Source organism: Symphalangus syndactylus, chromosome 22 (genome assembly GCF_028878055.3).
Source record: "Symphalangus syndactylus isolate Jambi chromosome 22, NHGRI_mSymSyn1-v2.1_pri, whole genome shotgun sequence".
Classification (NCBI taxonomy): Eukaryota; Metazoa; Chordata; class Mammalia; order Primates; family Hylobatidae; genus Symphalangus; species Symphalangus syndactylus.
The window spans coordinates 16914579-16984619 of NC_072444.2; the positions used below are offsets into that span (position 1 = coordinate 16914579).

At 48.6% G+C, this 70041-nt stretch overlaps 3 protein-coding genes and 1 pseudogene across 4 annotated transcripts in view; 2 read left to right on the forward strand and 2 right to left on the reverse strand.

Annotated features, from left to right (window-relative positions):
- Window positions 1-1104, reverse strand: part of FAM43B (family with sequence similarity 43 member B) — a 3962-nt gene extending 2858 nt beyond the window's left edge. The window contains exon 1 of the mRNA XM_055261442.2: window positions 1-1104. This exon is cut by the window's left edge and continues 2858 nt beyond it. The gene's annotated coding sequence lies outside the window, so the exon portion shown is untranslated.
- Window positions 1105-25602: 24498 nt separating this feature from the next.
- Window positions 25603-44655, reverse strand: LOC129472287 (small ribosomal subunit protein eS4-like; annotated as a pseudogene).
- MUL1 (mitochondrial E3 ubiquitin protein ligase 1) lies at window positions 44617-54039 on the forward strand. The gene is made up of 4 exons (XM_055261771.2): window positions 44617-44882; window positions 50184-50271; window positions 51302-51422; window positions 52071-54039. The coding sequence occupies exons 1-4, from the start codon at window positions 44763-44765 to the stop codon at window positions 52798-52800; spliced, it is 1059 nt and encodes a 352-aa protein (XP_055117746.1). The 5' UTR covers window positions 44617-44762; the 3' UTR covers window positions 52801-54039.
- Window positions 54040-67986: 13947 nt separating this feature from the next.
- Window positions 67987-70041, forward strand: part of CAMK2N1 (calcium/calmodulin dependent protein kinase II inhibitor 1) — a 2980-nt gene continuing 925 nt past the window's right edge. The window contains exons 1-2 of one of the 2 annotated variants that reach the window (XM_055261949.2): window positions 67987-68158; window positions 69653-70041. The exon at window positions 69653-70041 is cut by the window's right edge and continues 925 nt beyond it. In XM_055261949.2, the coding sequence (XP_055117924.1) occupies window positions 67993-68158; window positions 69653-69723 (237 nt within the window). In that variant the 5' untranslated portion in view covers window positions 67987-67992 and the 3' untranslated portion in view covers window positions 69724-70041. Of the gene's footprint in view, window positions 68159-68199; window positions 69005-69652 lie in introns of those variants that run through there. The other variant, XM_055261948.2, reaches the window with a different exon arrangement.

Sequence of the window (70041 nt, forward strand, 5' to 3'; positions counted from 1 at the left end):
GCCGGCCTGGCGCACTTTGCCTCGTCTGCACAGCACAAAGCCAGCCGAGGTGGCTGAGCAGTGCAGTGGAAAAGTACTGTCGCTTGGTGAAGCTTTCTCCCAGGTTCTTCCAAGGTCGTGGGCCAGACCGCTGGGCCTGAGCTGAGAGACCTGGCCACTGCTGCAGTGGCTGGCAGTGCCCCTCGCGTGGTCTGAAGCAGGGAGGGTACTCTTTGAGGGTGGGGGAAACTTTCAGAACAGGGTCTGTGGTAATTGCAGTTGAAAGGTTCCTTCTGGCGAAAGGGCAGCCTCTGGGCTCTGCGAAGATTAAATCAACTCCTATTTGTGAAGTCCTGTGAGTTCCCAGGGGTTTAGCATTCATTTTCTTATTTAATTCTTGGAACAAGTCCAGGCTCAGTTAAATGACTGGCCCAAGGTCTTCAGGCTGGTAGGAGGTAAAACTAGGGCTCCACTCAGGCCTGGGTGACCCAGGGGCTGCCCCCAACCCTCCATGCTCCCCTGGGACCTCCTAATGAGAAGTGATGAGCACCTACTAGGGAGGAAGTTCTGGTGTACTGAGAGACAGTTGTCCCTGGGTGTGGGGACACAGCTCCCTCTTTCAAGATTGGTTAAGCCACAAGTTCCCTAGAACTCCAGGACTGCTCTGATATGGGACCAGGAGTCTTGTTGCCTTGGGCTCTCACAGAGGCAACACTCAAGCTCTTTCCTTGGCTTCTGAACAGGTCATCTGGGGTGGTGTCCAGGTCAGGAGTGAACCCAGGTCTGGGCTGGAGCTGAACTGAGAGCTTGGGCTGGGCCAAGCCAAACCACATGACCTCCGAGAGTGGGAGCAGTGGGAAGATTTGGGAAGATGGTGTGTGCTATCTCGGCCAGCAACATCCTGCCAGTGGGTAGGAGTGAGTGGCTGGGGTCAGAATCCCTGGGGGAATATAAGTAAAATAACAAACCAAAAAAGAAAATAATATGCAAATAAAGTACAGGAAATTACTCCGAATTGCAGTATCTTTGGTTTGGAGGGTGCCTCCCAGATGATATGGTCGGCTGCAGCCTCGGTTCGTTTTTAATATGGAAATATCTTTATCACCTTTTGCTGATTATAAAAGGAAGATGTGCTTGTGGTAAAAATTCACAGAAGAAGGACATGGAAGTAAGTCTTCTACTGTTCCCCACCCTGCAGATGTGGCCTCATTTCCCAGAGGGAGAGAACAGGCTCTGAGAAGCCAGTGATCATTGCAGTGCTTTTCCTGGCGCCACATTTGTCTCCTGGGCCAATGGAGACATTAACTCAACCAAATCCCTTTATGGAAAGGACTTCATGTGGTTTTGACCTGAAAGTCAGTTCACTGTAAAATTCTGCCATGTCCGGCCTTGAGTCTCCTAGGGCCATTCTCTGGACCTTGCCACTGGGGGTTCCCTCTCCCCGCTGGCAGTGGGCTGGTGGGAGTGCTCAGAAGCAAAGCCTCAGCTTGCAAGGCTGAGAAAACTGCAAGATTTTTTTTTTTTTTTTTTTTTTGAGACAGGGTCTTGCTCTGTCTCCCAGGTTGGACTGCAGAGATCACTGCTCACTGCAGCTCGACGTCCCAGGCCCAAGCTGTCTTCCCATCTCAGTCTCTTGAGTAGCTGGGACCACAGGCATGCACCACCATGGCTGGCTAGTTTTTAATTTTTCTGTAGAGGCCGGGCATGATGGCTCACGCCTGTAATCCCAGCACTTTGGGAGGCCGAAGTGGGCAGATCACCTGAGGTCGGGAGTTTGAGACCAGCCTGACCAACATGGAGAAACCCCGTCTCTACTAAAAATACAAAAATAGCCTGACGTGGTAGTGCATGCCTGTAATCCCAGCTACTCGGGAGGCTGAGGCAGGAGAATCGCTTGAACCCGGGAGGTGGAGATTGCGGTGAGCTGAGATCACGCCATTACACTCCAGCCTGGGCAACAAGAGTGAAACTCTGTCTCAAAAAAAAAAAAAAATTCTATAGAAACAAGTTCTATGTTGCCCAGACTGATCTCAAACTCCTGGACTCAAGCGATCCTCCTGCCTCAGCCTTTTATATTGCTAGGATTATAGGTATGAGCTACCAGGCCTGGCTGAACTCCAGCTGTTGACGGAAGGAAGGTGTAACCAGCCCCTTAGGCTTGCTAGAGTTAACATATAAAGACACAGAAAATGTAATTAAATGTGTTTCGGAGAAACAATTTTTTTTTTTTTTTTTTTTTTGAGACAGCGTCTCACTTTGTCACCCAGGCTGGACTGCAGTGGTGCTGTCTTAGCTCACTGCAACCTCTGTTTCCCGGGCTCAAGCCATTCTCTTGCCTCAGCCACCCAAGTAGCTGGGATTATAGGCATGCGCCACCACACCCAGCTAACTTTTGTTTTTAGTAGAGACGGGGTTTCACCATGTTGGCCAGGCTGGTCTTGAACTCCTGGCCTCAAGTGATCCACCTGTCTCAGCCTCCCAAAGTGCTGGGATTACAGGTGTGGGCCACCACCCCTGGTCAGAAACAGCATTGTAAAGTCTAAGTATGTCCCAAGTATTGCATGTATCTGGCAACCCTAAGCCTCCTGCCTACCAGCGGTCTAGAGATCAAGTGGCCACAGGTACGTGTGTGTGCTGCACACTGAGGGTCTCTACTCTCCCTAGCCTGCCCCACTTTCCTTAATCCTGGTGGTGGGGCTTCTATTCCCTTTGTTCTTTGGAGAAATTCTCAGGGGATGGGGAAGGCCACCTGGGACTGTGAGATTACAGCAAGCCCAGTAGTCTGTTTTTATGTTACAATCCCTTGACCTCAAAGCAAGCTTGGTCTTGGGCATTCTGTTCTTCTTCTAACCTTTCTCGTATAGAGCGGTGGTCCCCAACATTTTTGGTACCATTTTGGTACCAGTTTTATGCAAGATAATTTTTCCATGGAGGGGAGGGGGATGGTTTCAGGATGAAACTGTTCTATCTCAGATCATCAGGCTTTAGTTCAATCCTTTTTCCTTTTGTGTGTTTTTGAGACAGAGTCTTGCTCTGTCACCCAGACTGGAGTGCAGTGGCACGATCTTGGCTCACTGCAACCTCTGCCTCCCAGGTTCAAGTGATTCTCCTGCCTCAGCCTCCTGAGTAGCTGGGATTACAGGCACATGTCACCACACATGGCTAATTTTGTATTTTTAGTAGAGACGGGGTTTCACCATGTCGGCCAGGCTGGTCTCAAACCCCTGACCTCAGGTGATCCACCCGCCTCGGCCTCCCAAAGTGCTGGGATTACAGTCATGAGCTACCACACCCGGCCATCAGGCATTAGATTTTCATAAGGAGCACGCAACCTAGGTCCCTTGCATGTGCAATTCACAATAGGGTTCAGGCTCCTATGAGAATCCGATGCTGCTGCTGATCTGACCGGAGGTGGAGCTGAGGCAGTAATGTTCGTTTGCCTGCCACTCACCTCCTGCTGTGCGTCCCAGTTCCTAACTGGCTACAGACTGGTACCAGTCAGCAGCCCGGGGGTTGGAGACCCCTTGTATAGAGGGCTCAGCTGCCCTCTGGGCTTCCACCATCCTTTCTATTTAGATGTCTCGAAAAGCTGGTCTGGTCCCAGTCGTGGAGGCTGAACTCATCATGAATGGGACCAGGGCTGCTTTCTCTGTTAAGCTTTCTCTTGATTCCTTTCCTTGGTAAGAGCTCCCAGCCTGGCACCAGGTTGTCACTACTTCATAGACTGGCATGCAGTTGGATCTTTCCTTTTTTCAAACATCATTACCATATTTATACTAATATTAATTTAAAAAGCCAAATACCTAGCTTATAGTAGGCTTATAATTTAAAACAAATCAATCCCTTACCCCACCCTTTTTTAGTCTCAATTCCCACTTCCACAGACAACCACTTTTCTACACATTTTATTTTTTTGAGATGGAGTCTGGCTCTGTCACCCAGGCTGAAGTGCAGTGTTGTGATCTCAGCTCAGTGCAATCTCTGCCTCCCGGGTTCAAGCAATTCTCCTGCCAAGTAGCTGGGACTATAGGCGCTTGCCACCACGCCCAGCTAATTTTTGTATTTTTAGTAGAAATGGGGTTTCACTATGTTGGCTAGGCTGGTCTCAAACTCCTGACCTCAAGTGATCCGCCCGCCTTGGCCTCCCAAACTGCTGGGATTACAGGCGTGAGCCACCGCACCTGGCTTTTCTATACGTTTTAGATGGCATTTCTGTCATATGCCTCCATATCTCAGACCTTTCTAATTCAGACATTTCAGTTTTTAAATTCTTATATATTGTCTCCCTGTTACAGAAGATGAAGAATGTTGTCCTTTTATCCACCCCCATCACACATAGTTTTCCTCCTCCCTCACTTACAGTTGAGTTAGAACATTTTTTTTTTTTTTTTTTTGAGACGGAGTCTCGCTCTGTTGCCCAGGCTGGAGTGCAGTGGTGCGATCTTGGCTCACTACAAGCTCCGCCTCCCGGGTTGACGCCATTCTCCTGCCTCAGCCTCCTGAGTAGCTGGGACTACAGGCGCCCGCAACCATGCCCGGCTAATTTTTTGTATTTTTAGTAGAGACAGGGTTTCACCGTTTTAGCCAGGATGGTCTCGATCTCCTGGCCTCGTGATCCGCCCGCCTCGGCCTCCCAAAGTGCTGGGATTACAGGCGTGAGCCACAGCGCCCGGCCGAGTTAGAACATTTTGTTGTTTCTTTTTTTTTTTTTTTTTGAGACGGAGTCTTGCTCTGTCACCCAGGCTGGAGTGCAGTGGCGATCTCAGCTCACTGCAAGCTCCGCCTCCCGGATTCATGCCATTCTTCTGCCTCAGCCTCCCGAGTAGCTGGGACTACAGGTGCCCGCCACCACGCCTGGCTAATTTTTTGTATTTTTAGTGGAGATGGGGTTTCACCGTGTTAGCCAGGATGGTCTCAATCTCCTGACCTCGTGATCCGCCTGCCTCAGCCTCCCAAAGTGCTGGGATTGCAGGCGTGAGCCACTGCGCCCGGCCAACATTTTTTTGTTTCTGTTGCAACAGTATTCAGGGTTTAATTTTTATAACTATGTAAATATTGTTCAGAGCTGAGCCTTAAAGTGGGCCATGATTCCACTTACTTCCCTTATTGGACAACTTTTTTGTTTTTTTCAGAAGTTAGTAATTGCCTCATTTTTTAAGAAAAAAACTTTCCTGCCAGGCACAGTGGCTCACGCCTGTAATCCCAGCACTCTGAGAGGCTGAGGCGGGCAGGAGACGAGGTCAGGAGATCGAGACCATCCTGGCTAACAAGGTGAAACCTCGTCTCTACTAAAAATACAAGAAAAAAATTAGCCAGGCGTGGTGGCGGGCACCTGTAGTCCCAGCTACTCTGGAGGCTGAGGCAGGAGAATGGCGTGAACCCAGGAGGCAGAGCTTGCAGTGAGCCGAGACTGAGCCACTGCACTCCAGCCTGGGTGACAGAGTGAGACTCCATCTCAAAAAAAACAAAAAAGAAATAAAAAAAGAAAAGAAAAAACCTTCCTTGTGTACCTATCACTAATTTATCCTCCACTTCTCCAATGGAACAGTAAAACTCCTCTTGACCTGGTTGAACACACCAGGTGATTTTTCCAGTTTTTTGTGTTTCTTAGGGACATCCCTCTTGGAGGCATCCTGTCTGGGCTCCCATCTGGAATGCAGAGACCTATGGAGCTATTGTCCTGGGACCTTACACTACTGCTATCCTGGGAGTTTCCTTTGCTTCTTTCCTATGTTGGATCCTGTTTTCTGGATCCCTTGGTTTTTGTTATTTTCTTGTTTTGACAGAGCATATATTCTACCAGCTTTGATTGATAGTTTGCCTTGATGTCTGTGTTAGTTCATTCTCTCATTGCTATTAAAAAATACCCGAGACTGGGTAATTTATAAAAGGTTTAATTGACTTGGTTCTGCAGGCTATACAGGATGCACTGTGGCTTCTACTTCTGGGGAGGCCTCAGGAAACTTACAATCATGGTAGAAGGTGAAGGGAGAGCCGGGTGTCACATGGAGGAGGAGGGAGAGAGAGGGAGGGGAGGTGCTATACACTTTTAAACAACCAGATCTCACAAGAACTCACTATTGTGACACAGTACTAAGGAGAAAGCTGCCCCCATGATCCAATCACCTCCCACCAGGCCCCACTTCCAACGCTGGGGATTACAGTTCCACATGAGATTCGGGCGGGGACAGAGATCCAAACCATATGGGTGCTGAATTCTACACTGGAGATAAATTTCCCTGAGAATTTTGAAGACATGATCCATGGTTGCTGTTGAAAAGTCAAATGACAATCTGATACCCTATCCTGTGCATATGGCTTGATTTTTCCTTCTGGAAGTTTTCAGGATCTTCCAGAGGTCTACAGTTTCATAATGATGTGCATTTTCTGTGGGCCCTTGGTGGGCCTTTTATTCTGGAAATCAATCTCTTTTAATTTGGAAATCAATTTTGGGGAAATTTCTGTGGGTGCTAGTTTCCTCCATTCCATTTTCTCTTTTTTGTTTTCTTTCCAGATCTATTTTAGTTCAATCTCTAATTTTTCAAAGTGTTCTTTGCAATTTTGCATTTTAAAAAAATGTTTTTTCTATTTCCAGGGACATTACTTCAACTTTATCATCCAACTTTTCTATCAGATTTTTAAAAATCCCTCTCCTCACAAATCTTTGCTTCTAAGAGCAAAATTTCTTTTTTTTTTTTTCTATAGCATCTTATTCTTGTTTCATGGACATAATGTTATCTCTTGTGTCTCTAAAAATGTTAATTGTAGTTGCTTTTTGAAATTTTTAATCTTTCAATTGTGGTAACATACACGTAACATAAAACTGACCATCTTAACCATTTTTAAGTGTACAGTACAGTATTGGTAAGCCTATTCGTATTGTTGTACAACCAACCTCTAAAACTTTTTCATTTTGCAAAACTGAAACTTTATACCCATTGAACAACTCATTTCCAGCTCTCTGTAGCCCCTGGCAACCACCATTCAACTTTCCATTTCTGTGGATTTGGCTACTCTAGATACCTCATGTAAAGGGATCATGGAGTTTTGGTCTTTTTGTGACTGGCTTATTTCACTCAGCATATCTTTATATGTATCAGAATTTCCTTTCTTTTTATGGCAGAATAATATTCCATTGTATGTATACATCACATTTTGTTTATCCATTTATCTGTTGATGGACACTTGGGTTGAGTCGATATTTTGGCTATTGTGAATAATGCTGCAATGAACACGTGTGTGTAAATATCTTTTTGAGTGTGGGCGCGATGGCTCACGCCTGTAATCCCAGCACTTTGGGAGAATGAGGTGGTTGGATCACCTGAGGTCTGGGGTTCAGGACCAGCCTGGCCAACATGGAGAAACCCCATCTCTACTAAACATACAAAAAATTAGCTGGGTGTGGTGGCGTGTACATGTAATCCCAGCTACTCTGGAGGCTGAGGCAGGAGAATCGCTTGAACCTGGCGGGGCAGAGGTTGCAGTGAGCTGAGATTGTGCCATTGCACTCCAGCCTGGGCAACAAGAGCAAAACTCAGTCTCAAAAAAAAAAAAATCTTTTTGAGACCCTGCTTTCAATTGTTTTGGATATCTATCCAGAAGTAGCACTGCCAGATCATATAATTCTATTTTTAATTTTTTGAGGAACCACTACTGTTTTCCATAGCAGGTGCACCAGTTTACATTTTCACCAACAGTGTACAAAGGATCAAATTTCTCCATATCTCCATACGCATTTTTTTAAGAAGTTGTCCTATGGGTGTGAGGTGACATCTCATTGTGGTTTTTGATTTTGCACTTCCCTAATGATTACTGATGTTGCGCATCTTTTCACATCCTTGTTAGCTATTGTATATCTATCTTATTTGGAGAAATGTCTATTCAAGTCCTTTGCCCATTTTGAAATTGGGTTGTGTTGAGTTCTTTATATATTCTGGATATTAATCCTTTATGAGAGGTATGATTTGTAAATATTTTCCTTTTTGAGATGCAGTTTTGCTCTACTACCCAGGCTGGAGTGTGGTGGTGTGATCTCAGCTCACTGCAACCTCCGCCTCCCGGGTTCAAGCGATTCTTCTGCCTCAGCCTCCTGAGTAGCTGGGATTACAGTTGTCCACCACCATGCCTGGCTAATTTTGTATTTTTAGTAGAGATAGGGCTTTGCCATGTTGGCCAGGCTGGTCTCGAACTCCTGACCTCAGGTGATCTGCCGGCCTTGGCCTCCCAAAGTGCTGGGATTACAGGTGTGAGCCACTGTGCCCAGCCTCTTTCAGCAATGTTTTATGTTTTCCAGTGTACAAGTCTTTCACCTCATTGTGAAATTTATTCCTAAGTATTTTATTCCTTTTGATGTTATTGTAAATGAAATTGTTTTCTTAATTTTTCTTTTCAGATTGTTCATTGTTAATGCATGGAAATCCAACTGACCGCTGGGTACGGAGGCTGAAGCAGAAGGATTTCCTGAGCCTAGGATGCTGAATTAATGTATTAGTACTGTAAGTCTTTTTGGTGGAATATTTAGGGTTTTCTAAGGGTAGTCATTTTTTTTTGGGACAGGGTCTTGCTCTGTTGCTTAGGCTGGAGTGCAGTGGTATGATCATAGCTCATTGCAGCCTTGGGCTCCCAGGTTCAACTGATCCTCCTGTCTCAGCCTCCTGAGTAGCTGGGACTACAGGTGCCTGCCATCACGCCCAGCAAATTTTGTTGAATTTTTAGGAGAGATGAGCTCTTGCTGTGTTGCCCTCCCACTCCTAAGCTCAAGTGATCCTCCTGTCTTGGCCTCCCAAAGTGCTGGAATTATAGGCATGAGCCACTGCACCCAGCCTATAGTTGTTTTTAAAAGTCTTCTTCAGTTTCCTGCATTGATCTGCTTCCTGAGTTCCTTTCTGCTGTTTAAAAAAAAATTAGGCTGGGTGTGGTTGCTCACCCCTGTAATCCCAGCACTTTGGAAGACCAAGGCAGGTGGATCACCTGGGTCAGGAATTCGAGACCAGCCGGGCCAACATGGCAAAACCCTGTCTCTACTAAAAAATACAAAAATTAGCCTGGCATGGTGGCATGTGCCTGTAATCCCAGCTACTTGGGAGGCTGAGGCAGGAGAATCACTTGAACCTGGGAGGCGGAGGTTGCAGTGAGCCGAGATTGTGCCACTGCACTCCTGCCTGGGCAACAGAGTGAGATTGTCTCAAAAAAAAATTAGTTCAGAAATGCAAATGTCTGAATCTTATCTTTGCAGCTTTCCTCTAATGTTTGGTATTAGTGTTGTCCAGTCCTAAGCTGAGAGGCACAGAAACTGATTGGAAGCTCCTTATGCATGAGGGCCAGGGAGCGGAGGGAAGGACAGGGTTTGCCATATGAGTATCATTTTCTGGTGACAACTCAGCCATTTGTAAAGGAACCGAGAGTTGCAGTCACTGTTCCCAGAGAGCGCTCCTAGAGTCTCCTGCCCTCATGGAGGGGGTGCGCCAGTCTGGCTGTCCCCATACTGGGAATGCACTGAAGACAGGTCCAGGGGGTCTCATTAATCAGTCAATGCTGTGTTCGGGATCACGGCTCCCTCACCCTTGGCTGTGCCTGGGGGCTTCAGTCTAGCACTCGTTGATTCAGCCCCCCAGAGGGTAAAGCTCTGGTGCAGCTTCTGACGTGGAGGGCAAGGTGGCCGTCTCCATGCTGCTCTGGATCCTGGAGGGTAGCTGGGGCTCTCACTGTGGGCTTTCAATGGGTCCTCCCTTCTCACCACCCTCGCCCTCAGCACCAGAAATGTCTGCTGCTCGGAATTCCTGGGTGTCCAGGCTCCTCTGCACGATGCGGCTGGGCTGGTTCTTCTGGTTCTTGGTGGGTTGCAGTCTTCTCCCCTCTGCTGAACTTTTGCCCCTTGTCTTTCATCCTCCAAAGTGTCGCCGCCACCTTTCAACTGCTGCCACCTCTCATTTGTTTCTTGTCACTTAGGTCACTTTCATTCCTTCCTGTTTTAGTGGGCCTTGGGGAAGAGATGGGGAATGCATCTCAATTTTCCACGTCTGATGAGAAGGTTCTCCTTGGTAGTTTTCTGGTGGTTCATATTGTGCTCAGGATTCATGTATCCTACTTATAGATACTTGATTGCATTGTCACTTGTTCCTGGAAATGTAAAAGTACCTCCGTGCTGTAGTGTTAGGATAGATGCAGGTTTTCCCTCAGGTCCTCACGGTTCCCGGCTCATGATGCCCATAACCCTTGTTACAGTCTTTTATCATAATGTTGGGTGCTTTAGGCCTCAGGGGCAGGGCTCAGGAAACAGAACCTCGAAGACCTTCTTTCCACCCTCCTTTCACCTGCTCCAAGGCAGGACTCCCCTTTTCCCACCCACTTTTCTAAATACTCTCATTCCAGAGAGGGTCCCACCCCATACCCTGGAGGCCAATCACATTTTGACAACGTTGTCATAAAAACCCAAGAGGCAGATCACTTGAGGTCAGGAGTTCAAGACCAGCCTGGCCAACATGGTAAAACCCCGTCTCTACTAAAAATACAAAAATTAGCCAGGCATGGTAGTATGTGGCTGTCGTTCCAGCTAATTGGGAGGCTGAGGCAGGAGAATTGCTTGAACCCAGGAGGCAGAGGTTGTAGTGAGCCGAGATTGCACCACTGCACTCCAGCCTGGGTGACAGAGAAAGTCTCTATCTCAAAAACCAAAAATCAAAAAAACCCAAGAGGACCAGGTTCAGGAGCTTCCAGATAGCTGAACACATGGAGGTTCCTGGAGGGTGGTGCATCCAGGAAGGGCAAGGAAGCTTCGTGCCCCTTCCCTATGCGTCCATGCCCCTCCCCCTATGCATCTCTTCATCTGTATCCTTTGTAATATCCTTTATAGTAAGCCAGAGCATGTTAAGTGCTTCCCTGAATTCTGTGAGTTGTGCCAGCAAATTAATTGAACCCAAAGTGGGGGTTGTGGGAATCCTGGTCAGAAGTTCTGGAGGCCCAGAATTGCAACTGGGATCTGCAGTGGGGAGGGGGAGGGCTGTCTTGAGGACTGAGCCCTCAACCTGTGGGCTCTGACGCTATCTACTTGTGGGATCGGATAGTGTCAGAATTTAATTGAACACTCAGTTTGTGTCCACTGCTTGGTGTACGGGGGAAACCTGCCCACGTTTGGTCAGAGAAGTCTTCTGTGTTGATGATTGCTGTTGTGATGGTGCAAGAGCAGAGGAAAAACACGCAAACACGCTTTGTGTTTTTCCCAAACAATGCATACCAATTGATACATTTGTTCATATTTGTGTATTCACTCAGCAGTTTTTTTTTCTGACAAATGAATAGGAAAGTTGGACTAATTGCCATAGCCCCTCGTGGTTTGTAAATTCGACCAGACATCTTAAGAATCTTTTTTGGAGACAGGGTCTCACTCTGTCATCCAGGCTGGAGTGCAGTGGCTCGACTGTGGCTCACTGCAGCCTTGACGTCCCTGGGCTCAGGATTTCCTTCCACCTCAGCCTCCTGAGTTCCTGGGACTATAGGTGTCCCTGGCTAATTTTTTGTGTGTATTTTTTGGAGACAAGGTCTTGCCATGTTGTCCAGGTTGGTCTCAAACTCCTGGGCTCAAGCATTCCTCCCACCTCGGCCTCCCAAAGGGCTAAGATTACAGGCACTTAGAGCCACCAAACTTGACCAGGAATCATTTTAAGTAGGTGCTGAGTTCAATACTAGACACTGGGGTAGGGGGCACATAAGAGATATGTAAGACAGTGCTGTTGTGGCCAGACTCCAAGATGGCACCCAGTGATCCTCACTTCCTGGTGTTCATGCCTGTGTGTATTCTCCTCCCACAATGAATGGGGCTAAGTAATGCATAAGACATTGTGGAAGTGTCACTGTGTGATTTCTGAGGCTAGGACATGAAGGATCCTGTGGCTTCTGCTTTGTTCTCTCTTGGATTACTTGCTATGGCAGAAACCAGTGGCCATGTCATGAGGATACTCAAGCCATCCTATGGAGAAGTCCACGTGGCAAGGAACTTAGGCCTGCTGCCAACAGCCAGCACCAAGTCAGCGTCCCTGTGAGTAAGCGTCTTGGAAGTGGACCCTCTGGCCCCAGTTCAACCTTCAGATGACCACAGCCCCAGCTCATATGTAGACTACAGCCTCCTGAGAGACACTGAGCCAGGGCATGCAGCCAAGTTGCTTCTGACTTCCTAACCCATAGGAACCGTGAGATGATACATGAGTGTCATTAAGTTGCTAAGCTTTGGGACAGTTTGTCTCTCAGCAGAAGAGAAATACCATCCTAATCTGTCACACTGGCCCCCAAAACTCTGCAAGGTTGCCCTCTCCCTAGTTTCCTTGTGAGCTCCTTTCCAGCATCTCTCTGCCCAAGCCATGCTATGCTAGCTTCCTTCCAGTTTCTCTAACCACGGAGTACCTTGTTGTCTTGGGTACTTTCCAGGTGCTGTTCCCCCTTCTCCCCATCCCCTCTTCTTCTAGACTATTCATCTTTCAAGCCGATGAGGAAGTGTCACTGCTCTTGGGAAAGTTTCCTGACGCCTCCTGACTTCCATGGGTCCTGCGCTTCAACATAAACCCTTCAAAGCATCTATCTATTAGAATTATAATCAGTTAACTATTTGTGTAATCATTTATTTGGTGCCTGTCTCCGCTCTCAAGACTCTAACACATAGAGGGCAGGGAATGCATCTATCTTAAACACTGCCAACTCCACAGTGGCCTGGACAGCATCTGGAACATAGTAGATACTCCAAAGATGTTTGTTGAATAGCTGAACGTGATCTGCTTCTGCCAGCTCCCCTCTGTTGTCATCACCTCCACTGCAAGAAAACAGCTTAGAGCAAGCTTGTCCAAGCCGCGGCCCAAGGCCACATGTGGCCCAGGATGGCTATGAACGTGGCCTAGCGCAAATTCATACTTTCTTAAAACATGAATTTTTTGGCCATTTTTAAATTTTTTTAGCTCATCAGCTATCGTTAGTGTTGGTGTATTTTACTTGTGGCCCAAACAATTCTTCTCCAGAGTGGCCCAGGGAAGCCAAAATATTGGACACCCCTGGCTTAGAGCAAACCCCTCATTGATGGCAGGTCAGTGTTATTCTTAAAGGACAGCACATACGCTTTTATTACTTTTTCAAAATGCTCACTTCCAACAATGACTCATTTTGTGACCTTGGGTTGCTTGCCTTTCCTCTCTGAAAAAGGTGGATAGAGATTGGTACAATGCCTCATTTGAAGCCTGGGAACTGTTTCATTTAGAGAGGTTTTGGCAGGGTTTTCAATGTTCTTGAACTACAATTTTCTTAATATCTAGGTGGTTGTAAGTGATTATGTAAGTGATAAGTAGAAATGAACTGTGATTGACCATGTGAATATATCTCCATTGTAAGTAGGGGTGTGTGTGTGTGTATACGTGCGCCTTTTGGTGCTAAATGTGCCTGCATATTCTTCAGAAGAGTCTGTTTGCTCTAGAATGCTCGTGGATATCCTAAATACTGCTGCAGACCTGTTTGAAGATGTAATTGTTTGACTTTGAAGCTGTATTCATTTCTAATATAACAAAACCAATATTTACCTAAAGCTTAGTAAATACTTAGGCATTATGCAAAGCCAATTTCCTTTATCGTAGCCAATCTTCAGTTACTTTTGCAAGATAGGAACTATTATAACCTCATATGACAGATGAGGGAACTGAGGCTCAGAGGTTCAATAACTTGCCCAAGGTCACACAGCTAATAAGTGGCAGAGCAATAACTAAAACCTGTATGGCATGCTCAAAATCTTTGGCAAAATTGTACATGTGTATTTGTGACTAAGGGAATAAGGAAAAAGAGGAATGTGACAAAAGTCACCATTCTGAAGGATTTTAATCGTAAAGGAGCCCTCAGAATAGCATTAGTCTATAATCAGATGCTCAGGTACTGAACGGGATGGATGCAAGAAGTGAGCAAAGCTGATGGATCCAAATGTTACCTGCAGTGCACCTGTACCCATGAGATAAGCTCTTGGCACATCCATCAGATTACAGTCCAGTTCAAAGCAAAATCATGTTTGCATAACAACAGAACAGTCCAAAAAAAAGGCCAGTATTTGGATACAGCTGGATCTCAGGAATGCAGATGAGGAGACACCTGCAGCTCACCAGGCTGTGAGCCACAGCAGATGAGATCAAAGACAGGGCCAGAGGAGGGGATTTTGAGGTTGGCTACATCTTTTTTTTTTTTTTTTTTTTGAGACAGGATCTTGCTGTGTTGCTCAGGCTGGAGTGCAGTGGCATGATCTCTGCTCACTGTAGCCTCGACCTCCTGGGCTCAAGTGATCCTCCCACCTCAGGCGTGTGCCACTACACGTGGCTAATTTTATTTTTTGTAAACATGGGGTCCTACTATGTTGCCCAGGCTGGTTTTGAAATCCTGGACTGAAGTAATCCTCCTGCCTCAGCCTCCCAAAGTGCTAGGATTATAGGCATGAGCCACCATGCCCTGCACCAAGGTTGGCTACATCTTGTACTGAAACTGGTATTAACACAAATCCTTCCACTTCAGCCCCAAATCTAACCACATACAGATGCTATTCATTCACCCCAGCAGTCATTCAACAGATGATTTCTGAACACTTAGCTGCCAGGTGTTGTGCGAGGCAGGTGGGTACACAGGAGAACAAGGGAAATGTTCCTGCCCTCCTGGAGCTTACAGTCTTGTTTGGGAGTGGAATCCGTATCAGTGGAATATATCCATTAAACAAATTTTTTTTTTATTTTTGTATTTTTTGAGACAGAGTCTCACTCTGTTGCCCAGGCTGGAGTGCAGTGGTGCGATCTTGGCTCACTGCAACCTCTGCCTCCCAGTTCAAGCAATTCTTGTGCCTCAGCCTCCCGAGTAGCTGGGATTACAGGTGTGCGACACCATGCCTGGCTGATTTTTGTATTTTATTATTATTACTATTATTATTTTTGAGACGGAGTCTTGCTCTGTCATCCAGGCTGGAGTGCAGTGGCACGGTCTTGGCTCACTGCAAGCTCCGCCTCCCGGGTTCACGCCATTCTCCTGCCTCAGCCTCCCGAGTAGCTGGGATTACAGGCGCCCGCCACCATGCCCGGCTAATTTTTTGTATTGTTAGTAGAGACGGGGTTTCACTGTGTTAGCCAGGCTGGTCTTGATCTTCTGACATCATGATCCACCCGCCTCGGCCTCCCAAAGTGCTGGGATTACAGGCGTGAGGCACCGCGCCCGGCCTAGTTTTTGTATTTTTAGTAGAGATGGGTTTCACCATGTTGGCCAGGCAGGTCTCGAACTCCTGACCTCAATCCGCCTGCCAAGACCTCCCAAAGTGCTGGGATTATGGGCGTAAGCCACTGCGCCCAGCCAAGCAAATTACCATGCAATAATCATTTAATTATGCATCGGAAGAACAGAGCACTGTGAGAAGTGCTAATTTAATCAGGGGGGCCAATAGCAACCTGCCTGAGGAAGTCACTTCATTTGTAACTTAGAGGTGTTACCTATTAAGAAAAAAAGGAACTGGTATATTACTTGTCTATGTGGAACAAATCACTCCATAACATAGTGACTTGAAACAACAATAATCATTTAATCTCGTCATTCCTGTGGGTCAGGAACTCAAAGGCAGCTCAGCTGCGTGGTTCTGGCTTGGGGTGTCTTGTGAGGTTGCATTCATGATGCTGGCCTGGGGGGGTCGGCTCTGACATGGTCACCCACGTGCCTGGCATGTTGGTGCTGGCTGTTTTCTTTTTTATTTTTGATACAGAGTCTCGCTCTGTCACCCAGGCTGAAGTGCAGTGGCACAATCTCAGCTCACTGCAACCTCTGCCCCCCAGATTCAAGCGATTCTCCTGCCTCAGCCTCCCAAGTAGCTGGGATTACAGGCATGTGCCAGCACACCTGGCTAAAACACATGGGGTTTCACCATGTTGGCCAGGCTGGTCCCGAACTCCTGACCTCAGGTGATCCACCCACCTCAGCCTCCCAAAGTGCTGGGATTATAGGCATGAGCCACTGTACCCGGCCCCATTGTCACGCTCTTGACCGTGCCATTATCAACAACTGCAGCCCCTTCACAGTATCAAAGCATCCCCCAGTACAAGAATGTAGTACCCCATCTCCAGTTCTTTGACCCCTTTACCTGGGCGTCCAGTTCACTGACCTTTCTACCTTTTCCTTCTCATAGTTCATTTCCCTCCTTACTCAGCTTAAGTCTCATTGCTTCCTTGTGTATCCCTGTATTTGTTTTCTGTTGCTGCTGTAAGAAATTACTGCAAACCTAATGGCTTAAGACAACACAAATGTATTCTCTTACCGTTCTGGACGTCAGAAGTCCGAAGTGGGTTTCACTGGGCTAAGATTAAGCTGTCGGCAGGGCTGGGTTCCCACTGGAAGCTCTAGGAAGAATAATCTCCTTGCCTTTTCCACCTTGTAGAGGCCGCCTGTGTTCCTGGGCTCATTGCTGCTGCTTCCACCTTCAGTCAAAGTCCATAGCATTGGTTGTATCTTTCTTACCATGCCATCTTTCTGGTTCTCTCTTTTCTGCCTTCTTTTTCCTCTTATGAGGACTCCTGTGATGACACCAGGCCCACCCTGATAATGCAGGATAATCTCCCCATCTCATGGTCAACTGATTAGCTACTTTAAAAAAAATATTTTAAGATGGGGGTCTCGTGATGTTACCCAGGCTGGTCTCAAGCAATCCTCCTGCCTCAGCCTCCCAAGTAGCTGGGACTACAGGTGTGCACTACTGCACCTGGCTTGATCAGCTACTTTAATCTATCTACAGCCATAATTCTCATTTCCTTTTGCTATGTTGCCTGACATACTCAAATTCCAGGAATTAGAAGGTGGACATCTTTGAGGGGCCATTATTCTTCCCTTCTGCTTATTGTACTGGCCTCAGCTGAAGCCCAAATCTCACTGAAAACAAGTGTCCACCTGCTCCAAGCCTGCACCCAAACAGCTAAGCACCGTGGAGAAAGAATCTTCCTCGTTTGTCTCCAGTAAACCCCCAGGACTGCCAGGCAATTCTACTATATTTCCCTCGTCCGTTTACACTCCCTCGCTTCTAGACGCTAATTTCACACCTCCTCCTCTGTCTTGAAGCCCCCACATTTCCTTCCCTGTTCTTATTCTCAGCTGAATCTTGATTCTTACTTCCTAGAGAAAATTGGAGCAATTGGAAGAGAACTTCCCCAGACTCATCAGCGCCCACCTGCATCTGTGCTCAGGCACCGCCTTCCCTCCATCCTGTGGATAAACAGCTGAATGCCGGCCTGAAGGCAGCACCTCCCCTGGCGCCTGGGCCCATCCCTGCTCATTGCCTCCAGGGAGGCCAGTCCAGAGAGCCCTTGCATTTTCCTCTGTGTTATCAGTTACCCCCTCACCTCTCTTTTGGACTATTTTCCATCAGCATACAAATGTTTTATCATTTCTTCCATCATACAAAACAGACTTACAAAAAAAAAAAATGAAATAAGCCTCTGTCTTGTTCTTACATCTCCTCTCCAGCCATTGCCCTATTTCTCGGCCTTTCTTTACAGCACAACTTGAAAAAAGGCTGCCTGTTGGTCCAGTTCCTTCTCTTGGATCCACTCTTATCCGGCCTTGGCTTCCACAGTGCTTCTGAAGGTCACTGACAACCGCCACACTGCTAAATCCAGCGGTCGATTCCCCTACCGAGCTCTCAGCAGCATTTGATACAGCTGATCATTGCTTCCTCCCGAATACATTTTATTTGCCTCCTCTCTTGGTTTCTTTCTTATTTAGTGGCAGCTCTATCTCAAGTTCCTTTGCTGATTTCTTATCTCCTTGACCTTGAGATGCTGAAGTGCCTCATGCTCCCTTAGTGAGCTCATCAGGCTCTTGGCATAAAACACCATTTTATAAGCTAATGGCCTCCAAGTTATATCTGTAGTCAGGACTTTTCTCAGTTCCAGACTCTTTCCTGCCCTCCACTTGGAGGCAAATAAACTCAAAGTGAAAATGACATAACCCAGCCAGGTGCAGTGGCTCATGCCTACACGCCCAGCACTTTGGGGGGCCGAAGCAGGAGGATTACTTGAACCCAGGAGTTCGAGGCTACAATGAGCTATGATCACGCCATTGCACTCCAGCCTGGGCAACAGAGCAAGACCCTATCTCACCCAATCAATCAATAAAATGACATAAACCAATGATGGTAATGTCAGCCATGGTTGCTCAGGTCAAGAACTTTGGCATCGTGATCTCAACTGTTCTCTTTCCTTCATACCCTTTAACCAGTCCAGACCAATTCACGTCAGCTCTATCTCCAACTGCACCCAGGATCTGACTCGTTCTCACCATGTCTGCTGCTCCTACCTGGTCCACGCTACCATCATCTCTTATCTGGATCAGTGCAGCAACCTCCTCCCTACCCTGTTGGGTCTGTCCCGCAGACCCTAGCTGACGGATGAAATGAGCACTCAGATACAGGCATGCGGTGTAAGAGCAGCTTGGGGACTGCCTGGCTCTCTTGGCCAGAGAGCAGCCCCAAGAGGCTGAAGCTGCTTTCTTTTATTCAGTGCAGGCACAATGCCGAAAACCTGGAGCAAACACAACCTGTAGGTAATTAAGATGTATTGTTCCCCTTTCAGGGAACCTCACGTGCATGGATCATCAAAGGTCAGTTCCTGGTCAACATAAGTAAACAAGCCTGTTTAAGATAAATTCTCCCACACCCCTTGTACCTACTCCTTGCCCTCTGCTTCAGGGTTATAGAACAGCTGCCTTCAGTTATTCTTCCCCAGGGCTCTGCAGAACCTTCTGATCTTTCAGAAGGTTGCGTCCTTTCCCCATAGTTTTTCCCACCACTCTGACCGATCCCCACACTGCCCTCCATGTCTCTTCCCAGGATCCTGCACAATCTGTTCTCAGCCGAGGGGCCCTTTTAGGATTGCAAGACCCTATTTTGTATCAAATGAATACTAATCGAACGCTTTAAGCTAGATCCTTAGAAAGTCTCATCATGTCCCTCCCCTACCCCAAATCCTTCATGGCTCCCCATGGCCAACTAGGCCTTATCTCAGCCACCCCCATGGCCTCTCTTACCTCATCCCCTAGTCCACCCCTCAGAGAGTTGCCCCACTTTGGCTTCCTTGATGTTAACCCCAACAGGCCAGGCACTCCCACCTGGGCGTCTTCACATGGGCTGTTCCCTTGGCCAGGGATATTCTTCAGGCACCCAGAGAGCTCCCTCACCACTCCCTTCATGTCTGGGCCCAAATGCCACCTTCTCTGAGCAGCATGTCAGTCACCCCATTTCCAGCTCCCACCTCCCCACCTCCCGCCCCAGCACACTCTGCGAGCATCTCTGCTGTAGTCTTTACTAGGACTCCTCACCATCTGTGTTAGTTTCCTATTGTTCCTGTAACAAATGCCACAAACAGTGGCTTGAAACAACACGGTTTATTATCTCACAGTTCTGGAATCAGACGTCTAAAACAGGGCCACAAGGCTGTGTTCCTTTTATTTATTTATTTGAGATGGAGTCTCTGTTGCCCAGGCTGGAGTGCAGTGGCGTGATCTTGGCCCACTGCAGCCTCTGCCTCCTGGGTTCAAGCAATTCTCCTGCCTCAGCCTCCCGAGTAGCTGGGATTACAGGCATGCGCCACCACACCTGGCTAATTTTTGTATTTTTAGTAGAGATGGGGGGGGGTTTCACCATGTTGGCCAGGCTGGTCTCGAACTCCTGACCACGGGTGATCCGCCTGCCTTGGCCTCCCAAAGTGCTGGGATTACAGGTGTGAGCCATGGCCTTCTAATTTATTCTTATTTTTTAGTGACAGGGTCTTGCTCTGTCACCCAGATTGGAATGCAGTGGCGTGATCTTAGCTCACTGCAGCCTCAGACTCCTGGGCTCAAGTGGTCCTCCTGCCTCAGCCTCCTGAGTAGCTGGGACTACAGGCATGTATCACCATGCCTGGCTAAGTTTTGTTTTTGTTTAAGAGATGGTATCTCACTACGTTGCCTGGGCTGGTCTCAAACTCCCGGCCTCAAACAACCCTCCTGCCTCGGCTTCCCAAAGTGTTGGGATTACAGGTGTGAACCACTGTGCTCAGCCAGCTGTTCCTTCTGGAGGCTCTAAGGGATAATCTGTTTCTCTCCTAGCTGCCTTTTCCAGCTTCTAGAGGCCACCTGCATTCCTGGGTTCATGGTTTCTTCCTCTGTCTTCAGAACCAGCAGCTTAGCATCTTTTCTCTCTGATTTCCAGCCTCTCTTTTTAGAGATAGGGTCTCAGGCCAAGCATGGTGGCTCACACTGTAATCCCAGCATTTTTGGAGGCCGAGGCAGAAGGATCACTAGAGCCCAGGAGTTCGAGGCTGCAGTGAGCTGTGATCGCGCCACTGTACTCCAGCCTGCGTGACAGAGTGAGACCCTGTCTTGAATAAATACATATATGGATGGAGAGATAGAGGGATAGAGATGAGGTCTTGCTTTGTTACCCAGACTGAACTCAAACTCCTGGCCTTGAACGATCCAACTCCTGCCTCAGCCTCCTGAGCAGCTGGGATTACAGACATGCAGCACCACACCCAGCTTCTGCCTCCTTCTTATAAGGACTCTTGCAATTACCTTGGGCCCACCCAGAGAATCCAGGACAATCTGATCTCGAGATCCTTAACCTAATCACATCTGCACAATCCCTTTTGCTACATAAGGTAACATATTTATGTAATTCACAGGGATTGAGAAGTGGACATCTTTGGGGGTTCCACTACTCGGCCTGTAACACCTGCTGATAAACTATAGTATATTTCTTTGTTTACCATCTGCCTTCTTTTTAAAAATAAAAATAAAAATAGACAGGCTTTCACTATGTTGCCCAGGCTTGTCTCAAAATCCTGGGCTCAAGCAATCCTCCCACCTCAGCCTCCCAAACTGCTGGAATTACAGGCACGAGCCACCGCGCCTGGCCCCATCTGCGTTCTTGAGGGCAGGTTGTAGACTCCTCAAGGATGATTTGTATCTGTATTCACAGTGCTTAGGACTATGCAGAGCTAATAGCAGGTGCTCAATAAATACCTATTTTTGAATGAACATCTTGCTTTTTGGCTGTGGCTGTGTCTGCCTGCCCTTGGTATATGTGCCAACCAGCAACACTGCTGGCTTTGAAAGCACTTGCTCCCTATGTGATGGACAGTGTCAACAATGCCTGGGGTGGTTTGGAGGAGGATGCTGGGCAGCCCCTCAACCTGGGCAGGCTGAAATGGGAGCTGCACTCCTCTTCCACCAGACATTTTTCGCAGGCTGCTTCAGTGCAATTCCATTGAATTCCTCCGTGTTTACTGAGCCCTGAGGTGACAGGCTTGGTCCCACCCTGCCACTCCAGGAGATGTCTAGAAAGAGCGTCATCGCCCTCAGATTTGAACCAGAGATGTATCTTTAGTCTGGAAAATGGTATTTTGTTACCATAGCAACCAGACTTCTAAAAAAATGGATGTCAAGTAACATGCGGATCCCAGTGCTCATGGCAACCGCCATTCTGCATACTTTGGGGAGAAAATGTGCCTCGCCTTTCTCCTGCCTGTGAGTTGGGCAGTGAGGAGGTGAGGTTAGCACCAGGTTTCCTTCTAGAATTGCTGAGATACTGAGGTTTTTGGTTAGTGGAGTTAGAGGCTGGACCCCTCCCCGACTCCCACTGTGAAAGCAGCTCTCTTCTACAAAGTCACATAATCAATGCCTTTCCCCAGTTATTTGGAAGGAGGTCTCTCTTCTGCTCTTGCCTTCTTTGATGCTGCTCAAATCCCTGGAGACGTGCTTGGGTTCTACCAGGAACACACCTGATAACAGATACACATGCACGCGCACACACACACACACACCCTGTGCACTGAGAATCTGACAGGTGCAGGCATCACCATTCATCCATTCTCCTACGTATTTGCTCGTTGATTCATTCGTGCCTTCTCTTAGTAAATATTCATTAAGTGCCTATTACCTATCTGGCTCTGTGCTGGAGCCTTGGAAGCAAACAGGGCACGACTAAGGATGTGATTCTCACTCTCCAGCCCCATATTACAGAAGAGATAACAAACACGTTCATTACTCAGCAGCTTCACTGAAAGAGGCGTGCACGGGAAGGAAGGGAGTGATTAACTGCAGCAGAGATGTGGGTGGTGGGTGGAAATCAAAGAATTTAGCCTTGTTTTAGGTTCTCTTACAGAAAAGATTGGTCAAACTGTATTCCTTCCAGGAAAATTTAAGAAAAGAAGTCCTCAACAAGTTTCTCGAAGGCATCTTTTACTACCCCATCGCTTCAGTTGAAGATGCAGATTCTCCCCATTATAATGTTTCTGAAATCAGAATGTTTCTCGTGACCAATGTATATATTTAATGAAGGGTTTCTTTTCCTATCCCTAATTAAATTCGTGGTGTGTCTTATAATCAGTGGTGTCTTAGAATCAAGGATATTTGAGATTTCCCATTTTTACTCCCAATATTCATTAGTAACTAAGCCTGAGCCCTCAGAGAATCTTCTTGGCCTTGGACTTCTGCTCACATTTCCTCCCTGAAGAAGTGTAGCTTTCCCCATTAAAGACAGTGTATGGTTTCAGCTAGAAGGCTTTTAAGTCACTTCTATGCATGTGTTGGCAGTTGAGTTAGTATTGAGGAGCATGCATTCTGCAGCCAGATTGCCTTGGTGAATTTCCAGGAGCCATCCCTTTCTAATTTGCGGCCCTCTCTGAGCCTCAGCATCGTCTTCTATAAGATCGTAAGATTATTTACCTTTAGGGTTGATTATCCTTCAATTAATCAATTCAACACATATGTACTGAGTGTCTACTGTGTTCAAGAACTATGGAAAAGGTGGAAATGTGAAAGTGGACAAACCGCACAAAATTCCTGCCCTTGTGAGCTTACATTCTATTGGAGGAGACCAATGGTAAACATGCAAATTATTCACATGTAGTACATTAGCTGGTAATAAGTGCTCTGGAGAAAAATGAAGCAGGGAAGGGGGTAGGGACAGCCAGTGCAAGGGAGTTAGGAATAGCAGTTAGGATTAGGTTTGGTTGGGAGTAACAAAAAAACCAAACAACAGTGGCTCAAAAAAGACAAAGGTTCACTTTGCTATAATAAATATGAGAAGTCCAGGGTGGCTTTACAGCCACTGCAGACCCAGATGTCTTTTATCTTCTTGCTCTGCCATCCTCAATACCTAGCTACTACCTCATGGTCAAAGATGGATGCTGGAGCTCCAGCTATCTTGACTACATTCCAGTCAACAGAAAGAATGTGCCTCTTTCCCTTTAAGAACATTCCCTAGAAGGCTGGGCATAGTGGCTCACACCTGTAATCCCAGCACTTTGGGAGGCTGAGGCGAGTGGATCACCCGAGGTCAGGAGTTCGAGACCAGCCTGATGGACAGGGATAAACTCCGTCTCTACTAAAAATACAAAATTAGCCGAGCGTGGTTGAGCATGGCTGCAATCCCAGCTACTTGGGAGGCTGAGGCAGGAGAATCGCTTGAATCCGGGAGGCAGAGGTTGCAGTGAGCCAAGATTGCACCATTGCACTCCAGCCTGGGCAACAAGAGTAAAACTCCGTCTCAAAAAACAAAACAAAATAAAACAAAAATTCCCTAGAAGTTTGATGTGACACTTTCCTTTCTTTCCCCTTGGCTAGAACTTAGTCACATGGTTATACCTCTGCAAGGAGGGCTGAGAAATGCAGTTTTTAAGTGCCCAGCCAAAGAGTAGAGATTTTTTTTTTTTAACCAGGTAACAATGGATAGGACAAATCTGGGGCAAAATTAGCTGTCTCTGCACAGTTTATCACAAAGATTTGATCAGGTGATGCACGCAAAGGATTTAGCACAGAATAAGTGTTTGATAAATGTTAGTTATCTTTTGACACAACGTTTTCCCGATGTATATGTTCTTGGTAAACAATGAGCAGATGAGGAAAATGGAGGCTCAAGCGTCTTAGGGACCAACCTGTGGCCACTTGAAAGGTGTCAGATCCTGTCCTGTGGGCATCAAGATCCTAGATACCATCCCCCAGCGGGCACCGTGGTGGGCGGGGCATAGAGGTTGTGCTCCGCAGGTGCTGCCCACTGGTTTCTGGGCCTGGGGCAACCTCTCCAGCAGGTGGGCTTGTTATCTCTCCTGATCACCCGTGGTTTGTTGGCTTTTCAGAGCAGTTTCTCTTACCCTGACATGCCTCTGCCCCCTCCAAATCCTTGCTGCTTACAGAACAGAATCCAAACTTTACCATTCCTGGCACTGAATAGGCATTTACTGCAAATGTATTAAAATAATGAACTCAAGGGCCTCTATGAGCTGGCTCTAATTTCTCCTTTCTAATTTATCTCTTTCCCTATTGCCTCTTCCTGTCCCTGAGTGGAATCTATTCTGTAATTCAATAGCTGCATTTTTTTTCTTTTTCTTTCTTTCTTTTTTTTTTTTTTTGAGACAGAGTCTCACTTTGTCGCCCAGGCTGGAGTGCAGTGGCGTGATTTCGGCTCACTGCAACCTCCGCCTCCCAGCTTCAAGTGATCCTCTTGCCTCAGCTCCCTAAGTAGCGGGATTACAGGCATGCACCACCACGCCTGGCTAATTTTTGTATTTTTAGTAGAGACGTGGTTTCTCCATGTTGGTAAGGCTGGTCTTGAACTCCTGACCTCAGGTGATCTGCCCACCTCAGCCTCCCAAAGTGCTGGGATTACAGGTGTGAGCCACTGTGCCCGGTCGCATTTTTTTTCTTTCTTATTTTTACTACTGGAACAAATATAGACGCATTTTAAAAGAAACCTCCGATTATCAAACTGTGTGATTTAAAAATAATTGTTTCAATAGGAAAATAAAAATAAAGGCTAGAGTATTTCAGACTTGAAATACTAAGAGTTGTCTTGGTCTGTCCATCAGATCCTCTTGTCTTCTGGTCTCAGCCTCCAGCCCCTAGACCACAGTGGTGAGTTCTGTCCAACACTGGGCAAATATATTATCACCACAGTGATTGGTCCAGGCATGCACATTGACCCAAGATAGCCAATGGCAAGTCTTTCTCCCAGTGCTCTGCCCCCGCCCTCCCCGCCCAGTTCTGCTTGCAAAATGAAGAACTTAGCCTGGTGCTGTATGTGACTATGAACTAATTGTAAGGAGAAAGACTAATGGTGGTAGGAGAGACTGAAGCACACTGGCAGAGAAAAGCAGAGGAGAGAGTGAGGAGGGAGACAGGAGGAGACAGCAGGAGAGAAGAGTAAATAAATATGGGTGCATTTGAACGCTGGGTCCATGTGTGCTTGAGGCCAGCTTCATTACTGTGCCTTTTCTAGTTCAACTATTGAGCCTGTAATTTTTCCTTTTTGGCTTAAGCTAGTTTGAGTTGGATCAGAAGTGGGAACAGAGCAAGTCAAATGAGGCACTTGAGGAGCAAAATTTAAGGAGGCGTCTTTACAAACCTGACAGTGAGCACCTTCATACATTTCTCACCCTGAGCTCCTCACTGGCCTCCTCTTAGTCTTGACTTTGAGTTGAGTTTTAATAACTTGTAACCAAACAAATTCTTGGCTAATATAAGCTCTACTTGTTATTTTCAATAAATAACAAATTCTTGGCTAATTTAAGCTCTACTTGTTATTTTCAAATTGCAAGTTAAAAACATTATATTAGTTGATCCAGTTGGCCAAATACACCCCAATTTTTTTAGGCTGCATTATTTTTAATTAGGTACAAAGATCTTGTTAACATATCACCTAGAGACCATTTCACCCACTGCTTTTTTTAGGCTGCCAGTCTCTTGGCTGTCTCTTCAGCAGTGGTGAGGTGGATACCCTTTCCTCGGGAAAGAGAAATCCATGGTTTGTTGCCCTTGCCAATAACAAAAACGCTGGAAAGCCAGGTGGCAAAGCTGTTGCTGTTGGCATCTTTCACATGAACCACATCAAAAGATCCAGGGTGCCTCTCTCTGTTGGTAATCACACCAATTCTTCTCGGGTTCACACCTCCAGTCACCATCCACAGGTTACCAGTGTCGAACTTGATGACATCAGTACTCTTGCCAGTATCCAAATCAATCTGAATGATGTCATTCACCTTGATGAGGGGACCAGGGTAGCGGATGGTGCCAGCATCATCGGTTACCAGATGAGGGATTCCTTTTGTACCCATAAGATTTTTCTCACTTTGCACAATTTGTACTTGGCCTCCTCAGCTGTAATACAGTGAATGGCAAAGTGACCCTGATGTTACAGATCAGACGGAAATTCTCTCTGGTCTTGCCAATGATGATGACATCTTTGAATCCAGCAGGGTAGGTTCTATCAGTTTGGACCTTGTCATCAATCTTAATGAGCCGCAGCATCCAAATCTTTAGTTTGTCTCCGGTCAGGGCATACTTAATTCTGTTTCTTAGGAAAAATGATGAGGGGGAGACACACTCTCAGCTTGTGGGGACTGGTGGATGGATGAGGAGCAGACACACCAGTCAGTGTCTCCAGCATCCATTGCTTTGAGTTGCTACCACTTCAGATGCTTCTTGGGACCATAAGCCATGGCTACCTTAGGCATGGAAAGAAGTTCACCTTCCTCCCCTAAAGATTCAATGAACAGGCCGGGCATGGTAGCTCACGCCTGTAATCCCAGCACTTTGGGAGGCCAAGGTAGGTGGGTCACCTGAGGTCAGAATTCGAGACTAGCCTGGCCAACATGGTGAAACCCCATCTCTACTAAAAATACAAAAAAAGTAGCTGGGCGTGGTGGTGGGTGCCTGTAATCCCAGCTACTTGGGAGGCTAAGGCTGGAGAATTGCTTGATCCTGGGAGGCGGAGGTTGCAGCGAGCCGAGATCACACCATTGCACTCCAGCCTGGGCAACAAGAGTGAAATTCCATCTAAAAATAAAAAATAAAAAAATTAAATTAAATTAAATGAACACATCCTGAAGAAAACAGGCCCACAGACAACTGAATCAAACTCAGTGGGTTTCTACAGAGGCTAAGAAAGTAGATGTGGCCCATTTCACAATTTCCAGTAACTGACGTGGCTCCAGGACCAGCGATTCATTAGGAAACGTGGTGCGTGTTGGTTATAACTCAGGTGGATGTCAGTTGCCACTCTCTCAGAGCTCCTGTCTTTCTGACTTGTCTTATGGTTGGTGGAATAGACACAGAATTCATTTCCCCTTCTTTGGGCAGCAGTACCTGGGATTGTGCTTGTCACATAGAAATTAAAATTAGATGCGTGTCGAATTGAACTGATCTGGTCACACCTTACCCTAGACGCATCTGACAATGGGGGCGTCATTCATTCTTGGCCAGTTGGTGCTTTTCCTCCTCTGGCTTTGATGCTTAGCTCATGGGTGGACATGTGGCCTGAAGCAGCCTATGAGACTCAAGTGCCAAGACTTGTGTTGAAACTATTGGGAAAGAACAGTCTTCTTCTTCTGGGGCTGCAAAGCTGTGAGACTGTGGGTCCAGTCTCCTTTTTATGATCTGGGAGTGACAGCCTACGAATGGAGTTAGTGGAGCAGAGAGAGAAAGATGAGTCCTGATTTTCTGGATCCCTGGATGTAACCAACTCTGTACTTTTCAGTTATTTGAGCCAACAGTTCTGTTCTGTTTGTTTGTTTTGCTGAAGCGAGCCAGAATTGGGCTTCTGTACTTGTCACTAAAGAGCCCACATTCGCAGTGGCTCACGCCTGTAATCCCAGCACTTTGGGAGGCCGAGGCGGGCGGATCATGAGGTCAGGAGATCGAGACCATCCTGGCTAACACGGTGAAACCCGTCTCTACTAAAAAATACAAAAAATTAGCCGGGTGTGGTAGCGGGCGCCTGTAGTCCCAGCTACTCAGGAAGCTGAGGCAGGAGAACGGCGTGAACCCGGGAGACGGAGCTTGCAGTGAGCCAAGATCACATCATTGCTCTCCAGCCTGGGTGACAGAGCGAGACTACGTCTCAACAAATAAATAAATAAATAAATAAATGGGCCCACATTAATACAGTCCATTTTTAAAATCTGCATATCTGTTAGGATGCTCATGATGGTGGTACTTGCCAATGGCCAATTCGCTGGAATTACACAATAAGGTTTATGATCTCACTTACAGGAAATCAGGCATAGAACACCTTCAGGCACAGTTTGATCAAAGCTCTAGCTCTACTTCTCTGTGATTCTCTTAGTTATGCCCCTCTCCATGTATTGGTCTTGGTGGCAGCAACATGACTTAAGCAATTGCAACACATTCAGATTCATCAACCAGAGGCAGAAAAGGGACTGTCTCTTCCAGCCTGTGCTGCTTAAGAGAAGCCCCTCAGCAGACTTCCCTTCCCATCTCATTGGACATAACTGAATCCCATGCTCATTCCTAAGCCAATCCCAGGCAAGGGGGATGGGACCACCATGTTTGGCTGAGGCTGAGGCCAAGATCCACCTCCCTATAGCTTATGTCTTATAGAGGGACATATATTTATGCATTCCTCTCCCGCATCTTCACTTTGCTTGCTCTTCAGGTTCCATCCCCTACCACATAGACAACTTCCTCCTATATTGAGGAAAAGCTCTTCATATGACCTTGTGCCCTTTCCAGCCACCATAATATTTCTCTGCTTCCTTCCATCAGGGTTAGGTGGCCCCATGGTTGGCAGAACTCAAAGGAAGTTTCTGAGGTGTGCAGAAAGGCTCTATGTTCAGGATAGGCAAAGGCTCTGGGTGGCAGAACCAAGGCCAAGGAGATGAAGTGTTAGAGATTCAAGATGGCTGACAATAAACTCCTTGAGAAGTAGTGAGCTCTCCACCAAGGGAAGTGTTCAAGCAGTCTGGGCGGCCCTCTCTGAATCATTATAGAAGGACTTCACCTATTGGGAGTGAGTTTGGACTGGATTTGTTAATTCATTCATTTATTCAGCAAATATTTATGAGCACCAGGTACTATCCTGAACACTGAGAATATGCCTGCATTTCGTAAGCCAGGAACTTAAATAATAATGAAAAGGAGAATTCCTAACCTGCCTACAACAATTTCCCACACATTAGCTTATCTGGGCCTAGGGCAGTCCTGTGCAGAAAGCAGAGCTATTACTCCCTTTTTCTAGCTGCAGCGGAAACTAAGACTCATAATGTTGAGATGGTCTGCCCAGTACACAAAAAGGAGGATGCGTTCCTTTCTCTAGTTTTCAGGTAGTTTGAATAGAATCCCAGCTGAGGCCAGGCATGGTGGCTCATGCCTATAATCCCAGCGCTTTGAGAGGTGAGGCAGGCGGATCACCTGAGGTCAAGGAGTTCGAGACCAGCCTGGCCAACATGATGAAACCCCGTCTATACTGAAGATACAAAAATTAGCTGGGCGTGGTGGTGGGCGCCTGTAGTCCCAGCTACTCGGGAGGCTGAGGCAGGAGAATCGCTTGAACCTGGGAGGCAGAGGTTGCAGTGAGCTGAGATCATGCCACTGCACTCCAGCCTGGACAACAGAGTGAGACTCTGTCTCAAAAAAAAAAAAAAAAAAAAAAGTATCCCAGCTGAAAAAGGCCGAGGAATCATCTATTTTCATCTCCCCATTTTGCAGATGAGAAAGAGACTCAAGCACCTCAGGGCACTTGCCAGAGATCACATGGCGGGTAAGCAAATGGCAGCGCAGATCCCAGACTCCGGTGCCTGACTCCCAAGCCCGTCCTAGTTCACGCTTTCCCAATCCACAGGGTACCGGCAGCTTTCAGGTGACCAGCGGGCTCCTTGATAAACACGGGGTTCCTATCGTTCTCGGGAACGGAGGCTGGAGGTGGAGGCAGTTACAGGTGACAGGCCCAGGGCCTGCTGGCAAATAGCAAGCCTGAGGCTGAACTGGGCCCCTGAATACAACCCGGCGTGGGCCACAGTTAGCCTTAGTTTCCCCTTCAATCTCCAGACCTCCTTCACCCTTCCGCCTTCACCTCCCATTCCCAGGTCCCAGATCCTCCTTCAGGGCGCTTTGCTTCGCCTTCTCTATCCTGTGCTCCTGGTGCCTCCTTGTGGCTAAAAATGTCAACTGCAGCAATGACTGAATATAAATTCCCAGGAAAATCCCAGAGATTTTAGGATGCTAAGATTGAAAGACCCTTAGAGATGATTTTAGAAATAATTTGCAGTTTTTCCCAGTGGCGATACTGATCTGAGCCCAGGTTAGAATCCAGGAACCCTGGTTTCTAGACAATTCTCCAAATGGGTGGTCACTTACTAAGTATTTGAATAGGAGTGACATGTAATTCAAGGAAGGAAATGACCTGATCAGTCAATCAATCAATCAATCTGTGGACTCAACTTGATTAATCAAGTTGATTTTAGGGACAATAACATGAACTAAATAAAAGCTAATATAGTTTTGTCCTTAAGCATATAGCTCTGGAGAAAGAAGGAGCTGGTTAAACCCTGCAACTTCACCTCACAAAGACTCAGTTTCCTCATCTGTAAAATGGGAGCAAAAATAATACCTGATATCTTTGCAGAAATTACGTGAGAATGGCATGAAATGGTTCATGGAAAACAGTGCCTGCACACCGGATGGAAACATTCACGCGAAGATGAATCTTTTTTTTTTTTTTTTTTTTGAGACGGAGTCTGGCTCTGTCTCCCAGGCTTGGAGTGCAGTGGCGCGATCTCAGCTCACTGCAAGCTCCACCTCTCGGGTTCATGCCATTCTCCTGCCTCAGCCTCCTAAGTAGCTGGGACTACAGGCGCCTGCCACCACGCCCGGCTAATTTTTTGTATTTTTAGTAAAGACGGGGTTTCACTGTGTTAGCCAAGATGGTCTCAATCTCCTGACCTTGTGATCCGCCCACCTCGGGCTCCCAAAGTGCTGGGATTACAGGCGTGAGCCACCGTGCCCAGCCCATGTGAAGATGAATCTTAGACCTAAATGTAAAACCGAAAACTATAAAACTTTTGGAAGAAAACATAGGAAAAAAATCTTTGTGACCTTAGGTTAGGCAAAGATTTCTTAGATGCAACACCAAAAGAATGATCCATAAAAGAAAAAAATGGATAAATTGGACTTTATAAAAATGAAGAACTTCTGCTCTTCAGAAAGACAGTTTAAGAGAATGAGAAGTTGAGACTCATTTACCAAATGAGTCCTTTTTTTTTTTTTTGGCGGGAGACCAGAGTTTTAATCATTACTCAAATCAGTCTCTATGAGCATTCGGGGATCAGAGTTTTAAAGGATAACTTGGTGGGTTACCTGTAACTACCTTCACCTCCAGCCTCACCTGAGAACGACAGGAACCCTATCTTTATCAAGGAGCCCGCTGGTCACCTGAAAGCTGCCAGTACCCTGTGGGTTGGGAAAGGGTGAACTAGGACAGGCTTGGGAGTCAGGCACCGGAGTCTGGGATCTGCACTGCCATTTACCCGCCATGTGATCTCTGGCAAGTGCCCTGAGGTCCCTGAGTCTCTTTCTCATCTGCAAAATGAGGAGATGGAAATAAAGGATTCCTCAGTTGTCTTTCAGCTGGGATACTTTTTTGTTTTTGTTTTTTTTGAGACAGAGTCGCACTCTGTTGTCCAGGCTGGAGGGAGTACAGCGGCATGATCTCGGCTGACTGTAACCTCCGCCTCCCAGCTTCAAGCGATTCTCCTTCCTCAGCCTTCCGAGTAGCTGGGATTATAGGCATGTGCCACCATGCCCGGCTAATTTTGTATTTTTAGTAGAGGCGGGGTTTCTCCATGTTGGTCAGGCTGGTCTCGAACTCCCGACCTCAGGTGATCCACCCTCCTAGGGGAACAGAGTTCTATCAAAGCCAATTTAAAAAGCCTGAGTGAAAAATCATTATTCTTGCTGCACTTTATGCAAATAATCAGGCCAAGTACAGTAAGACTAAAGTTTACTTTGTAAACAAATCAGTTCCATCATGATTTGTTTTTAATAAAAATGGGGACTGGAGAGATAAAAATTATGCTTCAAAAGAAAAACTAGAGGTCACTGTTGTTAGCTGTTCTTGAGGTTTTTTCTGCAGTTTAGACTAAATTCTATATTCTTTGTGGGTTAGAAGTCCCCAAACTAATGCTTTCAAAGCTTTGCTTTTAAAACTGGGAATTGTACTCCTCATCTAGGACTCGTTACACTGTAGTAAAACTATAGATGAGATACTCACGTTTTTGCCACGCAAGCCTTGAAAGCCCATCCAGGCCTGCGTGAGTCGCTCAGACAGTTGCAAAGCGGTTCCACTTTTCTCACCTTGGGGTTCAATCTCATTCCCATTATGTCCGTCCTCTATCAGCAGGAAGAAGCCAGCGTGATTGACGGCCTTTTCCCATCTTCATAGCCTACACTTTAAGATTAAGGTGTTATAAAACCCAAAGGGAGGGATTGAAACTGCCTTTGCAAAATTATGACTGAGACAGTGAAAGCGATCTAACTTAACCGACTCCATCTTGCCTCTAATCTCCAGGCTGCCCTTGTTCATTCCTGGGTGTAGGCTGAAGTAACTTTGGGAGAAACTTAGTTTATAGTTTATAGTTTAAACAAAGATGGTAACAGCCCTTTCCCAAAGCGGACTTCCTTCTTGCCAGGGGACTAGACTGCCTTTGTAGGACTAACATTAGCCACAAGATTAGAAATTATGGTTTAGCAGTCATGCAGCTGGAGGCTATAAGATTCTGATGCTCCCTAAACTGCTTTAAGATCAGTGCTTAAGATACTTTGCAGACCTTGCACTTGATGGATCAGCTGGCGCTACTCAGATCAAGAAACTGGCTCGTCTGATCTATCTGATCTTGTGGCCACCCAGGAACTGACTGAGCACAAGACAGGCCTGATTCCCTAAGATTTCATCTCTGACCAATCAGCACTCCTGGCTCACTGGCCAAATGCCATTTTGGGCTTATATCTAAAATATTAGGCAAGAAAGAGACATAATTTATAACTTGATTTTGGAAAGTTTGTCAAATATCAAAGGTTTAAAACACTGGATATCACAAAATAGAATCCCAGGTCACCATAAGTCAATCATTTGGCCAAAATGGTAACTCCAAAAAAATTTTTTAAAAGGAAAACCTTTACTCTGATAGAGGAGACTTAGCTTTCCAAACAAGACACAATGAAGACAGCATGAGACCAACTGAATCTGTCTCTTTTCTCTCTCTTCCCTTTTTTTTCCTGCCATTTACCCAAAGGAGAAAACAAAACCCTTTCATTATCTTTTAACATTACATACAAAACGTCTTCAAAAGAGAAAACCAAATTTCATGTTTGCATTAGTGCATCTTTAATGTTAAAGCTGGTTTTTAAAATAAAATTTTATATCTCTATCCAGTTTTAATTAGTTTGACCGTAAGATGAGATTTTCATAAACTACTTTTTAGAACCCTTTACGATTTTCCATCAAACAGTAGATCAATTTCTAAGAAAACCCTGTTATTAGGACACATGGGCCCAGAATCTGGCCCCAAGTTAGTATGATTTTAATGTTTTTAACCTAAGGAAAAAACTAAATAATCTATTTTAAATTTTTGCCAATGTGTTTATACCCAAAGAATTTTTTTTTTTTTTTTGAGATGGAGTCTCTATTGCCCAGGCTGGAGTGCAGTGGCACGATCTTGGCTCATGGGAACCTCCACCTTCTGGGTTCAAGCAATTCTCCTGCCTCAGCCTCCCAAGTAGCTGGGATTACAGATGTGCACCACCATGCCCAGCTGACTGTTATATTTTTAGTAGAGACGGGGTTTCACCATGTTGGCCAGGCTGGTCTTGAACTCCTGACCTCAGGTTATACACCCGCCTCGGCCTCCCAAAGTGCTGGGATTACAGGCGTGAGCCACCACACCTGGCCGAAGATTTTTTTTTTTTTTTTTTGAGATGGAGTCTCGTACTTGTTGCCCAGGCAGGAATGCAATGACACAATCGCAGCTCATTGCAACCTCTGCCTCCGTGGTTCAAGCGATTCTCCTGCCTCAGCCTCAAGTGGCTGGGATTACAGGTGCGTGCCACCACGCCTGGCAAATTTTTGTATTTTTAGTAGAGACAGGTTTCACCATGTTGGCCGGGCTGGTCTCGAACTCCTGACCTCAAGTGTTCCGCCTGCCTTGGCCTCCCAAAGTGCTGGGATTACAGGTGTTAGCCACCGTGTCCAGCCTGTATACCCACAGAATTTTTACAAGATCAACCCTTTACAAACCCTTTCACTTTGCTTAAACCTTCAGTTTTGTTCTGTTACTCTTTTAGGTTAAGACAAAAGACAATCTTTTTCTTTGTTGTTGTTAAGACAATATTTAAAACCCTCTGAACTAGACAAAATTACATTCCCTTTAACAAAAGCCATATTCCCATGCTGCTGCCTTCTTTTTGTTTGTTTGTTTTTTGTTTTTTGAGACGGAGTCTTGCTGTGTCGCCCAGGCTGGAGTGCAGTGGCATGATCTTGGCTCACTGCCTCCCAGGTTCAAGTGATTCTCCTGCCTCAGCCTCTCCAGTAGCTGGGACTACAGGTGCATGCCACCATGCCTGGCTAAGTTTTGTATTTTTAGTAGAGATGGGGTTTCACCATGTTGGCCAAGCTGGTCTTGAATTCTTGGCCTCAAGTGATCCACTGGCCTCGGCCTCCCAAAGTGCTGGGATTACAGGCATGAGCCACCGTGCCCATCCTGCCTTCTTATAATCTTTTACCAAAAACACATTGCCTACACACCTTGTGTGTAAAACTGTCTCTCCAGTAGTCTCAACTACATGTTACAATGTTAACTCTTAGCAACTTTTACTTTGAGTGAAAAAACTGATAAGTAAGCGATTTTAATTATGTACTGGAGTTGAACCTAGGACATCAGACAGAAATGAATATAAGGTCTGACTCCTTTTAGCATAGCTAGCAGGCATGGCTAATATAATGCTCCAAAGTGGGTAAATTGAACAATTTTCAAAAGTCAAGAAACAGTTTGACCTTAAAGCATTTAGCAAGTCTGATATCTGACCTTAATTTAGACCAAATGTCTATATTTTCAAGACATTGTATTTTACCAATCATCTTTAAAGCTGTCTTTATTTCCAAAATATTACTAAAATCACATGAACAAAAAGGCATTAAAGTTTCTATTTCTCTGACAAAATATTTAACTGCTTATTATTCTAAGCCAATTAATCAGAGCTCTTTTATATATAAACATGCAACACACATAAATGCACAGACAGAAGACTCAGCACTTGTAAGATTCTTCATTTGCCAGTTTCTTAATTGGATTACTGGCTTCAGGGTGGAGCCCTTGGAGGAACAGGGCTGGGAAAGCTTGGTTTCTAGGGCCAAATAAGCAGCTGAAGGCAAAAACAGATCCCCATAATTAAGGGTGCCATTCTATACTGGATCCTGGATCCCCAAAATGAGGGAAAGACTACGGGAGAAGACAGTGCAGTGCCTCTACCCTGTGTTTCTTTTTCCTTCTTTCTTTCTTTTCTTTTCTTTTTTTTTTTTTTGAGAGGGAGTCTTGTTCTGTTGCCCAGGCTGGAGTGCAGTGGCGTGATCTTGGCTCACTGCAACCTCCGCCACCCGGGTTCAAGTGATTCTCCTGCCTCAGCCTCCTGAGTAGCTGGGATTACAGGCGCCCACCACCATGCCCAGCTAATTTTTGTATTTTTAGTAGAGACGGGGTTTCAACATGTTGGCCAGGCTGGTCTCGAACTCCTGACTTCAGGTGATCCACCTGCCTCAGCCTCCCAAAGAACGGGGATTACAGGCATGAGCCACCGAGCCTGGCCTACCCTGCATTTCATCTCCCTTTTCCCTTCCCTTCCCTTTTCCCTTCCCTTCCCTTTTCCCTTCTCTTCCCTTCCCTTTTCCCTTCCCTTCCATTTTTTTGAGACTGAGTTTCGCTCTTGTTGCCCAGGCTGGAGTGCAATGGTGTGATCTCAGGTGACGGCAACCTCCGCCTCCCAGATTCAAGCGATTATCCTGCCTCAGCCTCCTGAGTAGCTGGAATTACAGGCGCGCCCACCACTACGTCTGGCTAATTTTTGTATTTTTGGTAGAGATGGGGTTTCACCATGTTGGCCAGGCTGGTCTCGAACTCCTGACCTCAGATGATCCTTGGCCTCCCAAAGTGCTGGGATTACAGGCGTGAGCCACAGTGCCCGGTCTCTACCCTGCATTTCATTGAAAGGCAACCCAAAGCCAATCTGCCCATTTTGTAATCAGCCCATCTCTCATGGGAGTCTCATCTCCCAGTGCGGGGGTGGAGATATTTCCTTATCTTCCAGGTGGCCAAGAGCATGCTTCTCTGATCCAAGTGTCAAAGAGTCAAAGAGTCAGGTATCCCTCCATAACTATTATTAGCCATCACTTAAAGTATATTTCCTACCTAGTTATCATAATGGGAAGTAATTTCTGATACCCCCAAAACTCAAACCATCAGACAGCACAATGCAAAACAGAACAGAGCCGTTGATTTTGAGAGGGATTTATCTGCTTTTTTTTTTGTTGCTGTTTTTGTTTGATTGTTTGAGATGGAGTTTCGCTCTTGTTGCCCAGGCTGGAGTGCAATGGTGCAATCTCGGTTTACTGCAACCTCCACCTCCCAGGTTCAAGCAATTCTTCTGCCTCAGCTTCCCGAGTAGCTGGGATTACAGGAATGTGCCACCACGCCTGGCTAATTTTGTATTTTTAGTAGAGACGGGGTTTCTCCATGTTGATCAGGCTGGTTGCGAACTCCCCACCTCAGGTAATCCGCCCACCTTGGCCTCCCAAAGTGCTGGGATTACAGGCAGGAGCCACTGCGCCCGGCCATTTATCCACTTTTAATTCTTGGGGTTTCATGAGGAAAACAGAGGTTTTTCCCAAAACAGTCTGTGGCGCCTCCTCTGATTTTCCAAATGAGTCCCAAGTTACCAGAAGTTATTTTAGGGCCTCTCATGTGTGCATTAAGGGTGGCAAGACAGGCTGGGCATGGTGGCTCATGCCTGTAATCCCAGTACTTTGGGAGGCCGAGGCGGGCAGATCACTTGAGGTTAGGAGTTTGAGACCAGCCTGGTCAACATGGCAAAACTATCTCTACTAAAAATACAAAATTAGCAGGTGAGGTGGCGGCGTGCACCTGTAATACCACCTACTGAGGAGGCTGAGGCAGGAGAATCGCTTGAACCTAGGAGGTGGAGGTTGCTGTGAGCCGAGATTGTGCCACTGCACTCCAGCCTGGGCGACAGAGCGAAACTCCGTCTCCAAAAAAAAAAAAAAAAAAAGAAATGGACCCTTCTGGCCATGGGGCCGGTCGCAGTGGCTCGTGCCTGTAATCCCCAGCACTTTGGGAGGCCGAGGTAGGCAGATCACGAGGTCAGGAGTTTAAAACCAGCCTGGGCAACATTGTGAAACTTTGTCTCTATTAAAAATACAAAAATTAGCCGGGCGCGGTGGCTCACGCTTGTAATCCCAGCACTTTGGGAGGCCGAGGCGGGCGGATCACAAGGTCAGGAGATCGAGACCACGGTGAAACCCCGTCTCTACTAAAAAATACAAAAAATTAGTCGGGCGTGGTGGCGGGCGCCTGTAGTCCCAGCTACTCGGAGAGGCTGAGGCAGGAGAATGGCGTGAACCCGGGACGCGGAGCTTGCAGTGAGCCGAGATTGCGCCACTGCACTCCAGCCTGGGCGAAAGAGCAAGACTCCGTCTCAAAAAAAAAACAAAAAAACAAAAAAACAAACAAACAAAAAAAATTAGCCGGACTTGGTGGCAGGTGCCTGTAATCCCAGCTACCTGAGGCAGGAGAATCGCTTAAACCTGGGAGGCAGAGGTTGCAGTGAGCTGAGATGGTACCACTGCACTCCAGCCTGGGCAACAGAGTGAGACTCTGTCTCAAAAAAAAAAAAAAAAAAAGAAATTGACATTTCTGTTCCTAAACCTTACATTTGTTTTATCTGAGTTCCTTCTTCAGGAAACTCAGGCCTCTCAAAAAAAAAAAAAAAAAAAAAAAGGATCAAAGAACTGAAAGTCACCAGATCACCCCATCCAACTATGAAATGCTGGACCCCTCATTCATTGTGATTGCTTCCTTGTCCCTTCTGAGTTCCTGTTTTCTTATACATTGTTACATTTATTCCCTGCTGTATAAAGCCCTAGTTTTAATCCATCAGGGAGATAGATTTGAGACCGAGCTCCCATCTCCTCAGTTGCAGCACTGGCCTAAAGCTTTCTTCCTTGGCAATACTCATTTTCTTAGTAATTGGCCTTCTGTGTGGTGAGCAGCAGGACCCAGATTGAACCCCTAGTGTTCTGGTAACAATGGTTTCACAGGTGTATACATATGTCAAAGCTTATCAAATTGTACCTTTAAATATGTGTAGTTTATTATAGGTCAGTAAGGCTGTTTCAAAAAGAAAAGTAGGCCAGGCACAGTGGCTCATGCCTATAATCCCAGCACTTTGGGAGACCAAGGCGGGCAAAACACTTGAGGCCAGGAGTTCAAGACCAGCCTGGCCAACATGGTGAAACCCCATCTCTACTAAAAATGCAAAAAATTAGCCAGGCATGGTGGCAGGTGCCTATAATCATAGCTACTCGGAGGCTGAGGCAGGAGAATCCCTTGAACCCAGGAGGCAGAGGTTGCGGTGAGCTGAAATTGTGCCACTGCACTCCAGCCTGGGTGACAGAGCAAGACTATGTCTAAAAAAAAAAAAAAAAATACACTGCCTGGCTCATAACACTGATTTGAGGAACTTCCGAGTGAAGGAGTGACTGGTGAGGCCAAGGCCCATCATTCCATCCTCATGGACCATTTTTCTTTTTTCTTTCCACAAGGTCTCCCGTTGTTGTCTGCTGCTGGAACCTTTGGCCAATCAATGGTGGGTAAGTCCCACTGGTCCAAAGGAGACAGAAAATGAATCCCCTGAGTGTGACCCCCACTGGATGTGACCTCTTTTTGGGAAATCCTCAAAGCCTACATCTTTCTATGAGCTTCTGACAGCAGCATCCTCATGGATAGACAGTGGATCAACTCTATGACCTGCAGATAAATTAATGCCTTCCTCTTCATAAGACTTTTCACAGACTGCTTAGAATTGAATCTTTTTTTTTTTTATTTTGAGACGGAGTCTCACTCTGTCGCCAGGCTGGAGTATAGTGGCACGATCTCAGCTCACTGCAACCTCCACCACCCGGGTTCAAGTGATTCTCCTGCCCCAGCCTCCCGAGTAGCTGGGACTATAGGCATGCGCCACCATTCCCAGCTAATTTTTGTATTTTTAGTAGAGATGGGGTTTCACCATGTTGGCCAGGATGGTCTCCATCTCTCGACCTCGTGATCTGCCCGCCTCAGCCTCCCAAAGTGCTGGGATTACAGGCCTGAGCCACTGGGCCTGGCCGAATTGAATCTTTTGAGTGCTTGCACCATCTTCATTAGCTTGTACCCCAACACATTTCCTTTTTGCCATGGTTATTGGGAAGCTCACAGTCAAGGTTGGTGTCCAACTGTGTGATTAACTAATCTTAGGTGTCTATCACCAGTTTCCTGCTCCTTTTATTTTAGCTGAGTTCCTTCCTTCCTTCCCTTCTTTTCCCCCTCTCCTTCCTCCCTCCCTCCTTCCTTCCTCTTCTCTTCTCTTTTCTTTTTAGAGAGTCTCACTCTGTCATCCAGGCTGGAGTGCAGCAGTGCCGCCATAGCTCACTATAACCTTAAAAGGGCTCATGTGACCCTCCCCAAAGTGCTGGGATTACAGGTGTGAGCCACTGTGCCTAGTCTCTCTCTCTCTCCTCTCTCTCTCTCTCTGCCTGCCACTGTGCCTGGTCTCTCTCTCTCTCTCTGTGTCTTTCTTCAGAGTTTTGCTCTTGTCACCCAGTGGTGCAATCTTGGCTCACTGCAACCTCTGCCTCCCTGCAACCTCTTCCTCCCTGCGACCTCTGCCTCACAGGTTCAAGTGATTCTCCTGCCTCAGCCTCCCAAGTAGCCGGGATTACAGGCTTGCACCACCATGCCTGGCTAATTCTGTATTCTTTTAGTAGAGACGGGTTTTCACCATGTTAGTCAGGCTGGTCTTAAACTCCTGACCCCAAGTGATCCACCAGCCTTGGCCTCCCAAGTGCTGGGATTACAGGCGTGAACCACACTGCACCCGGCCCTGTATGTATGTATGTATGTATGTATGTATGTATTTTTTGAGACAGAGTCTTGCTCTGTTGCCCAGGCTAGAGTGCAGTGGTGCAATCTCAGCTCACTGCAACCTCAGCCTCCTGAGTAGCTGGAATTACAGGCGTGTGCCACCATGCCTGGCTAATTTTTTTTTGTATTTTTAGTAGAGATGGGGTTTCACCATGTTGGCCAGGCTGGTCTCAAACTCCTGGCCTCAAGTGATCCGCCTGCCTCGGCCTCCGAAAGTGCTGGGATTACAGGCGTGAGCCACCACGCCCAGCCCTATTTATTTTTAATACATCTATCTTATGATGTGTTCCACTTAATGAAGTTATCTCAGATTTTTTTTCACAAATAGGTGGGGATTAAATCATAAAAAGTCTCCCCTGTACCTTCCATAAGGCCAGGGAGCACCATCCTGTACATTACCCCTGTGTCCCACCATGCATCTGGGAGAGTACATTGCATAGGATAAATGCTCACTAAAAATATGTTCACTTTATTAGATAATTCTTATGTCAGGTGCTCTCCCAAGAGAACATTCTGGAAGGAAACTGAGTGACCAGCTGATGCTGCTAGTAACATCTTTTTCATTTCCTGTTTCCTGTGGCACCTGTGGGCAATGTCAGTGCAGGTGCTAAGACGCCACTCTCACACCTATTTGGTCCCCGGACCTTGGCGAATGCTTAAGAGGCATTTACCCAGTGACTCACAGGGAATTTTTGCTCCTCCGAGGGGAAATCTGAATTAAATCTAAAGTGAAATGCCCCCAGTGGCATTGTCCTTAGTAACTCTGTTTCTCCCAGGAAGCTCTGCCTCCTGCCTTAGAATTTACCTCCCTTTCTTGAAGTCAGAGGCTCATCTTTAACTTGTGATTCAGTGAGGACAGCCTTCCAGGCTGGGAATGGTCCCCTAGGGAAATCTGGCTGCAGCGGAAATTGCCCATCTCTCATCGCTCCTAACAAGGTCCACATGATGTAAATTTCAGACTGTCCCAATAGGACTGTGCTCAGCATAGCTAATGAAGGATTTCAGCCTTTGGCAAAAAAAAAAAAGGAAGGGTTATTTAAAACCAAACTGTGTCATTTAAGAGTGATGGCTTTAATGAGCTCCCAAGGAACTCATAAAGGGCCCAGAGAATAAAACAAGGAGGCCCAAAATAGCCAGAACCTGTAAGCAAGGACCCCTAACTTACTGCAGTGGAGCACCCTGCCTGTTTTAAGGACCCCTTTTTGCTCTCTTCCTTGCTGTAACCTAAGGATACAAGAATTTTGATTATATATATATTTTAAAAAACAGGTTAGGTTGCACCCTTGCTGATCCTCAAAAAGCTTTACTGGAATGGATACCATCCCCAAAATGATGTTTAAAATTTTGGTTTGGCGTTTACACGGACCTACAGGATCTGGCCTCAACCCTCCTTTTCAATTACTTGCTCCTTGCTCTCTGTCGCACATCCTGGGCTCTAGCTATACTGGGCCAACTCTTGGTAGCTTTGTACCTTTGCTGTTTTTTCCCCCTCTTCATGAAAGGCCTTTCCTACTTCCATCCCAGCCACTCCACCCTCCATTCTCTTAACAGAACTCAAATTCCTTCCCTGGTGGAAATAAACAGCATCTCCCTACTGTGGCACTTTGGTTGTCCTAATTTCATTGGACCTGGGGCAATCTGTAACTGTCCATGTCTACCTCCCCACAAGGCCCTAACCAGTCAGAGGGAAGAGGCTGGCTATATAAGGTGTATCTCCTAATGCCCAGCCTAGAACCTTGGATGCAGGAGGCTCTCTGTAATTGTTGGCTGTGAAGTACATAACATGCTCTTTTTTTTTTTTTTCTTCTGAGACAGAGTCTCACTCTGTTGCCCAGGCTGGAGTGCAATGGCGTGATCTCGGCTCACTGCAACCTGCGCCTCCCGGGTTCAAGTGATTCTCCTGCCTCAGCCTCCCGAGTAGCTGGGATTATAGGCATGTGCCACCACGCCTGGCTAATTTTGTATTTTTAGTAGAGACAGGGTTTCTCTATGTTGGTCAGACTGGTCTTGAACTCCAGACCTCCCGACTTCAGGCAATCTGTCCGCCTCCGCCTCCCGAAGTGCTGGGATTACAGGCGTGAGCCACAGCGCTTGGCCACGCCCGGCTAATTTTTTGTATTTTTAGTAGAGACGGGGTTTCACCATGTTGGCCAGGCTGGTCTTGAACTCCTGACCTCAGATGATCCACCCGCCTTGGCCTCCTACAGTGCTGGGATTACAGGCGTGAGCCACCTCGCCTGGCTGCTTTTTAATTCTAGTTTTATTAATTCAAAATATGCTGTACATTCACACTCAAAAGATACAACAGAGTGAAAAGTCACCTTCTGTGTTCTCTAGCCACTCCATTCCCTTCTATGGAAAGAACCAATTATTATCAGCTTTTTGTGAATCCTTCTGGAGACATGCAATATATACAGTATACTCTTCTCTCTCCTTTTAAAAATAAATGGGGTTCCTCCTTAGTTTTGCAGTTTGCTTTTTCACTTGACTATGCACACATACACATATTTAAAAAATTTACTCAACCAATTGACTATTGATAACATTTAGCTTACTCTCATTTTGTTATTAAAAACAATGTTGGGCCTGGCAGGACAAATTTTACATACATTGAATCAGGCCACTAGGTAAGATGTGTCTAAAAACTACAGATGATGTGTCTAAAAACTGAAGATTGCTCCATAAACGTAAAATATCTTTATTAAATCAGCCTGTTATATATAACAGTTTTAAACTCCATTCCTTAAATATAATTGGGGTCAAGTAAGAATCACTTTCTATAAGAATAGGGTTAGAATCGTTAGATTGTTAACACTCTGAGATATCTTTGATGATTTTCAACCCAAGGGATGATCATGAATTTGGTAAACACACACACACAAAATTAGGTCTAACCTTAAATTTTTAATAGAACTTGTCAAAAAGTTTGTTAGCAAAAGTGTGGGTGAAGAGATTCCCGGCCAGGCGCAGTGGCTTATGCCTGTAATCCCAATACTTTGGGAGGCCAAGGCAGGCGAATCATTTGAGGTAAGGAGTTCAAGATCAGTCTGGCCAATATAGTGAAACCTTGTCTCTACTAAAAATACAAAAATTAGCTGGGCGTGGTGGTGCACGCCTGTAGCCCCAGCTACTTGGGAGGCTGAGGCACGAGAATCACTTAACTTGGGAGGCGGAAGTTGCAGTGAGCCGAGATCACGCCACTGCACTCTAGCCTGGGCTACAGAGGGAAACTCCGTCTCCAGAAAAAAAGAAAAGAAATTCCCACATATTGCTCATAAATGTAAAATTGGACATTATGGAGAAAAATTAGACAATGTTGATCAAGATTAACGGTGCCCACACCCATTGACATAGCAATTCTATCTTTAGAAATTCTCTCTACATAAATACTCATACATGTAAACATGAAAATACAAGAATTTAGGCTTGGCATGGTGACTCACACCTGTAATCCCAGCACTTTGGGAGGGCAAGTCAGGAGGATCGCTTGAGGCCAGGAGTTCCAGACCAGCATGGGCAACATAGTGAGACCTTGACTCTACAAAAAAAAAAAAAAAAAAAAAAAAATTAGCCGGGTGTGGTGTGCATCTCTAGTCCTAACTACTGGGGAGGCTGAGGTGGGAGGATCGCAGGGTGGGAGGCTGCAGGGATCTATGATTGCACCACTGCACTCCAGCCTGGGCGACAGAGCGAGACCCTGTCTCAAATAAAAAAATCAAAGCATAACCTGTAGGAGATAGCTCAATGAATGCTGATGTTTAGAAGAAGGATTTGGGTTATCTCCGATTATTTTAGAAAGGAGATGCATTACAGAGATCAGGGAACAGTCTCTGAAGAAGGATCCCCTGGGTTTGACGGCCATCCCTATTGCTTTTAGCTGTAGAACACTGAGCAAGTTACTTACCTGAGCCTCAGTTTCCTCATCTGTAATCTGCATTATAGCTGTGTTGTGAAGGTTCAGTGGGATGGTGCCTGCAAAACTCCCCCCACCCTGAACCTGACACATAATAGGCACTAAACGTAGCCGTAATTATTATTTAATAAATACGTTGCTCTATGTGGTGATTGCAAATTAAGGGGCTACTTTGGTGATATAATCTGCCCTCTTGGGGTAGAGTTGAGGGATTTGGAGTTGGGTAAATTCCTCTCTAGCACTCACTAGACTTCAAGCACATCATTCCCTAACCTCTATGGCCTCAGTTTTCTCATCTGTAAAGTGGCCAGAATAAATTCCAAGTCTTTAGAGTTTGCTCTGAAAGTTAAACGTATATTATTCATAAGAGTTTAATACACAATTATTTTATTTCCTGCCAATCTAATGGCGAAGACATGGAATAACCCATCAAACAGCCCAGTAACCTCAGGAAACCAGAGGGACGCAGACCAGGGCGATGGGCGAGTCAGTTATGGCCGGTGCGCCACGTTTCGAAGAGGACGGCCACGGAGCGGTGGGTGGTCGCTCAGCTCCCCAGTCGCTCTCCGACACCCGGCTGGGGAGACAGGATCTCCCCGGAGGCCGCAGCAGCTTGATTGTCACCCGGGCAACCCCACCTTCCGGTTCGCTCTACAACCCCTTGCCCCCGCTTCCGGTTCCGGCGTCGTGCGTCATCGCTGGGCGACTGATTTCGAGTTTCCGGTCCGGTTAGGCCAGCGGGTGCGGTCCTGGTCGGAAGGAAGTGGAGAGTCGGGGGTCACCAGGCCTATCCTCCGCGTCACAGTCGGCCACCGGGGCTCGCCGCCGTCATGGAGAGCGGAGGGCGGCCCTCGCTGTGTCAGTTCATCCTTCTGGGCACCACCTCTGTGGTCACCGCCGTCCTGTACTCCGTGTACCGGCAGAAGGCCCAGGTCTCCCAAGAGCTCAAGGTCAGTGCTGCAGCCGGCCTGGCCTCAGCCGGGTCATCTCTGTCCCAGGTCCTGGGGAGCACACGATTCACCTTGGCCGCCCCATCGTCGGAAATTGTCCAAAAAAGGAAACAGCCTCTGAAGGGTGTCATCCAGCCAGTAAATTGAGGAGCGAGGGGCAGGATTCGGGCTCGGGATAACGGCTGCTCCTCTCCTTTTCTCCCAAGTCCCTCTTATGACTCAGAATGAATCTTGACTTCATTACTTTACTCGAAAAATATTTATTGAACACCTGCGATGCGCCAGGCAGTGAGTAGAACAGATGAAAGTCCATCCCTTCTTGGAGATAACATTTTAGTACGACTAGACAGCAAACATGTAAATCAGGCGGTGTAACAGATGATCAGCAATGCTTTAGAGTAAGGTAGGGGAGAGAGGACATGGAATGCCGGAGAAAGGGGGATCTCCTATCTTAAATAAGGTGACATTTGAGCAGAGCCCAGGAGGATATGAGGGGAGTCATGCAGATATCTAGCGGGAGATGGAGGGAACAGCAAGTGCAGACATCCATTTGCTGAACCACTCCACTCCTTGCTTTACAGACGCTTCCTTTTTATATTACAACTATTTTTATAAACGGCGCTCTTTTTTGAACTGTGCTTTACGGTTTACACAACACATTTGCATTTATTTTTATTTTTTATTTTTTTGAGATGGAGTCTTGCTGTGTCGCCCAGGCCGGAGTGCAGTGGCGCGATCTGGGCTCACTGCAGCCCCTGCCTCCCAGGTTCAAGTGATTCTCCTGCTTCAGCCTCCCGAGTAGCTGGGATTACTACGCCCAGCTAATTTTTTTTGTATTTTAGTAGACACAGGGTTTCACCATGTCGGCCAGGCTGGTCTCCAGCTCCTGACGTCAGGTGATCTCCCCGCCTTGGCTCTCCGAAGCGTTGGGATTACAGGTGTGAGCCACTGCGCCCAGCCACATTTTCATCTTGATTTTATTTTTTTCTTCACAGTAATTTTTTTCTTTCCTCCCCTCTCCTCCCCTCCCCTGTTCTTTCCTTTCCTTCCCCTTTCCCTTTCTCTTTCTCTTTCTCTCTTTCCCTTTCCCTTTCTCTCTTTCTCTTTCCCTTTCTCTTTTCTTTTCTCTTCTTTTCTTTTCTCTTTTCTTCTTTTTTTGATACGGAGTCTCACTCTGTTGCCCAGGCTGGAGTGCAACGGCACGATCTTGGCTCACTGCAACCTCCGCCTCCCGCGTTCAAGCGATTTTCCTGCCTCAGCCTCCCGAGTAGCTGGGATTACAGGTACCTGCCACCATGCCTGGCTAATTTTTGTATTTTTAGTAGAGATGGGGTTTTGCCATGTTGGCCAAGCTGGTCTCCAGCTCCTGACCTCAGGTGATCCGTCTGCCTCAGCCTCCCAAAGTGCTGGGATTACAGGCGTGAGCCACTGCGCCTGGCCCACAATAACTTTTTGAAGTAGATAAAATGACAGTTACCACCACATTGCAAATCAGAAAATTGAGATTCGGAGGAAAGGCCATACAGCTAGTCAGCTTGAAACTTAAATTTAGGTCTTTTGATTCCAAGGGTAGGATTTTAATCTGATTGACATTGCTTTATTGTGACTGACTGGTCCAGAGAGATGGGCCTCTTTAGGTTAGAGACAGGGTCTTATTCATCCATTCTCTTTCCTCTAGCTTCTAACACAGTACTTGACAAGTGGTACATGCTCAGTAAATGTTTGTGGGTTCTTTTTGGCTGAAGTTTCACAATACAGGAGCTAAGGGCCTAACCTAATTTGATGTTTATATGAAAGATGGATTCCTAAACCTGACTAACTTCATTATCAGATTGTTTTCAGTAAGGGTTTAGAAACTAATGTGTGGGCCGGGCTACTCCAGCCTGGGTGACAAGAGCAAGACTCCATCTCAGAAAAAAAAAACCAATGTGTGAAATCCAGTCCCTGCTATGAAGGGAGTTTTGGAATCTGGAAAGAACCAAGTTATGAGGCAACCAGATTTGCTGTGCAGTGGCGTTATAGTGAGATTCCAGCTGCCCTATATTTCCCCTGATTAAATAATCAAGTTAATCCTGAAGTGATTAGCTCTGTGTAACTGATACTTCACTTTCTGATTCCAAACCACTGGCCTCAAGTTGGCTGGAAGTGGGATTCTTTGAAGCCGTGAACTCTTTAGGTTTCATCTTTGGGTGACCTTAAAACCTTTGCCAATCAGTTCCTAAATGAGGATGAAATAGCCCCTTCCTGGAAAAAGAGTTGGGACTCTTAATATTTTAGATTCGATTTTCTATTTCCTTCCTCTCTTTCTCCCTCCTTTCCTTCCTTTTCTTTCTCCTTGGCCTTCCTTCCTGCCCTTCATTTCTTTCTTCTTTTTTTTTGCTTTTTTTTTTTGAGACATGGTCTTACTCTGTTGCCCAGGCTGGAGTGCAGTGGCACAAACATAGCTCACTGCAGCCTCAAGCTCCCAGGCCCATGCCAGTCTCCTGCCTCAGCCTCCTAAGTAGCTAGGACTACAGGTGCACACCACCACGTCCAGCTAATTTTTTATTTTTTATAGCGATGGGGTCTTGCATGTTGCCCATGCTAGTTTTGCACTGCTGGCCTCAAGCAGCCGTCCCGCTTTGGACTCCCAACGTGCTGAGATTACAGGTGTGAGCTACCATGCTCGTCCTAGATCTATTTTCTTGATCAGATGACAAAACTTCCACAGTGGGGCTTGTGTCCTATCCTGTGTATCTCTTATAGTGAGGAGAATGCATATTTATTGCGTGCCTCCTATGTGCCAGCCCCTGGGCTGGATTCTTTCACACCTTAAAGTTCATTTAACCCACATAAAAATCCTGTGAAATTGCATTTTCCCTGTCCTTTACGGTTTTGGAATCTGAGACTCAGATAAATGAAGTTGCCCCAAGTCACAGTGGATGCATTGGAGCTTAATTAAACTCCAGGTCTTTCTGATCATATTCTCCCTCTTCCCCCTTTAAAATTCGAATTGGCCATCCTGTGGTGGATACTTTACTAGCTGTCTCACTTTGGGCAAATCACTTCACCTCTCTGAACCTGTTTCCTTATCTGTAATTGGTGATGATAATGTCTACTGTAAAGGGATGGTGTGGGCATTAAGTGGTTTATGCATTTAAAGTGCCTAGCATATTGCCTGGTACATAGTATATTTAAATGCTTATTTATTCATTAATTTATTCATCAAATAATGTATTAAATGCTTGCTGTGTGTTAGGCACAGTTCTCAGCACTAGGGGGATAGCAGTGAATGGGACAAACAATGTCCAAGCCCTCCTAGGGTTTAACATTCTAGTGGAAGGAGACAGATAATGAGTAAATTGTTAGTTGTTGTTGCTGTCATTTTGGTATCTTCACAGTATAAGTGGCTAAGAAATTTTGATTGGCCTTGCTCCTGTCACTTACTGTGTAGTAGTAGCTTAAACTCAGAGTGACCTTCATATACATCTTGTATCTCATCACCTCTTTAGAGGTTACTGAATCTGGCATCCTTAAGAGTTGTTTTTGGGAATACCCTGAAGGCAGAGATGGTCCTTTATTCGTTCCTGAATCTCTGACACCCAGCACAGTGCCTGGCACATAGATGCTCAGGAAATGATTGTTGATTTTATTCCTTTTCTCTTATTTTTGAAACAGCAGTGACAGGATTGGTTTCCCAAGTGCAGTGGGTTGGATGCTCTGAGTTGGAAGGCAGAGGAAAACTAGGGATTGTTAGAGGAAGACTGCAGCAGAAGGAACCGTGCTCACTTAATTATAACCGTGAAAAAGGCAGAAAGTAGAACAGACTGGATGTGGTGGCTCACACCCGTAATCCCAGCACTTTGGGAGGCCGAGGCAGGAGGATCACTTGAGCCCAGGAGCTCAAGACCAGCCTGGGCAACATTGGGAGACCCTGTCTCTACAAAATAAAAAAATTAGCCAGGTGTGGTGGTGCATGCCTGTGGTCTCAGCAACTTGGGGGCCTGAGGTGGGAGGATCACTTGAATCTGGGAGGTTGAGGCTGCAGTCAGCTGTGATTGCACTACTGCACTCCAGCCTGGGTATAACAGTGAGACCCCATCTCAAAAAAAAAAAAAAAATTGTAGAATGGCATTTGGCACCAGTTAACAGTCTTCCTGTTGAAGCAAAGGCAACCCCCCTGCTTTGTTTTTTTAATAACATACAATGTAGAGCATTGGTTCGTAAAGATGTGGTAATATTAATAATAACACCTACCGGCCGGGCGCGGTGGCTCACGCTTGTAATCCCAGCACTTTGGGAGGCTGAGGTGGGCGGATCACGAGTTCAGGAGATCGAGACCACAGTGAAACCCCGTCTCTACTAAAAAATACAAAAAATTAGCCGGGCTTGGTGGTGGGCGCCTGTAGTTCCAGCTACTCGGAGAGGCTGAGACAGGAGAATGGCGTGAACCCGGGAGGCGGAGCTTGCAGTGAGCCGGGATTGCGCCACTGCACTCCAGCCTGGGTGACAGAGCGAGACTCCGTCTCAAAAAGAAAAAAAAAAAAATAATAATAACACCTACCAGTTCTCAAACCACTACTGTGTACTAGGCGATAGGTTAGATACTTTATACCTGAACGCTTTGGATCATAACTTTGTGTTGTCAAGAAGAGATTGAATAATGTTCAGTCTGTGGGATGTAAATTGACTAGTACCTTTTATATTTTCACTAAAAAGTCATAACATGAAAAGGAGTGTAGGTTTTGGTTAACTGGAACAAGAATGTATGTGGCACCCCCATTCTGCAGTGATGGAAGGGGGCAGAGGCATGGCTCCATTCCTGTTGATGTACACAGCTTTGAAATCTGATTCTCTGTAGTCACCTTCCTGTCCAATTTCCATATTCTCTTGACACGAAAAAAATAGAATCTTTTGGCCGGGCGCGGTGGCTCACGCTTGTAATCCCAGCACTTTGGGAGGCCGAGGCGGGCGGACCACGAGGTCAGAAGATCGAGACCACGGTGAAACCCCGTCTCTACTAAAAATACAAAAAAATTAGCCGGGCGTGGTGGCGGGCGCCTGTAGTCCCAGCTACTCGGAGAGGCTGAGGCAGGAGAATGGCGTGAACCCGGGAGGCGGAGCTTGCAGTGAGCCGAGGTCGCGCCACTGCACTCCAGCCTGGATGACACAGCGAGACTCCGTCTCAAAAAAAAAAAAAAAAAAAAAAAATAGAATCTTTTTCTTTTTTTTGCCTATAAGTTTGATTGAGCATGTCAGTGTTCAATGGCCAGTTTATTTATTTATTTATTTATTTATTTATTTATTTATTTTTGTATTTAGGGAGCTAAAAAAGTTCACTTGGGTGAAGATTTAAAGAATATTCTTTCAGAAGCTCCAGGCAAATGTGTGCCTTATGCTGTTATAGAAGGTATGTTTGCTTATTGGTTAATGGAAAACAACTTCTTTTTCCCAAAAGATTGATAAAGATCATCTTGGCTAATATTAAGTGCCTTTTGTGGTGTTGGGTCCATGGTCCAGAACATACTTTGGGGTCAGAAAGACGTGGGTTATTGCATTGTGATCGCTAAGATTACCAAACCTCCGTGAACCACTGTTGCCCGATCTTGAAAATAATACTTACCTTTATGGGGTTGTTATAAGAAAAATTATGTGATCCATGCAAAGTGCTTAGGAGAATGCTTCTAAAATGTGACTTATGGTGATCAGAATGTCATTGTTTTGATTCATTAGCAAAAGTCAACTGAAAACATTTAATTTTTAACATTTTTTAAATTAAAAAAAATTTTTTTTTGAGGCCGAGTGTGGTAGCTCATGCCTGTAATCCCAGCACTTTGGGAGGTTGAGGTGGGCTGATCACTTGAGCTCAGGAGTTTGAGACCAGCCTGGTCAACATGGTGAAACCCTGTCTCTACTAAAAATACAAAAATTAGCTGGATGTGGTGGCACATACCCGTAATCCCAGCTACTTGGGAGGCTGAGGCAGGAGAATTGCTTGAACCTGGAAGGCAGATGTTGCAGTGAGCCAAGATTGTACCACTGCACTCCAGCCTGGGTAACAGAGTGAGACTCCATCTCAAATACAGTCTTGGCTCTGTCACCCAGGTAGCTGTAGTATGGTGGTGTGATCATAGCTCACTGCAGCCTCAAACTCCTGAGCTCAAGTGATTCTCCTGCCTCAGCATCCCAAGTACCTGGGACTACAGGCACATGCCACCACACCCTGCTAACTTTTTAATTTTTTGTAAAGATGGAATCTCACTGTGTTAACCAGGCTGGTCTCAAACTCGTGGCCCCAAGTGATCCTTCTGCCTTGGCTTCCCAAAGTGTTGGGATTATAGGTGTGACCTACTGTGCCAGACCAGAAAACACATTTTAAATTATCTGAAAGGAGAAGGCAGAAAAATTCTTCAGAAATAATAGAAGTTGTGTCCACTTAGGAGCTGTGCGGTCTGTTAAAGAAACGCTTAACAGCCAGTTTGTGGAAAACTGCAAGGGGGTAATTCAGCAGCTGACACTTCAGGAGCACAAGATGGTGTGGAATCGAACCACCCACCTTTGGTATGTATCACTTCTCCACTGGCCAAAACCCTTGCAGTTGGTCCATTCAAATGCCGGGGTCCTGGGTGCTGTTGCCGTGACTTCAGCTTCTCCTGAGACAGGTTGAAGCCCAGTCTTTTAATGCAGGTCATATTCTTGTGTGTAGCCTGTGGGCCTCCTATGTTGGAATCACTGAGGCATCTTGTTGGAATGCAGATTTCTGAGCTCCCTTCAGTCCCTGAAGTGGTAAGTCAGTCCCTGGTGACTTATCCAACCAGAATTTCCAGGATCAGGGGACCTGGAATCTATTGTTATGCACACTGAAGTTTGAGAACCACTGAATCAGTGATTTCAGTATTTCCTAAAATGCTTTTGTGCCATCACATGAAATATCAGTTTTACAACTGGTCCTAGTGGGTTTTGTTTTAGATGTTTGTTTTACAGTGGAAAGGGAAATGATAGTCTGTGGCGGTATTTGTTGCTCACTGATATCGCCCCAGGACCTAAAAATGGAGCCTCCTTGTTAGGAGGCACCTGGAGATAGTGATCTTACTGTCTTCTTCCAGTTACTTCAGACCGTATGCTGTCCTCCGCATTTAGTTGATCTCCAGCTCTGCCTGAGTGTTTGCTGTTTGCTACCCTGTATCTTTAGTTCTCTTATTCTTCTAGGAATGATTGCTCAAAGATCATTCATCAGAGGACCAACACAGTGCCCTTTGACCTGGTGCCCCACGAGGATGGCGTGGATGTGGCCGTGCGAGTGCTGAGGCCCCTGGACTCAGTGGATCTGGGCCTAGAGACTGTGTATGAGAAGTTCCACCCCTCGATTCAGTCCTTCACCGATGTCATCGGCCACTACATCAGCGGTGAGCGGCCCAAAGGCATCCAAGAGACCGAGGAGATGCTGAAGGTGGGGGCCACCCTCACAGGGGTTGGTGAACTGGTCCTGGACAACAACTCTGTCCGCCTGCAGCCGCCCAAACAAGGCATGCAGTACTATCTAAGCAGCCAGAACTTCGACAGCCTGCTGCAGAGGCAGGAGTCGAGCGTCAGGCTCTGGAAGGTGCTGGCGCTGGTTTTTGGCTTTGCCACATGTGCCACCCTCTTCTTCATCCTCCGGAAGCAGTATCTGCAGCGGCAGGAGCGCCTGCGCCTCAAGCAGATGCAGGAGGAGTTCCAGGAGCATGAGGCCCAGCTGCTGAGTCGAGCCAAGCCTGAGGACAGGGAGAGTCTGAAGAGCGCCTGTGTCGTGTGTCTGAGCAGCTTCAAGTCCTGCGTCTTTCTGGAGTGTGGGCACGTTTGTTCCTGCACCGAGTGCTACCGCGCCTTACCAGAGCCCAAGAAGTGCCCTATCTGCAGACAGGCGATCACCCGCGTGATACCCCTGTACAACAGCTAATGGTTTGGAAGCCGCACATCTTGACATGGAGGCACCCCTGCCCCCTTTTCAGGGATTTTTCTCTCGAGGCCTTTGGAGGAGCAGTGGCGGGGGTAGCTGTCACCTCCAGGTATGATTGAGGGAGGAATTGGGTAGAAACTCCAGACCCACGCCTCCAATGGCAAGATGCTGCCTTTCCCACCTGAGAGGGGACCCCGTCCATGTGGGGCCTGATCAGAGCTTCACCCTGGGAGGATGCCGTGGCGTCTCCTCCCAGGAGCCAGATCAGTGCGAGTGTGACTGAAAACGCCTCATCGCTTAAGCACCAAAGCCAGTGATCAGAAGCTCTTCTGTTCCTGTGTCTTCTGTTTTTTTTCTGGTGAATTGTTGCTTGCTGTGGACTTGGTGGAGGACTCAGGGGAGGAAAGGCTGGGCCCCGAGTACAACGGATGCCTTGGGTGCTGCCTCCGAAGAGACTCTGCCGCAGCTTTTCTTCTTTTTCCTCATGCCCTGGGAAACAGTCTTTCTTCAGAATTGTCAGGCTGGGCAGGTCAACTTGTGTTCCTTTCCCCTCACCTGTTTGCCTCCTAAACGCCTGCACGTGTGTGTAGAGGACAAAAGCAAGTGAAGTCAGCACATCTGCTTCTGCCCAAATGGTTGGGGCCCCAGGCAATAGATTGAAGAGAGATCACGTGAAGGGCAGTTGGTCAGGCAGCCCTCCTGGTTTCGCCACTGGCCCTGATTTGAACTCCTGCCACTTGAGAGAGCTCAGGGGTGGTCCCTGGTTTTCCCTCCTGGAGAATGAGGCACAGAGGCCTCGCCTTCTGAAGGACGCAGTGTGGACGCCGCTGGCCTAGTGTCCTGGCCTCACAGCTTCCTTGCAAGGCTGTCACAAGGAAAAGCAGCCGGCTGGCACCCTGAGCATATGCCCTCTCGGGGCTCCCTCATCCAGCCCATCGCAGCGTTGACATCTTGGTGTACTCATGTTGCTTCTCCTTGTGTTACCCCCTCCCTGTATTACCATTTGCCCCTCACCTGCCCTTGGTGAGCCTTTTAGTGCAAGACAAATGGGGCTGTTTTCCCCCACCTCTGAGTAGTTGGAGGTCACATACACAGCTCTTTTTTATTGCCCTTTTCTGCCTTTGAATGTTCATCTCTCGTCCTCCTTTGTGCAGGCGAGGAAGGGGTGCCCTCAGGGGCCGACACTAGTACGATGCAATGTCCAGTGTGAACAGCACAAATTAAACATGTTGCAACCAAGTGCTAGCCTGTTGCTTTGTTAACAAGAGTTAAATGGCTAAGCCTAAGTGTCCCCAGGATGGGATTGAATCCCCGCCACAATGGAGTGAAAGGTGGGGGAGTTTGAGGCCTCTGTGTCCTTTTCCTCGGCTATAATGGTTTGGAGCTCCCCCAGATGGTGTGATGCAGAGGCCGGGATGCCTGCCCCCTGGGGAGGAATCTGGACAGCCCACCAGTGGGTCATACCTGGCCTTGTTGACCGTCTTTGAAGTCTGTCCCGACAGGCTACAAATCAGGGCAGTGAGATTTCACCTGCTGGGAGAATGGGATGGGGATGGGGTGCTGGGGGACAGCAGAGAGGAAATGAGCATTTAGCAATACTGCTGTGTACGAGGTACTGTGCCGTGTGCTGTTTCAAACTCATTTCAGAGTGAGTTCATCCTCACGAAACCCCTGCAGGCCGAGTCCTAGTGTCTCTGCTGTACAGGTGAGGAAGTATGCCCAGAGAGGGTACATTCACTGGGCTGAAGGCACAGATACAGCAAGTCACGGGTCTGAATTTAAACCCCAAGCTATTTTTAAAGTCCTCATCTTCCTGCTTACCAGTGTGGGACCAGCGAATTCCTCAGTGCTGACAGGAGCACTCACAAGAGATGTGTTCCCCAAGTCCATAGAGGAGAACTGGTGGCCACACTAGAGGAACAGGCGAAAATTGGGGTAAGAATCCACTTGCCAATATTGAGTCCGTCCAGTGAAGTACGAAGACCCTGGTTTTACACAAGGTGCTGGAGGGTGGGGCAAGGTGACAGGCCCCTGATGGGAATGGCCTCTTTGCGCACCTTGAAAGCTTCCGTCCCCTTTTCATCGTCCTGGCGCTTAGCTTGTAATAGAAGGTGAATGAAGTGGCCCAGGGGGATTTGCATGGTAAGCTATCTGAGTTCAGCCCTTGGCATAGCTTTCATGGGGAAATCTGATCAAAGAGATTAAAAACGAGCAGGCAGGCTGCTTTCCCCAGCCCACCTCAATTTTGGACAGACTCCAGTTCATCCCGAGTGTTCTTCCCCACTGAGCTTCCCAACTGAGCTCCCTGTCGTGGGAGACGCAGGACCAGCACACAGCCCCTGCCTTAGGAAGCTGGCATGTGCCTGGACTCCCTGGGTGCGAGGGCCCTGCTTGGTCCTAGCCTGCTGGGGACTGAGACTGTCCCATACTCTACTTCAGCTATCACTGGCCGTTCCCACCTATTTTAGGAGCCTAATCTCCAGGAGGGTTGCATGGGTCCTAAATGGATGTGTGGAACCAAGGCTGGCAGGAGAGATGACAGAGAAAAGGGGAAGCAGGAAGTCAGTTCGGAACTGACCATGGGATGATGATGAATTTTGAGTCTCCCCTAAATCACCCCTGTGCTCAGTCACTTTACTCCCAGGCAGCCAGCACTGGGCAGGAATCATCTTGAATAATTGCTGCTGGTGTTCTGACTGTCCGTGCGAGGCGCTTCATTTGCATTAATGTGGCCCTATGCAGTGGATATTGTTGCCTCCAATTAGTGGGGCCCAGTGGGGTTACATTTTGCCTGCATCCACACGTCCTCACAAGCCCAGCAATGTCAGGCTCTTCACAAGTATTGTTTCTAATATAGCAAACCAGCGAGGGAGGCCACATCACCCTTTTACAGGTTATGTGACTTGTTCAAGGCTACCACGATCTGACTATAAAACCTGCAATCTTTGCTTTATATCATGAGGCCTGGGAGGCTAAAAAGGGAAGTTGTCCATGAGACAACTGAGTATTACCATAGATACACAGCATTTTACAAGCCGAGCAGCACCTTGGGAAGAACCAATCACATCCCCAGCTGATCTAGTGGATGGGGGCTGGAAGGCAGTCTTTGGAATCCAATTTCATTCAGAATTCTAATAGAAAATCTAAAAAGCAACAACCTGTGGGAAAATTAGAAAGCAAACAATAGCATGACAAACTAGCCACTCTGACACCCTCTGCAGCCCTGATCATAGGCCATGACAACTCCACTTGGGGGATGGATGCTGATGGTCCCACAGGGCCTCTGGAATGCTCAAAGTTGGTATCATGGATGGGCATTTATTTTTTGAGATGGAGTTTCGCTTTCATTGCCCAGGGTGGAGTGCAGTGGCATGATCTCGGCTCGCTGCAACTCCGCCTCCTGGGTTCAAGCAATCCTCCTGCCTCAGCTTCCCAAGTAGCTGGGATTACAGGCATGCGCCACCACGCCTGGCTAATTTTTTGTGTTTAGTAGAGACGGGGTTTCACCATGTTGGTCAGCTGGTTCTCCAACTCCTGACCTCATATGATCCACCCGCCTCAGCCTCCCGAAGTACTGGGATTACAGGTGTGCCCCACCGCGCCCGGCTTATGGATGGGCATTTATTCACCCAACAAACATTTGCTGAATGTGTATTTTGTGCCCGGAAATACAAGATGAATAAGACAGTATGTGCCTGCAAAGGGCTCAGAGTTGTTTCAAACGATCTGAATTGTTTGAACAGGAGTAAAACCCTGTTTGACAGGTGTATTAGTTCCTTCTCACTCTGCTAGAAAGAAATACCTGAGACTGGGTAATTCATAAAGAAAAGAGGTTTAATTGGTTCACGGTTCTGCAGGCCATACAGGAAGCATAGCAGCTGCTGCTCCGCTTCTGGGGAGGCCTCAGGGAGCTTTCAGTCGTGGCAGAAGGCAAGGGGGAGAAGCGCTTCATATGGCCGGAGCAGGAGGAAGTGGAGGGAGATGCTACACGCTTAAACAACCAGCTCTCACATAACTCACTCACTCACTATCATGAGAACAGCGCTGAGAGGTGGTGTTAACCCATTCATGAGAACTTTGCCCCCACGATCCCATCACCTACTACCAGGCCCCACCTCTGACACTGAGGATTACAATTTGACATGAGATCCAAACCATATCAACATGTATGGTGACTCAGATCCAAACCATATCAACAGGTATGGTGACTCAGTTGTTGGGAACATTTGTGGTTCACAGAATATAGGATTTGAAAGGAGCCTTTGTGACAGGCCTGGTTAGAGCACATTCTATGACCATTAGCGATCAACCAAGCAAGGGTGGTGTATCATTGCTGAAGGGAAGCAGAGAAAACATACCCCACAGAGTCGAGAATGATTTGCTTAAACCACCAACCTCACCATGTCCCGCCTCTGCTTCAAGTTCATCTCCAGGTTCTCTGCCATCTGCAACATGGTGTCCTGGCTCTTCCATGGCATGAGAAGCCCTGTGTGACCCCGTCCCTGGCCACCTCCCCACGGTTTTCTGCATCCCTTTCAGTCTCATACTTGTGACTCCGACAACATTGAACTGTTGAGTTTCCTTAAACATGCCATGCTGGCCAGGCAGTGGCTCACGCCTGTCATCCCAGCACTTTGGGAGGCCAAGGCAGGAGGATCACTTGAGGCTAGGAAGTAGAATTTGAGATGAGCCTGGACAACATAGCAGGACACCTTCTCTACAAAAAATAAAAACTAAAAAAGCTGACCATGGTGGTACACACCTGTAGTCCCAGCCACTCAGGAGACTGAGGTGAGAGGATGGCTTGAGCCCAGGAGATTAAGTTGCAGTGAGCTGTAATCATGCCACAGCACTCCAGCCTGGGCAACAGAGTGAGACCCCAACTCCAAAAAACAAAAAAACAAACAGAACCCCATGCCATGCTGTTGTCTGTCTTTGCTCACATGAATTCCTGATCTGGAATGCTGGTCCTTTCTTCACCTCGCTAACATCGATTCATCCTTTAACACTCAGCTTTAGGTGAGTCCTCCAGGGAAAATCTTCCCTGTCCCTCCCCACCTAGGCTGGGTTAGGTATCCCTCCTCTGAGATTCCATAAGAGTCTCAAATCTCGATTCCTGCTCTTAGCCATATTGTCCATGTTTTGGGCGGGGACTGTCTCATATCTTTTCCTTCTCCAGCACAAATTCTGGGTTGTCAGTGCAGACTAATTAGAACTCACATCAGGGCTATTTGCTAGGTACCCTGAGAAGTGCAGTACATAATGAACCTGTCTGATCCTCACTTGCGAGGTATGGAGTAATGTGTTTGTATTATTCTTAAAAAAAAAGGAAATAGGCCCAGAGAGGTCAAGTGTCTTGCCCAAGTGCACAAGAGGGATGAGACTTAAACCCAGGCAGTCTGACTCCAGAGCCCAAGCTCTTAACTACAGAATGTACATGGAATGCATGAGTCAACCCATGAATGAAATAGTAGGTGTGGGCGAAACAATCCTGGAAGCCTGCCTAGAGGAGCTGGTTTTTGGACCATAGATGAAAGTGGTGATTGTAAGGAGTGAGGGCAGCCCCCCTTTTAGGGCCCGGGAGCCAGGATGGATGAATTGCACAGGAGGAACTCCATGTCCAGTGACCTGTCCAGAGCTTTGAGGACTCCACACAGGGAAGTCAGGGCAGTGTCACTGGATGGTGATAAACGGTCTTGACTGGGAGCCCAGTGGCTGGCTTTCTCTCTGGTCCTGCTCCACTGCTGTGTGATCTTGATCAAGTGATTTAACTTCTCTGGGCCTTGGTTCTGTCTATGAAAGCAGCAAGCTGGATTAGAAGCTCTCCTCCGTTCAGCTCTATTTTGCATGTCTATGAGATGCAGCATGGGTGAGGGACTAGGGAGGGCAGTCCTGGAGCTGGTCTGAGAGATGAGATGTGGCTCCTCTGCAGGCTAGCTGGGTGCCACAGCCTCCAGACCGCGCTCGCAGAAAGCCGGGTGCTCAGCACATTTTCTCTCTAATTAGATAGTGTTAACTGATCAATTTTGAATGAGATCAGTTTCCATGTGTGCTGTCCCGAATTGCTCCCCGAAGTGCTCATTAGTCACTTCCCCTGCAGCTGCCTTATTGTTTTCCAGATGCCAGCGAGGGACTTGGCATTTCCCTTCCCTGAGACTGGAGCACGTGAGGCTGAGCCAGTGCCACTGGTGTGGGGCAGGGGGCGCTGAGCCGGTCTGGGTGAGGCCCCTCATCTCCTGCTCTTAACCCTTAGTCTCTGCTGGAGCCATTGCTCCTCATTAGGGACGTCACATCCACATTTTGTGGCCACGTGCTGCTGCTGCCGCCATTGGGCCATGACTCTGGGGGGCCACAGCCGAACTCAACAAACATTTATTAAGCGCTCAGTGGGCCAGGCACCTTGCATCTGTAACCTGAATGCTCCCTAGGCCTGGGGGGGTACAAACAAGGTCATACTAATGTTAATGGCCAGATGACCATAATTGCTGGCTTCCATCCTCTCACGGTCTTCCCCAGCTATTAAAGGTGCTTCCTGCATTCCTAGTTACTGGGCTGTGCTCCACGCGTGCTTGCAACAAATCGTTCATCTTCATCTCCTCATTGCCTTCCTTCCCCAGCTCCTCCTAATGCTGCAGTCTCCACAATGTCCTCCAGGTGGCGCTATGTCTCTATGGTCGAGGAGGGCTGGAGGACTTGGAGGACAAACAGGTTGTGTTTTCAAAGGCCTGTGCAATTTTCCCTTCCCCAAGGGGTGGAGAATAGGCCTTGGAAGTCAGAGAGCAGAATCTGAGGAGGACGCTGGCCTCCTGATCCCAGGGCCAGCTGGGAACAGCCCGGAAAGGGCGAAGCAGTCTCTTCAATTTCCTCCTTTGTCGGCCCAACTCACCAGGGAGCTGGCTGCAGATGTGAAAGTTTTGAGAAACCCAGAAAATTCAGGGGGGACCAAAAATCCCACATTTCTCCTCTGTAATTTCCCAGGCATTCACATCTTTAAATATACTAACCATAATTTCTTTAAACAAAAACGAGATATGCATAATGCATTGCATGTTCTTAAAATATGCAAATAACTTCACACTGGGAAAGGATGCTTGAAAAAAAATTGTATGGCACAGATTTTGATTTTTTTCCCCAGAAGATTTTCTTCCGTGGAGGAATTCTGCTTCTCCAGCCTGGCCAGCTCTCTTCACTGCCTCGTCCTTTCTCCTGTGCTTCTGGCTTCTCTCTCTGCCTTCTCACTTCCCCGTCTTCTGCTTCCTCTCTTCCTCTGTCCCCTACTTTACTTGGAAGTTCTGCTTCTTGTCTGCCCAGTTTGCCTCCTGCCTCGGAGCCTGTGGAAGAGTTTCTTCCTCTGTGTGGGGATCTATCTCCTTCTTTTAGTCTCTTGGATTCTGTTTCTGCCAATTTCTGCAAGTCTCGTTTTCACCTGTCCCTAGCACCTGCCTTCCCGATCAGATTGTCCTCTGCCATGTCCAGCCCAGGGCCTGGCAGGGCTGGATGGGGAGGGCCTCTGTGACCATGCACCGGTGGCTCTGTAGTCTCCTATTCTCCCTATTACGTAGGAAGTCGCTTCCTAGGAAGAAGAGACCCTTTTCTCCTCTCCTGAAGGCTGTAGGAGGCTCTGGGCCGTGGGACTCACTGCTGGAGCTGTCCCTTGCTCTCACCGTGATGCCTCAGTCTGCAACTCATTTGAGCCCCACAATCTCCCTTTGAGGCTGATCTTGTCCCACTCATTTTATGGCACAGAGGGATTCTGGCTCAGAGAGTGGAGTAACTGCCTCAAGACCGCACAGATTGGAGGGGGTGGAGCTGGGATTGAACTCAGGTCTCTGGGTCTACCCTCATTTAACTGGCTTTTCACGGGATTCACTGAGCAGGGTGCTGCACTGGTTCTTGGGAGACCTGGTCTCAGTGCTGGTGGCTCTGTCTCCAGTTGAGCAGCTCATCTTCCTTATGTGGGACTCAATTGTCCCACCACACAGTGGGAAAGTATCCCTGCTGCATCCTGCCCGCTTCACAGGGCTATCATGGACGTTAAATACCTCACATCCATCGAGTGGGAAAGTGCTGGAATGCAGTGCTTGGGAACTGAGGGTCCAGAGACCTGCACAGCCAGGCTTCTCGGTGGGATCCTGGGCTCAGCAGTGAGGGGCCGCATCGCTCTGATCATAATGGAGCCATCACAGGTCTGACCCAGATCTGGGGCCTCCTCAGTCAGTCCTGGCACCTCTTAGCTCAAGGAGCAAAGAGCTCTTCTGTTGTCAAGGAACACTGGTGGGGGATCCTGTAATGCCACTTGAGGATCCAGCCCTGACTTTTTCATGTGAGGGGTCTTTGGGGTTCAGCAATCCCCCGGAAATTGTTTACGCAATGTTCTGCCTCCGGGAAAGAGAACTGTCTCCTTCATCAGATTCCCGAAGGGGTCCTCAGCGTGTGAGAGCTTTGGACTCTAATCTGCGCCCACTCTGTTTCTGTGGCTAGGCTGAGGCGTAGCAACCAGAAGAGGTTTGCTGGACTTTCCTGGCCCCGGGCCTGCTCAGGGAGGCAGTGCCACCCAACAGTGGCGAGCCTGGCGTCTGGCGTCCCAACTGCTGCCTCCCGTTGGCTGTGCGGTTTTGGGCTCATCTGTGAACTTTTCTGGCCTCAGAGCCCTCCTTCGAGGTATAGATGTGACAGTCACAAGCCACCTTCTATGGCAAGCTCTCAGTAATGACTGGGGGTGGGTATTGAATTTGGAATCAGAGGGCAGTGGCTGCCCCTTCTGAACTGGGGTGGGGTCAGCTCCTCCTTAGCCCCCTTTAGTGGCCACAGTTTGGCTCAGTTCATTGCTCTGCTGAAGTCAGGGTCTGCTTAGTTAGGGGGACTTCTAGCTTCTTGGGATCCCCCGGCAGGAGAAACCTAATAGGCCATGTGACGTTTTCGGAGCCTGGGCTTTGGAGCCCGGCCATGTTTCCAAACCTCTTGAGCCTCAGTTTCACCATCTGCCCATTGGGGCTAAAGTCATACCTGCCCTTACCTGCCCCCCAGGACACACTGTGTGGTTGTAAAAGTCTGATTGTGCCAGGTCTGTCTGCTGTTCTCTCCTCCCTGTCCGGGCTTGAGAGGCAGCGAGAGTTTTCCAGGGCGCCCGGAGCCCCAGCACCTCCCACCAGCTAGGTCTGGGCTGGGAGTTGTAGACAGAATTTCTCCCTCAGAGCTCCAAGCCCAGAGTCCCCTGCCCGGCCCCATGCCATTGGTCCTCACGCACTGCTGACGTGGAATGATGGGGATGGAGGACGCCCAGGCAGGGGGCAGGGTCAGGCACCTTGGTGGCCTTAACCCCTCCCATGCCCTGGTGAGGCTTGGCTCCTAAACCCCTCCCAGCGCTCCTCATGATTTTTTACATTTTCCTGAAGAGCCCATGAGACTCTCATTCTGTAGGTTGTTGGTGCAATGAAAACCTTAAACAGTGACGCTGTGATCTTTGTATTTTAAAGAAACACCCCAAACTTCATTGTCAGAAAAAATGAGCTTTTATTTTGTGACTAATCGCTCATTGCTGGAACTTCCCTCCCTTTTGCGACTCCAAGTGTGACACACGTCGTGTCAGGGTGGCAGGAATGTGAAACGGAGTGAGGAAACCTGTGTTTTACTGTTCCCTGGCTGGGCCTCAGTTTCCCCAGCTGTCATGTGAGGAGTTGGACTAGATAAGCTCTAGGGGTAGTTTCACACCGAGCCTGGCAGGGCTTTGGGGGCTCTTTGGAGACCGTTGGAGACCAGCTGGGAGATGGAGGGCCCAGAAGCTGGGGTTCTGACCCCTGTGACCCCATCAGCTTACCCTTTGTCTAAGTTTCATCTACTGAATTTCCTTGTAAGATTTTATTTGGAGAGAGGGTCTTAGTGATTAGACAGACAAATAAGTTAACACCCTTTGAGTTGTACTGGGGGCAGGTTTGTGTCTGCCACAGAAGTCCTCAACAAGTGTTTGCTGCATGAATGAAACCTTCTCTTAACATTCCTTGATTCTGGATCTAAGCTACCTCCAGTCAGTCCGTGTGCTTGTCTCTCACCGTGTGGGGTGTATGTGTGTGTGTGTGTGTGTGTGGTCACGAGGCGGGGACGGGGGCAGAGGCCCTGCCTTTCAAGGAGGGTAGGGAAGGGAAGTGGCTGCAACCCAGGTTCCAGTCACTGAGCTGAGAGGGGTGGTGGGGACTTGGGTTATCCAACTCTGGCTCAGAGTGGTGATTCCCTGCTGGGTGGCCACTTAGCCTCTCCTGAGGTGACCAGCTGGCTATTGAGAGGGCAACGCCCCCGACCTTTCCTGCTGACAGTCTAGGGTCTGAGCCGGCCCTGGCAAACCTCAGCATTCCCAGCACCCCATCTCTACGGGAGCCTGGGCTTGGCCTGCCATCCAATGCCCAGGTGAAGGAACAGAGCCCAGAACGCAGGTGCAGAGGCCTGGGCTAGGCTGTTCCACAGCCACGTTCTTCTCTACGTCTTGCCATCACTGTCTGATGCCGCTGCCTGTGCCTCAGTTTCCCCATCTGGATTGGAGGGACGAGATGAGATCAAGGGGAAACTGATGTGTGCTGAGCCTCCCTTCTGTGCTGGGCCCTGCTGGGGCTGACCCTCCCCTTTCTTATCCCACCAGCTTGAGTGTGGGGCTTGGTGCACAGTCTAGGCTATCAAATACATATTTCTGATCCTGGAATGTCTGTGCTGAAAGGGTCCATGGAGATGGCCTGGTCCTGTGGTTCTTATTTCTAGAGTCCTGGGGTTTGGTGAAGGAGTTTCAGATGAAGTTTCAGGGGGAAGTTGGAGTAAGGCCCTGGGACCCCCACCTTTGCTTCAAGCAGGTTTTATCTACTTTGGATTTGGGAAAACTGGTTTTGCCGCTGAAAAGATGTGATCTTCTCCAGGTTTCCCATTGGATGATGTAGAGTCAGAGGCAGCTTTTTCAAAGCCACAAAGAGAGCCTATAGCAAATAATAACAACCACCTTTACTGAGGACTGACTCTGTACTAGGCGTGGTGTGTGTATGATCTCCTCCCACAATAAACCACCAAGTAATAATGATTCTTATGCCAATTTGACAGATGAAAAAACTTAGGCACAGAGAGTGAAAGGATCACAGACCTAGGAAATGACAGAGCAGGACTTTGAACTTTTTTTTTTGATATGGCGTCTCGCTCTGTTGCCCATGCTGGAATGCAGTGGTGCAATCACGGCTCACTGCAGCTTCAATTTCCCTGGCTCAAACAATCCTCCCTGATCAGCCTCCCGGGTAGCTGGGATCACAAGCGTGCCCCACCATGCCTGATTCATTTTTAAATTTTTTATAGAGATGAGGGTCTCACTATATTGCCCAGGCTGGTCTCGAACTCCTAGACTCAAGCAATCCGACTGCCTCAGCCTCCCAAAGTACTGGGATTATAGGTGTGAGCCACCACGCCCAACCAGGGCTTTGAACTTGACTGCCCCAGTGGGCTCTTCATCCTAGACTACTGCCCCAGACCATGTACTGCCAGGCTTCCTTGTGGGGAGGTGGGGAGGGAAGCCTTCATTCCTGCCTTATTAGGTTCCTTCACCTGGGTCTGGCCTCTTGGCTTTGGGGAATGAGTGTAAACAGGCAGGAATGGAGTCCCAGCACATGTGTTGACTTCAAGATGAAGAGATGCCCCCACCAAATGCTGGAAGGAATGGAGGACTGAGTGAGGCCTTTGTAATAAAGACAAGTGGGAGAAATGGAGGTGGAGGAAACCCATACTGATTTGCAATTGCCCTTGCAGAACTTCTGTGTGACCCTGGAGACATCACCCCACCTTCAGGCGCCTTGTCTGTGAAATGGGCCTGACAGTCCCAGTCCCCTCCACTTCCGAAGCTTAGCGATTAATGAGCGAATAGTCATGGAGATGCTTTTCAAGCTGTCAAGCACCACGTGCTGGGAGGCGCGTGTGCTTCCTGAAGGGGGTGGGTACTGAGTTGGGAACGTGGGATGCTGTCACCTTTAACCTTATTTGGAACAAGGCAAGGTAAACATAAAGACAGATGGGGTGGAAAAGGGATTTCTCTTCTTGCTCTCACTTGCTGTGTGTGCAGGGATTCGTCAGCCCTCGCTGGGTCTTTCTGCTTACCTTCTGTGCAGTGGGACTGTCGTAGGTGCTCAGCATGTAAATTGCTTTGTGCATCTCAGCAGCAAGGAAGGAGCCAGGCGGATGTGAGATGAATGGGGTGGTCCCAGCCCTGCATGCTGTCACCACTGCAGGGAGTCCCCTACGGAATCAGGGCTGGCCACAGTGGCTTCTCCTGGCTCTATCACTAGGCTGTGACCTTGGGCAAGTCACTTATCCTCTTTTTGCTACGTCAGTTAAACAGGGATGCAACGTCTCCTCTTTCTACCTCAAAAGGTATTTATTTTGAGAAGCAAGGTCAATAATAGATGTGAAAATGCTTTGGGGGAAAATAGGAAAGCAGGAGACAAATGTCAGCGCTTCTTGGAACTTTATCATCCTGCTTGTTACGCTCTTGTTTTCTCTCTTAGCACTTGGCCTTGGTGCTAACCTCAAAGCAGGCACTCGGGAAAGTCCTAATGAATGAGCCAGGTGGCTTGTGGAGAGGAACAAGGTCAGTCTGGGGACCTGAGGCTTCTGCCATCGACAAGCTGTGGGATTTGGGGCTAGCCCCTGGCCCTCTGGACTTCTGTTTCCCCATATGGAAATGAGGGATAGGCCCAGCTCATCTCTAAGGATTCTCCCAGCTCACGTGGTCCTGAAATGGAAACAAATGAAGTGCTACCGTTCTTTCTCACTCATTAAGTCATCTCTCAAATGTCTATTGCACATCCACTCTCAGCCAGGCATCAGAGCCTGATTTTATTTTTGTTTTCATTACTGTCCTGCAGGGTACACAGGTAGTAGCTAGCCATATACCCATTTGACAGCTGAGACCATGGAAGCTCAGAGAGGAGAGATGACCCACCCAGGGTCACACAGTCAGCAAACCACGGGGTTGGGATTCAAACCCAGACCTAAATCCAAGGGACATGCTTATTCCACCTGCCACATTGCTTCAGTCTCCCTTTTCTCTGCTCCCTTCCTCCTCCTCCCATGGAATCTGGCTTCCCAAGGCCAGCCAATCCTTTTACACAGTTTGGAGAGGGGGCTGGACTGACTCCCCCCTCCACCAGATGTTATACCAGGAAAAAACCTTCCCCTTCTGCCTCTAGCTCCCACCCGCCAGAGTTCTAGATGGGACGGGAGAGCTCCTTTCACTGTTGATGGGACCCCTGGCAGGGCAGCAGGATGAGCCAGGTGAGACTCACCTGGGCCACCTGGATGTGTTTCCTAGCCCTGCCTCCAGAAGCTGGCATGACCTTGGGGTGGTTGCCCCTCCCTGTGGTCAGGCCGGCTCTGCTAAGCAAAGAAGGTCTCCAGCGGAGGGCAGGTGCTGTTGGCTCCGGCGAGGATAATGAGCGCTCCTCCTGCACCTTGCCCCCTCGGAGTTACCATCTGCTTGGCAGATGCGCCTCCCAGGCCTCTGGGGCTGCCCCAGTCTCCCTCCCGGCATCGAGGAGCCCGCTCCTCATCTCAGAGGCCATAGTCTCTCCACAGGGCGTACGGCTGTTGCTGGAAGGGAGGCCCCCGAGGGCAGAGGGCGGCAGGCCCAGGACGTCCCCAGCGGAGGCAGAGGACGCCGGGAGCCAGGCATCCCGGGCGAGCCCGGCGTAATGAGGCGCTCCCTTCTCCTGCGGGAGGCGGGGCTGCCCCTTCCCTCTCCCCCTCCCTCTCCTGGAGGCCCCGCGGGAGCCGGAGTCCAGCGCAGTTGGGCGGGGGTGGGGGGTAGTGAGGCCTTCCAGGTTGGACTGAGCCGGGGCGGGAGGAGAGTGTGAGGCCCCAGTGGCTGGGCCCTCAAGGTCTGAATTGGGGAGCAAGTGTGGTGGGGAGGAAGGGCTCCCCGGTTTGCAGCTGGCTGGGGAGGCTGTGTCCGCGGGTCGCCCTGGAGCCCTCCGACCTTTGCCCCGCAGCATCTGCCCCCCAGGGAGGTCAGCATGCTTCCGCCCTTCCCCGCGTGTGCGTCGTCGGTCCGCTCCCTCTCCAGCTCCCGGAACCCCCACTCCCCCCCAGGTCCCCTCGGGAGGCAGAGCCCGCTGCGGGGCGGGCGCGCATCAGCTCCGGGCCCCGTAAACACCCGCGAGCGGGACGGCGGGGGCTGGGGGCGGGGGCAGGAAGCTAGCGGCGGCCCGGGCCGGCCGGCGCGGCCCCGTGACGTCGCTCCGTTCGCAGGGATCTCTCCCCGAGGCCCGCGGGTCCCCTCCTCCCCGCCTCCTCCCGCCCTCCTCCCCGCGCCTCTCCTAGGCGCCGCGGCCGGCATTTCTCCTCGCAGCTCGCTGCCTCCCTATCCCTGCCTCCCTCTCCCCCCTCTGTCTTTCTCCCTTCCTTCCCTCTCCGACCCTCTTCCTCTCCCTCCCGATCCTTTCCCTCCTCCTCTCATCTTTCCCCTGTCTCTCCGTTCTAGCTCGTCCCCCCCCCCACCTTTTCTTCTTTCTCCTCCTCTCCTTCCTCTCCTTCCTCTCCCCCTCTCCTCTGTCTCCTTCCACCGTCTCCCCTGCCTCCCTGTCTTTTAGTCCCTGTTTTTCAGCCCCGTCTCCCTCTCGGTTTCTCTCCGCCACCCTCCCTCCGGGTTTCCTCCCCGGTGCCCTCCCTCCTCTCTCCCTCCCCTCCCCCTCCGCCCCTCGCAGCCCCGCCGCTCGCAGCTCCCAGTCTGCCTCCCCGAACCGGCGCCGCCGCCCGCACTTGCCGCAGGACCGGCCCGCCCGGCTCCCGGGGTGCTCCCTCCTCGGTCCCGCGCCCTCCGGGCTCGCAGGGACGTCTCCTCCCTCCCGGCTCGCGGCCCCGCCCGGCCCGGCCCGGCCCCCGCCCAGAGCCCCGGCGCGCCGAGGATGTGAGTCCTGCTCGCCTCTGGCGGAGCAGCAGCCACTCGCGCGCGGAGCCGGAGCGCAGCGCAGCGCAGCCGCGGGCGCTCTCCGGGCCGTTCGCGCGAGTGCCGCGCTCTTGCCCTAGCGGCGTCCCCCGGCCTCTCGCCGGCGCCACCGCCGCAGCAGCCCGCGGGCCGTCCCCGGCCGGCCGCCCCCGGCCCCAGCGCCGCTGACCCTGTCCGCCGCGGGCGGGGACGCGGGCGGAGGAGGCGCCGCGGCGGAGCCCCCGGACGCGACCATGTCGGAGGTGCTGCCCTACGGCGACGAGAAGCTGAGCCCCTACGGCGACGGCGGCGACGTGGGCCAGATCTTCTCCTGCCGCCTGCAGGACACCAACAACTTCTTCGGCGCCGGGCAGAACAAGCGGCCGCCCAAGCTGGGCCAGATCGGCCGGAGCAAGCGGGGTGAGTTCGCGGCCCCCTTCCCTGACACCCCTTTTTTCCCGCGGCGCGGCCTGAACAAGGGTTGCGGAGGTCTCCCACCCGCTGCAGCCCGTTCAGACCCGACGGAATCCCTTCTTGCAGAATTGGGGGATCCCGCACTGCGGGTCCGGCTGAAGCGGGTCGCAGGAACGCGTCCCCCTAAGCCCGATCCCTGGCTGGGTCACCCCGGGGGCGTGGCGGCTTCTAGCTGCAGCTAGGGGTCCCCACCTGCGGCAAAGTTTGCTTTTTGATTTGCGCCCCCCACCCCCGCCTTTTGCGCAGTGTAGTCACAGCTGCACTCGCTCCACAACCTCGGGGGGAGGGGGTCCCAGGACCCCCCAGGGGACGGCATGGGGACCTGCATGGGGAGGATCCCATTCCTGCGGGAAAGGCTAGGGTGTTCGGGTCGCACGGGCTTTTCATTGTTACTTGGCTTGGGAGGGGGTTTGCCAGGCCTGGGCGATCCGCGCGAGAGCTGGAAAAGCCCCAGAGAGGCGGAGACGCAGAGAGGCTCCGAGAGGAGCTCCAGAGGCGCGGGGACAATGAGGGGGACCGACGGCTGCAGAGAGAGACTGAGACGCAGGGATGGAGGGGAGGGGGTACGCGGGAGACCGAGGGTGGCAGAGACCGAGACAAAGCTCCCGAGAGGGGAGCTGAAGCGGGAGAGACAGAGCCGAGGACGCGCGTATGGGGAGGACGCAGAAGCCGCCGAAACAATAAGGGCGACCGACACCTTAGACAGGGAGAGCCAGAGACCTCGATCGGCGCCCGGCCGTCTCGCCGAGGGACTGATGGAGGGACTGAGAAAGGCGAGGCTAGGTTGGGACGGTAAGAGAGGCGGAGGTTACGGCATGTGTCCCTGGCAGGCAGCGAAGGGAGGCTCTGACCTCTGCCGCAGCGGGGAGCGCGGGGCGGCCGAGTCAGTCGGCCAGCGGCGGGGAGAGGGCGCGCAGGAGGGGGCGCCCGCCCAGGCCAGGCCCTAACCCCCACCCGCTGCGCGTCGTGGGAACCGGTTTTGGCGTCCCCTCCTGGTTCCGCTCATCTCAGCACCCAGCCTTGCCCACCGGAGCTGCGCTTGGGACTTACCGGGGGTCCCGAGACCCAAAGACTTTGGCTCCCTCTCCTATCACTCTCCAGACATTTCTGTCTAAATTAGTGCACCTGGTGCGGGGAGGACACGGCCAGTGCGCGCCCTGGCTGCAGCAGGAGCGGCTGGGTTGGCGCCCTCTGTTTCCTCTTTTCAGAATGGAGCTGGGACGCAGGCTGGAGGATAGAGGGTGGTGGGTGGTTCAGAGGAAAGCAGGGAAGGGACCCCTGGCAGGGACGGAGGAGAATGGAGCTGTTTCACCGCGCAGTGAGCCCTGCTCCCTCGCCCTCTCCTCTCCCGACCTCCCACTCTGGGCATAATGGGAAATGTCAGAGACCTCTGGCTAGGCCCAAGCGCGCTCACCTCTTCTTTCCCCCCTTTTTTTGCAGTTGTTATTGAAGATGATAGGATTGATGACGTGCTGAAAAATATGACCGACAAGGCACCTCCTGGTGTCTAACTCCCCCAAAGACAATGAGTTAAGGGAGAGAATAAGAACGGCGGTAACAGTTATTGGCAAAAAGCATGAAAAGAGAAAGCACTTTGAAATTTATTACTAGCTTGCTACCCACGATGAAATCAACAACCTGTATCTGGTATCAGGCCGGGAGACAGATGAGGCGTGAGGAGGAGGAGGAGAAGGCTCTGGGCTCCTCTGCAAAAATAAAAATAAAAAAATAAAATTTTAAAAATAATAAAGTTTCACTATATACACATATAAAGAAATAAAAAGAAGTCTCAGTTGCAGCTATTTGTCAAAATTAATATCCATTTCTTT

Bases quoted from the DNA above. Each gene is read 5' to 3' on its own strand.
- MUL1 (XM_055261771.2), top strand. From the start codon at position 44,763: ATGGAGAGCGGAGGGCGGCCCTCGCTGTGTCAGTTCATCCTTCTGGGC. The intron at 44,883-50,183 runs GTCAGTGCTGCA...TTTTGTATTTAG, and splicing joins AGGTCTCCCAAGAGCTCAAG to GGAGCTAAAAAAGTTCACTT. The intron at 50,272-51,301 runs GTATGTTTGCTT...GTGTCCACTTAG, and splicing joins GCCTTATGCTGTTATAGAAG to GAGCTGTGCGGTCTGTTAAA.